Here is a 63,760-nt window from a genome sequence, read left to right as displayed (position 1 = left end):
GCGGGTGGGCTCCGGGAAGGATAAGTGTTCATCACTGTCACCAGCATAGCCTAAGTCTAAACATCCTACCACCCGTTGAAGCCCCAAATGGGAAATCCAGGCTCAGAAAAGTGGCCACCCTGCCCTTAAACTATGCATGTGCCTGGAGATCAGAGGTCTGTTCTGGGAAGTTCCAGAGAAATTGCCTGGCCTTCAGCTTCCCCATCTGTGCTGAATGTCCGTGGCCCAGTCCCCAGCACCCCTGAATCATCTCCTGACCCTAGTCTGGGTGAGAACGGATGGTGGGGGAACTCAGAAACATGAACATCAGGGCTGAGGGGGCCAGTGGAAGATTTTATTACGTCGGCGGTTGCCTCATCTTTCCCCACCCTTTCTTCGGATGACTGGCCTCCTAGCAGCTCCCTACAGAAACTGCACTCTCCTGTTTTCTCAGGGCTTTGTCCCTGCTGTTCTCATTGGCCTGCCTGGCTAACTCCTACACACCCTTCAAAGCACAGCTCTGGCATCACCTCCTCCTGGAAGCCTTCCCCAGTCACGTCCCTTCCCAGGTTGGGTTTAGCACCTTTTCTGGGCACCCACATCTCCTCTGGGCCCAACACAGAGCTGGCCGTATTTGCACATTTCTGTAACTGCCTCTTGACGTATCTGTCTCCAGGAGAATTGGGACTGGTGTATTTGTAACTGAATCCTAAACACCCAGCACAGGGCCTGGAATACAGTAGGTGGTCAGATGTTTGGTGCCTGGATGAGGACACCAAGCCATCTCCAGATTCCCCATATAAGCTTAGAGCTCATAGTCGGCTGCCGGGTGGATACAACTTATCGTGGGTTTGTCTGGTTTTTGATTTCATTTCATTGTTTGTTTTCCTTTTCCAAGGAAATGGTTTCAGTCTTGAGAGGCCCTGCCTTAGCCCTCTCTTTAGCAAGAAAGGGTGGACTCTGGGCTCATAGGAGCAATCGGCAGGGGCTGGGAGAGCGGCTGACACCACTCCCTGCACCCCCTGCACCCTCCCAGCCTGTCCCGCCTTCTCCTGAGCCCCTGCGGCATCACGCCGTCTGGGTTCGGCCTGCCATCTCACTAGCTCACTGACCTTGGGTAAATCGCTTCCCTGCTCACTGCCTCAGTTTCCCCAGTTGTAAAGTGAATAGCTCAAAAGTCCCTGCAGGCATTCTGAGGTTCCTCTCCCTGTTGTCTTGCTCCAGGGAGGAAAGAAAGGGCGAAAACATCTGTTCAGGGACAGAAGAGGGGTCTCTTCTCAGGGGAGAGGGCTGGAGCTTGGGGGCAGGCTGGGGTGCCTTCACCCCGACAAGCCCAACCTCAGCTCTGGGGCAGGCAGCTGTGCCACAGAGGCCTCTGGCAGGGCAGGGCAGGCTGAGCTGGCAGAGGGAGGAGGCTTGTTTTGCAGTGCCTGGCCTCCCCTGGGGGAAGGCCTGCAGGGCTTGGCCTAGCCCCTGTCCCGGCCTGGCCTCAGCTGGGTGTGCGAGAGACTAGAGGGTGACCGCGGCCTGGTCCCGGTCTCCGGCCCCAACTCTGATCTGGCCCCACTTTGGCCTTCCCTGATTTTTCAGCCTGGGCGTATCTTCCCTCGAGACCACCCTCAGATGTCTGGCTCTCCTGGAGGAGTAGGAGATGAGCAGGGATGAGCAGGAGTTAGGGAAGAGGAGGGGCTGCCTCTAGCAGTGACCATAGACATTGGTCAGAGTGAAAACTGTGGATAGCACGGCGTGGTGATTAAGAGCCTGATGACTGGTGTTTTTGAATCCCAGCTCTGTCCTTGAACTTTTCCGGGCCTCAGTTTACTCATCTGTAAAATGGAACCAGTAATGGTATCTGTTTACCTCCTGGGGTTGCTAGGAGGATAGGCTAAGCGATTATTGGCGGGTAGCAGTGCATGGCACAGAGTCGGTGCTCTGTAATAAGTCTGTACTCAGCTCCGTGGACCTGTGGGACACCAGATGTCCAGATCCTTCTCTGAAAGTCTAGTCCTTGGAGGCCTGAGTAATACCAAGCAGATGGGCAGCGAGAGTGTCCAGGGAGTGAGGACAGAAGAGAGAAGGAGACTCTCAGGCAGGGTAGAACATGGAGTGGGTAGAGGGCATTTTTCTTTGACTGGGAAAATGGACGGCTTTATGTCCAGAGACCCCCAGAGCGTGATGACTGGCCTGGGGATAGTCATCATAGACCATATGAGAGTCATCATAGATCAGATGACTGATCCAGGTAGATCAGGGGGTGAGCACAGTGCCCACAGCTGGTGTCAGGAGGGCCTGGGTTCCAGCTTCAGCGCAGACCTGCATTGCTGTGTGACACATGAGCGGCACCGCCCATTTGTAGGCCCTTGGTTTCCTGGAGGGCAGAACCATCTGGTCTCAAGGGGCTGTTTCTAGCACAACCGATGGTTGGATCTAGCACATCAAACTCTGAACCACTGGCAGGACGACATGGCTCTGAAACTCACTCTGATTATCCTTTCCCTTTGGCTCAGGCAAGGACCTGATGCCCATTTTACAGATGAGGAAACAGGCTCGTGGACTGAGAAACTCACAACAGTTCCTCACCTTTCAGTGGCAGGGACTGGTTCAGGAGCCCGTCCGCGTGTATAATAATCCACTTAAGTAAACTGTGGCCTTCCCTATCACACAAAAACAATGGAAGGGATGTTTACACACTCTGGAGGCCATGTTTGGGGTGACCTGAGTTTCAGTATCAGCCGCCTCCGGCATAGTGCTCACGTTGGCATTTCCGGGTCTAGCCAGAGCGTCTCAGGGAGAAAGCAGCCACCATCTGGCAGGACTGAAAGTGAAGTACAAGGAGAGGCAGGTGGGTGATGAGGCAAGTGTCCTACGGAGCTAGAGAGAGAACACACAGTGGTGGAGGGGCGGGTGCTCTGGATGCACACGCTGATTTTTGGCCAAGCTACCAACAGAAAGTCAAGTCCATGTTGTTGAAGTAATGTGCTCCTTGGCAAAAGGCAAGAGGGCTTATTTATTTAATGATGATCAACATTCCCACTTGGCTGTTTGAGGCTACTCGAACCTCACATGTCCCAGACTGAGTTCCAGTTCTCGCCCACCAAACCAACCATCTCTCCCAGACATTGGCAACTCCCTCCTTCCTTGGAATCATCTTCGATGTCTGTCTCTCATGATCACACGCAATCTGTTAGCAGGCCCTGCCAGCCCACCACCACCTCCCCCACTGCCACCACCATCTCTTGCCTGGATGATCGCAGTAACCCCTCACTCGACCCTCGGCTTCAAACATCTGCCCAGGGTGATCCAGTCCCCACACGGCGTCCAGTTAACATCCTATTAGAACCTGAATCGGAGGGCTTGTGTCCTCTGCTCAAACTCCTTCAATGGCTCCCGCCTCACCTAGACTAAAAAATAATGTCTTTGGAATGTTCTAGAAGACCTAAACAGTCTAGTTCTCTTTATTGGCTCCTTCCAATACTTCTGGGAGGTGAGCAAGGGAGGAAGGATGGCTCCCACGTTATAGGTAAGGAAACAGAGGCCTGGAGGATGGAGATTATGTGCCTGGGCCTAGAGCACGAGTCACCCATTTGCGGGCTCTGTCCACCATTCTGTCCCAGATGCCTGAGCAGGCAGCGTCTGGTGTCTCTAATCTGAGGGGCCGCTCACCCCACCCTCTCCACAGAGCACTGGCTACCTGCCCATTCTCCAGAGGGTTTTCTGCCAGATGTTGAAATAAGCTTGTAGATACTAGGTACTTGGCTGGGACAGGCCCCTGGATTCCACCCCTTTTTAGGCCAGATCAGAACAGGGCATGATCCACTCTGGGCTGCTGACTAGCCATCAGAGGAATTTAAATCCCCCAGGGCCCGAAGTGGGTCAGCCCTGGGGCAGCCCGCTGGACCCTGGTTTTTACTCTTATTTGCCAAGTGACCTTGGGCAAGTCACTTCTCTGTTTTGAAATGCGCTCTTTCCACCCCATGGGGGTCTAATATTTAAGCACTCTAACAAGTGGATGAAGTGTGGGCTGCATTCTATGAGGTTGAAAAATAACCGGAAGCCAGGAGATGCCAAATATAAGCTCAGTACTGATCCAAGGAAAGGTCTAATGGCACTGGGTTTGATCCCTGACCCCATTCTGTTCAACATGTCCATCAGTCATGTTAAGATGGGAAGACGGCCCATTACAGTGTGGTTGTGACAGGCAATAAGACAGTGGGTGTTGGAACCACGATGTCCAAGGACTTTGACCTACAAGACCAATAGGCTGATTATAAGAACACAAAATATAGGGGCGCCTGGGTGGCTCAGTCTGTTAAGCTCAGGTCATGATCCCAGGTCCCGGAATTGAGCCCCCATGTCGGGCTCCCTGCTCAGCAGGGGAGTCTGCTTCTCCCTCTCTCTCTCTCTCTCTCTAATAAATAAATAAAATCTTAAAAAAAAAAAAGGAACACAAAATAAAATGCGAGTGAATGTCCACCCCTGGACTTGGACCCAAACCCCAACAATGGAGTCTGGAATGAGGAGGCCAGGAGGGTGGCGAAGCGGGTCTAAATCAGTAGTTCTCAGGGCACATTTGACTTCATGGGGTCATTTTTGGCTATTTCTACAATTGGGGGGCTCTAATGACATTTAGGGGGTAAGGTCCATCCCACGTCACACAGAGCAGCCTCACACTGTTGAAAATTGCCCTATATCCTTCCCACCTTACAGATGTCTATCGGATGAAAACACAACAAATAAAAATAGGTCAGGCTTTCGTGTACCCCAGTACTGGAGGGTTCATACAAGAAGTGATGTGGAAAGCGCAGTAACTTTGGAGAAGGTTGTTACGGACAGGGAAGTACGTACAATAAGGACAGTAACTCAATTACTGCATCTGTTCCTTTCCGCAGTCTGTGCAGTCGATGCCTGAGACCGTCACCAGCTACATATTTCGAGGAAAGGGGTTCCACAGCATGAATGCAGTAACCGCAAAAACAGTGAGGCCAACTGTAAATATTTAATAGGGATGTGTAACTCCTTTTTTATGGGCTTAGAGCCAAATATAAGTAAGTTAGAGATGCAAGAAATCTCACAGAATTTTTTTAAGGGTAGTTGTTTTGAATCTATGTTACGAAAATTAAACGTTGAGATAAAAAACTTATTGTTTTTCAATCTTACTCAGATGCACCCTGAGGTTTCTCCACATTGTCGGATGGAAAGCTTCCTTTTGTGATCCATGCGTTCATCGCCTCTGCCTAATGAGGGATGCGATAGCAAAGTGCATTTTTTTAAAGATCTGAAGACAGAATACACCCCTGTTGAAGAATGGCCTCCTTCCTTCCTTCCTTCTTTCCTTCCTTCCTTCCTTCCTTCCTTCCTTCCTTCCTTCCTTCCTTCCTTCCTTCCTTCCTTCCTTCCTTCCTCCCTTTCTTTTCTTTTTCTTTCTTCCTTCCAAAGATTTTATTTATTTGACAGAGAGAGAGAGAGGCAGGCAGAGGGAGAGGGAGAAGCAGGCTCCCCACTAAGCAGATAACCCTGGGATCATGACCTGAGCCAAAGGCAGACACTTAACCATCTGAGCCACCCAGGCGCCCCTCTTTCTTTTTTTTTTTTTTAAGATTTTATTTATTTGAGAGTGAGAGAGAGAGCATGAGCAGGGGGGAGGGTCAGAAGGAGAGGGAGAAAGGAGACTCCCAGCTGAGCAGGGAGCCCGAAGTGGGGCTCCATCCCAGGACCCTGGGATCATGACCTGAGCCAAAGGCAGACACTTAACCCACTGAGCCACCCAGACACCCCAAGAAATGGGTTTCTAAGGAAGATGTGTTTTCTGTGGGACCCCACCACTACCCTGTTCTGTGTGGTAAAATGGGAATTACTTGTCACTGCACTCTGAGGTTCACCTTCCTTATCTCCCCATTTGACGGGCTGCAGTGTGTCTTGGCATGTTCTTACTTCAGTTAAGTTTATTTCTCTCTCTCTCTCTCTGATCACACACAAATAAGTCAGGGCTGTTGCTTCTTGCCCTACAACAGTTTTTAGTTTAATTTCCACCTGTGCCTCCTGCCTTGTCATTTTCCTGCACTGCTTGTGTGTAATGGTGTCTGGTCTGCCTACATCTCTGGAATCCAAAGTTATTCATTATGAGTAGATATGGGTTATTATGTCTTGCTGGGTAGTTGTGTCCAAGAACACATTGAAATACACATGATTTTAGTATAAATTACTTCCCTTTTATACCACCTTTATATTATAGACTGGGCATAGTTTTGACACATAAGGGTGTTAGGAGATTATTGTCCATGAATTTCATTTCAGAAAATTAAAATGAAAAGAAGCATAAAACTGCTATAAAAAGGGAACTTCAGCAATTCCACTTTGGGGTTTCTACCCAACTAGAATGCTATAACATGTTCACCAAAAGACACGTGCAAGAATGTTGGCAGCAACACCATTTGTAAGAATCCCACGCTAAGAACGATGGAATATCCATCAAAGTTGGATGGATACCTAAACTGAGGTGAGCCGGACAATGGAGTACTCCACCGTGAGAAGAATGGATGATTTACCACTACACACGGCAATGCAGATGAATCTCAGGTGAACGTGTAGGTGCGTGAAAGAAGCCAGGCACAAAAGAGGATGTACTGAATGATGCCATTTATATAATGTTCTAAAACCAGCACAACCAATCTATGTATTAGAAAGGACAGCAGTTACATTTGGGTGGTTCAAGATTGGATGAAAGCACAAGGGGACTTCTGGGTGATGGTCACATCCTCTTTCTTGATCTGCTGTGTTCATTTTGTGAAAAATCCATCAAGCTGTGCACTTATGTGCACGTGCACTTTCTGTGTGTGTGTGTGTGTGTGTGTGTGTGTGTGTGTGTTCATAGAGAGAAAGAGATATCTATATCATTTCTATGTCTATCTATATATGGTGTGGTGGGGTTTTGTTTTGTTTTGTTTTTGTTTTTGCTTGTTTTTAAGTATTTGGCTTACACAACTGTGTTTATACCTGGGAAGTCCAAAATCTGCAGGGAAGACCAGCAGGCTGGATACCCAAGGAAGAGCCAATATCGCAGTTTGAGTCTGAAGGCAGTCTGCTGGTAGAATTCTCCTTTCCTGGGGGGTGGGGGTGGAGCAAGAAAGTCAGTCATTTTCTATCAAGGCCTTCAACTGATTAAATGAGGCCCACCTACATTATGAGGGTAATTGGCTTTACTCAAGATCTACTGATTTAAATGTTACTCTCATCTTTAAAATATGCTCACAGAAACACTTAGAATAATGTTTGACCAAATATCTGAATACTGTGGCTCAGCCAAATTGACACATAAAAATGCTTTACCTCAATAAAGTTACTAAAGGGAGGGGACCTTTCGATTGACAGGGTTTAGAACCACTAATTTAGTTGAAGCTCATCAAGGAATCCACATTATGATTACAGTCACCAAAAAGTCAGTTCTACATTAAATTGTGTGAGTAGAAGTATTGTAACTTGATCAAGGGAGGTGATTCTCTCTCTTTCTTTCTCTCTCTCTCTGCTGATTAGTCATCACTTGGAGAGTTTTGGTAATTTCTGGAGGCTACACCTTAGTAGTCACTGAGGTCATCATTGGAATGATGTGGAAAATGTAGTGGCCAAAGAGAATGATTGACATGTCAAATGGGCATGACTCATATAACAAAACAAAGCCTTCGAAAAATGGGTGATCTGAACCTGATAAAGGGCGTCTATGAACAACCCACAGCTAACACACTCACTGGCAAAAAGCTAGATGTTTTTTCCCTAAGGTCAGGAACAAGACCACCAATGATGTCTACTCTTGCCACTTTTATTCAACATTGTAATGGGGGTTTAAGTCAGAGCAATTAGTTAAGAAAATAAAATAAAAGGCATCTGGATTGGAAAGAAGTAAAACTATCTCTACTCGTAGATGACATCATCTTATATACAGAAAATCCTAAGGAACCAAGTAGGAAGTCACTAGAACTAATGAACAAGTTCAGCAAGGTTGTAGAATACAAGTTCAGCATACAAAAATCAATTCTATCTTTATACAATAACAATGAATAATCTGAAATGAAATTAAGAAAAAAGTTCAATGTGTAATAGTATCAAAAAGAATAAAATTTTGGGGAGTAAATTTAACAAAAGATGTGCAAGATGTATACTGAAAATTATAGAACATTGTTGAAAGAAGTAGAAAATCTAAATAAATGGAGAGACATTCCATGTTTATGGATCAAAAGACTTGATTTTGTTAAGATGGCAGTTCTCTCCAAACTGATCTACAGATTCAAGACAATCTCCATCAAAATGCCAGTTGGCTTTTTTTTTTTGCAGATATTGACAAAATGATCCTAAAATTCATATGGAATTGCAAGGGACTCCAAATAGTGAAAACAATCTTGAAAAAGAAGAACTAAGTTGGAGTATTCACACTTCTCAATTTCAAAACTAAATACAAAACTAGTCATCAGGCCAGTGTGTGCTGGCATTAAGGATAAGATAGATCAAGAGAATAGAATTGGGAATCCAGAAACAAACCCTTGCATTTATGGTCAGATGATTTTCAACAAGGATGCCAAGACCATTCAATGGGGGAAAGAAGTCTTTCAACAAATGATGATAGGACAACTGGATGTATAGATACACGCCATACACAAAGATCAACTAAAAATAGATCATAGATCTAAATGTAAGAGCTAAAACTATAAAACTCTTAGGGGAAAACATAGGAGTAAATCTTCATGACCTTGAGTTAGGCAAGCCTTCTTGGATATGACACCAAGAGCACAAATGGCAGACAAAAAAATAGGTATATTAGATTTCGTCACAATTAAAAACTTTTGTGCTACAAACAGCATCATCAAGAGAGTGAAAAGACACCCAAGAATGAGAGAAAATATTTGCAAATCACATAAAGGATTTGTATCCAGAGTATATAAAGAATGCTCATAATTCATACACATAGTAAAAGACAAACAACTCAATTTAAAAATGGGTTAAGGATCTGAATAGACATTCACCGAAGAAGATACACAAGTGGCTAACAAGCACACAAAATGATGTTTAGCATTATTCATTTTTAGGGAAATGTAAGTCAAAACTATAAGATACCACTTCATACCCACTAGAATGGCTGTAATTTTTAGAAAGAGACAATACTAAATGTTGGAAAGCATGTGGAGAAAATGGAAATCTAGTCATTGCTCGTGGGCATGTAAAATGGTGCAACAACTTTGGGAAAACAGTCTGGCAGTCTCTCAAAAAGTTTAAGATAGAGTTACCACATAATCCAGCAATTCCACTTCTAGGTATATACCCAAAAGACATTAAAACCTACATCCACACAAAAATGTGTACACAAATGTACACAGCTGCATTATTCACAAGAGCTTAAAAGTAGGAACAACCCAGATGTCCATCAACTGATGAATGGGTGAATAAAATGTGGGGAATCCCTATAATGGAATATTGTCCGGCATGGAACAGAAATGAAGTCCTGGTGCATGCTACCACATGGAGGAGCCTTGAAAGCATGATGCCAGGTGAAAGAAATATGTCACAAAAGACCACCTACTGTATGATTCCATTTATATGACATTTCCCGAATAGGTAAATCCATAGAGACAGAAAGTAGATGAGAGGTTGTATCCGTTGGGGGAACAGTGTGGAGTGAATGGGTATGGAATTTCTTTTTGGGGTGAAGAAAATGTCCTGAAAGTAGACTGTGGTGAGGATCAACAACTTTGAAAATATTAAAATACATTAAAAGCTATTAAAATCTTTAAATGGATGAATTTTATGACATGTTCATCATAGCCCAATAAAACCATTTAAACAAAAAAAACAAAGGCTGAATCCTTGATTCCATGGTTAGAAATTTACTCCGAGGCCATAATTGTCAACAGGCTCAAAGATGTAGTTTATATCACTTGGAATTCAGTTGCGGGAAGCAAACATTACATTTACCACTTTATTATTACTATTTTTACATTTACCGCTTTAAATGGAAAGACATTTAAAGTCAGGAAGTTGGGTTCTTGCAAAATTATGGAAAGATCTAGAGAGTGGGCTGAGCCTCCAGGAATGACTCAGAACGTCCCGTGATCCTTCCCGCCCCCCCCCCCCACCACCGTGGAAGCTGCTGCCCCCACCACAATCCAGAAGCTTGGGACTGATGTCTTCGGGAATTCTGTCACATTAGTTTTAATGTAGGGATCAGGGGGCGATGATGTTCTCATCACCATCCCCTGGACACCCACAAGCTGGTGACTAGACACTGAGACAATGGCTACAGAAAATCCTAACAACTTTACAACCAGCCTGAAGCAGCCCGAGCAGGAAGAAAAGACGACCTGTGCCTCATGTTTGTCTTCCACGTCTCACACGTGGGCATTTAATGGGCATGACCTAACTGGTCTCCAGACCTTAGCTGCAAGGGAGTCTAAGAAATGCAGTCTTCACCCTTCCAGCCCCTGCAGTACAGGAAGGCACCTGGAAAGAGGTTGAAATGGATGTGGAATGAGCCAACCTACCATAACCAACGGCTGCAGGGATGGCTGCTGTCGACAGAGTGAAAAATGGGAAACAAACTAAATGCGCCACCAAAGGGGTTTGATAAATTAGGCTTCGTCTATTGGCTCACGTTCTAGACAACCAATACCTGCACTGTAGAAATACACGTGTGACTTGAGAACTGTTAGACACGCACTGAAAAATAACAGGTGACAAGATAGTCCTTACAGGCAACTTTCACGAGAGCAGGAACAACACCTGTCCTGTCCACCCGTGCATCCCGCGTGCATGCTACACGTGCTTGGCACAGAGCAGGTACTCAGTAAACATTTGTTGGGTGAGTGAAAGAGATTCTATTGTTAGTGACTAAGTCTAGTAAGTGGAAATTTATTTATATGTACATAAATTTACAAATTCACATAAACTTAAATATGATTTAGCAGCACTGAAAGAAATACAACAAAATGCTAACAGTTGTTCTCTCTGGAGGTGATATTTTTTTTAAAGATTTATTTATTTATTATTTGAGAGAGTGAGAGAGAGCACACGCGGAGGGGAGGGGCGGAGGGAGAGGGAGAGAAAGAATCTCAAACAGACTCCGAGTTGAGTACAGAACCCGACGTGGGGCTCGATCTCACGACTGGGAGATCACAACCTAAGCCAAAATCAAGAGTCGGACGCTTAACAGACTGAGTCACCCAGGCGCCCTTATGATATTTGAAGTGGCTTTTACTTTGTTCTTTTGGATCTTCTGTAGTTTATAAATTTTGAACAGTGAACACGCATTAATATCAATTACAAGAAAACCACAGATGTTCGGTTAAAGCCACAGAAAGAAAACGTGCCTGCCTCATTTCTCTGTCTCCCTCAAGGCCTAGCACAGAACTGGGTCCAGAGTGGGCCCCAATTCATGCTCGGTGACCAAGTGAGTGTCCCTTCACTTGCTGCCTGAGGGATTTCTGGGTCTTTCTCAAGGAACCTGAGGGAAGAGTTGAGCTTCTAAGATAATCCTGACTCTAACATGGTGATGCTTCTCCCAGCTAACACTGGCCAAGTGCCAAGGACATGGGACTCTTCCCAAGTGCCAGTCTTAAGTGCTTGTGGAGGTTGTGCCTGGGTGAGGTCATGCTCGAGGATCTTTAGCAGCTAGATCAGTGACTCAGTCCTGCACCCCGTCCCCCGCACCCATGCATCTGTCAGGACCTGGGGCAATTGCTGCTTTGGTCTGCCAGCAAGAAGGCCTGACATCACTGCTACCAGCTGGGGCTTGGCCAGGCAAAGGCCCTGTGGGGACCGGAAAGGGGTGTCTGTCCTTCTTCAGGGCTGCTCCTTGGTATTGTGAGGAGTTCCTCAGTGGATGGTCTGTACCACCTTCACTTACACAGCTGTTGAGAACTTAGGTCACATTAAGTGGAGCATAGGGACCAGAATGAGAAAAGTGAGAGTCTCAGTTAGCTCTGTACCACCCATAGCCACGTCTGCGGGAGTGAGGCAGATTATCTGATCATCTCACCAAGAGCTAACTTCTGCCTCACCCTTTCTGCCAGTGGACAAGAAACCTGATAATGACTGGTCTTCTTCCTCCTTGGGGCCTTAGTGAGGGTTGGGGGAAACCCCAGGATGCTTGATAGTCAGCACCCACCATTTCATTTGTCACACCCATTAACCAGATGAGAACACTGAAGCTCCAGAGGGGAAGGGATAGAGTCAGTGTCCCACAACCAGAAAATGAACCTGTAGGGAGAGGGCTCCTTTATCAGTCATGGCTTTCAGAGACTCCAGAGCAGGACTGAAGGAGAGAAACAGAGAGGGGGGGATGTCACAAAAGGATGGGAACTAGTCCTCTTGGGGAGAGTTTACCTCACAAGACCTGCAAATATATCCCAGCCTCAGACTCTGCCCACCTAGAGAGACCAGGTGGGAGAAAATGCTTCTGCCCCTGACTAGCTATGGGCATCATCTTCCCCTTTGGCCTCAATTTGTTCAGCCTTAAAATCGGGCCCAGGGATCATGATAATCACTAAATTCAAGTTTTAAACATCCATGGTTAAAAATTATACCATGATCAAAGAATGTCCAATGGAAAAAAGACAGTCTCTTCAACAAATGGTGTCGGGAAAATTGGACAGCAACATGCAGAAGAATGAAACTGGACCATTTCCTTACACCACACACAAAAATAGACTCCAAATGGTTGAAAGACCTAAACGTGAGACAGGAGTCCATCAAAATCCTAAAGGAGAACACAGGCAGCAACCTCTTTGACCTCAGCCGCAGCAACTTCTTCCTAGAAACATCGTCAAAGGCAAGGGAAGCAAGGGCAAAAATGAACTCTTGGGATTTCATCAAGATAAAAAGCTTTTGCACAGCAAAAGAAACAGTCCACAAAACCAAAAGACAACCGACAGAATGGAAGAAAATATTTGCAAATGACATATCAGATAAAGGGCTAGTATCCAAAATCTATAAAGAACTTATCAAACTCAACACCCAAAGAACAAATAATCCAATCAAGAAAGGGGCAGAAGACATGAACAGACATTTTTCCAAAGAAGACATCCAAATGGCCAACAGACCCATGAAAAAGTGCTCAACATCGCCCGGCATCAGGGAAATCCAAATCAAAACCTCAGTGAGATACCACCTCACACCAGTCAGAATGGCTAAAATTAACAAGTCAGGAAACGACAGATGTTGGCGGGGCTGCGGAGAAAGGGGAACCCTCCTACACTGTTGGTGGGAATGCAAGCTGGTGCAACCCCTCTGGAAAACAGTATGGAGGTTCCTCAAACAGTTGAAAATAGAGCTACCCTACGATCCAGCAATTGCACTACTGGGTATTTACCCCAAAGAGACAAATGTAGGGATCCGAAGGGGTACGTGTACCCCAGTGTTTATAGCAGCAATGTCCACAATAGCCAAACTGTGGAAAGAGCCAAGATGTCCATCGACAGATGAATGGATAAAGAAGAAGTGGTATATATGCACAATGGAATATTATGCAGCCATCAAAAGGAATGAGATCTTGCCATTTGCAACGACGTGGATGGAACTGGAGGGTGTTATGCTGAGTGAAATAAGTCAATCAGAGAAAGCCATGTATCATATGACCTCACTGATATGAGGAATTCTTAATCTCAGGAAACAAACTGAGGGTTGCTGGAGTGGTGGGGGTTGGGAGGGATGGGGTGGCTGGGTGATAGACATTGCGGAGGGTATGTGCTATGGTGAGCGCTGTGAATTGTGCAGGACTGTTGAATCACAGATCTGTACTTCTGAAACAAATAATGCAATATATGTTAAGAAAAAAAAGAAGAAGAAGATAGCAGGAGGGGAAGAATGAAGGGGAGTAAGTCGGAGGGGGAGACGAACCATGAGAGACGATGGACTCTGAAAAACAAACTGAGGGTTCTAGAGGGGAGGGGGTTGGGGGGATGGGTTAGCCTGGTGATGGGTATTAAAGAGGGCACGTTCTGCGTGGAGCACTGGGTGTTATGCACAAACAATGAATCATGAAACACTACCTCAAAAACTAATGATGTAATGTATGGTGATTAACATAACAATAAAAAAATTTAAAAAAAATTATACCATGATCTTCCCAAAACTCAGCCCTAACTACATCACTCCCCTGCTTAAAAGTTTTCTCATGGCTCCCTATGGCTTGACCTGAGCCTGGTGTGCAAAGCCCTTTGTGGTCTGGCCCCTACTAAGCTCTCCAGCCTTGACATTCCTTCCACATCCCCTCAGAGTCCAGCCATGCTGGTTGACCCCTTCCCATGGGTTCTACACACTCTCCCCCACCTCTGTGACTTGGGCCCTGAATGCCCAGATAGTCCCTTTGCATGAAATGTTTCTTTTTGCCTTATCTGTCTGACAAACCCCTGCTCATACTGCAAAACCCAGATTAAGTGTCACCTCCTCGGTGAAGTCTACCCTGATCTGCCACACAGAAAGTATCCCTCTCCCATTTGAGGTCCCTCAGGCCCCAAGCCTTCCTCCACCACAATCCAGTTCTGTCCCATAGTTTATGAGAATTACTATTTATATGGTGAATGAATTATAACCCATTTCCTCCATTGACCTGACAATTCCTTGACAGCAGGAGCTGTGTCTTATTCATGGCTCACCCACAGGAGATGCTCAATAAATATTCAATAAATAAATTATCTAGTAAGTAAAGTAATCCCCCCCAAAAACCATCTGCAGTCTCTAACTCTTTATGGGTTTCTAGACAACGTGAGCCCTCTCTGGGCCTCAGCATCCCTACCTATAAAATGGCAAGGCTGAACCTGCTGGCTTCTGAGGGCATGACCTATCTCTCCCCACAAGCTGTGATAACTCAGAAACTTCAGTGATGCCATCAGCTCACTTAAGAGCTAGTTAGCTAATGAGGAAATTGGGGCACAGAAAAGTTAAGAAATCTCTAAGATAACACAGCATCTGATGTGTTGGCCAAATCTTCACCCCGTCATTATTGAGTTTCCTCTGAGCTTACTACTCAGATGCAAAACCATGCTTAGATAACCACATCAGGGAAGAGCATCTCAGGCTCCCTGTGAACTTGGGAGGTACGGTTGATGAAGGCTAACGTCCTTCTGGCCTCTGCGTTTCAGGATACCCCAATGGATGGCCTATCTGAATGCCAGCAATGCGATTTTCCAGTGGCTTTCTTGGAGCTGCTGGTCTAGAAAGATGCACTTTTCCCAAAGCTACTTATGGCAGCCGAGTGGGGTTGGGGAGTGGAGGTGCCCTCTGCGTTCAGCTGGCAGAATGTGTCAAAACACAGGACCAAAACTGCAAGAAAGGCACAGATGGAATGCGAACCCACCCTGCAGACCCCAGGGCCCATCCTGGCTCCCAAAGTCCCACCCAGGACTGTAGGCAAAAGCCTTGCTCTCTCTGACCCTCACCTTTCTCATCTGGAAATTGGGGGACAGAGCCATTCATCAGGCTGACAGAGAACCACCAGAGAGAATGACAACGTTAGGGTCCTTGTGCAGCCAGCTGGGGCTGGAAGCCAACCAACAAAAGGCAATAACGTGCATAACTGTCCTCCACACAGAGCTGGCATAGTTAGGGCTTAATGACGCCGGCATCCCCTCGCACATGCCCAAGGGGCACATGGAATTGAGGTCCTCCAAGCCGTTGAGAATAAAGGAGTCATAAAATTAGGCAATATTTGTACAGCTTTTCCTGGCCCCCATGCTCTCCCAGGTACTGAGTCATTATTCCTGAGTCTGGGAGGTGGGTGCTCCCACTCTGTCCATTTTTTGGGTGAGAAAAAGGGTACAGAAATGGGAAGACCCCTGCATAAGGTCGTGCAGCTGGACGCTGGCCAAGCCCTCCATCGGCTCTGCCTCTGGGCTCCCTGATAAGCCTGGATACTGCCCTGAGCACCCAGGGAGGGTGGTGGCCTGCGGTGAAGGTAGGTCCTGAGGCAGGATTTGTCCTGACCTGAGATGGGGCATCAATCACCTCCCTCTTCCCACTTCTCCATCTCCCAGCAAGCCAACAGCCAACCGCCGCCAGGAAAGGACAGGGTTAATCTCATTTGAGCCTTAAAAAAAAAAAAACGAAAAACAAAAAAAACCAGACCCTAACCTGTCAGGTCTTGTTTAGATACCTGAATATGCTGAAAATATTGACAAAGCAAGGGGGCTGCATCCGTGAGAAGATTCTCTGCGAAAGGGGCCAGGCTAATCCAATGTGACAGGGGTATTTTTATCTTAGGCCAGAAAAGCAGAGTGCAAATTGCTCTGCCGGGGGTCAGCCAGCCGGGTGCAGGTTCGGGAAGCCCTCTATGGGGGCTGCCGTGGGGTGAGCGCTGGGTTTCCTTCCCCCACCAGCTCTATTTCCCTGGAATTGCTTATCAGAAGACCAGGGCTTAATGACTTGGCTCTTAAAGTCACAGCGTGTGGGAAGCACAGACTCTAGGATCATCGGGAATTCATTATCCAACCTTGTCATTTTTCAAGTGGGCAAACTGAGGCTGGAGGAAGAGAGTGAAGCCTTGATTCTATCGACTGTCAATCAGAGAACATTGGTTAGAACCTGCGTGACGGACCTGTGTCCGTCTGTGTACAGTCCTCCTACCCCCGGGACTAGGGCTTTAGAAAGGAAGCTGTGGCTCCCGTCATGACTCTGATTCGGATTCAAAGTCCCTACTGTGTGGTCCAGGGCCAGTTATTTAGGCTCGCTTAGCCTGTGTCCTCGGTAAAACGAGGACAATAACCCCTAAACCCCATAGCGTTGTGGGAAGAATTACAGGAAGGAAATGTAGGTGCACCCATTCAGCTCGTTGGTTGCATGGACAAGCACAGACTCAGGGCAGCTTAACATGCAAAAACTCAGTTGAAAGGACATGGGGACGGCTCATCGGTATTTACCCCAAAGAAGAATCAAAGTCCCAGGAGAGGATCTGATTGGCTGAGTTTGGGTCTCAGGCCCGCCCTTTATTCCATTTGGGCAGGGCTACTGATTGACAGCCCACTAAGCCAATAGAAAAGGGCAGTTACCCAGAAGAAAACCAGTGGACAAGCTGTACAGAAAGGGGTCCATGAACTTGAAGAAACCTGTGTGTATTGGAGTTTATCATTCTGGACACTAAGTTCTGCCCTTTCAGGAATGAGGTCCAACTTCCCACCTCCTGTGACATGGAGACATGGTGACTGCAGGCCCGCCTCGGATGGGAAGGTCTGGCTTCAGACTAACTGGGTCACGCTGAGTGTTGCTTCAGCCCTCCAAGCATTCAGCTGGGACTGAGAGTCACTCAAGTAGCTCATCAAACAGGAAGGAGAAACAAGTGGTCAGTTCAGCCAAACAAGTGTTCGATTTAGTCAGACAAGCTCAGCCACTGCCCTAGAGGGTCATTATTTTCACGAAAGAAAGTGTGTTTGAGTCTTATTGACTGAACTGGGTGTGTCAGGCAGACACAGCCCATGACTCAGCCTAAGGGGGTAGGGGTGGGGCAGAGATGCTGGGGAATGCTGCAGAATCTGGTGCTTCATCCAGCAGATTTCCAGCAGCCACAGATAGGAGCTTAGCAGGAACTCACCCCAAGGTTTAATTAACTCCCCTTGCATGAAATCCTAGCAATATTGCTTATAAGCACGACTTCTGAGCACCCATTCTGCTCCTCCCAAGCTGTGTGACTTTGGGCAAGTCCCTTCACCTCTCTGACCCTCTTTTCAACTAAGTAAAAGTTTTTTGAGCACTTTCTTGGACTGTGTGCGTGCGTGTGTTTGCGCGGGGCGGGGGGGGGGGGGGGGGGGTTGCTCCAGAAGCATTGTAAGACATACGTAGGCCTGTGGAATAAACTGAAAATCTGTGTACAGTCCTCGAAATTCTGAATTTCAGATGTGGGAACTCTCATCATGAGTTTCCTCTTTCTTCATATGCTGTATTTGTGGGTTTGATTTTGTTATGTTTGTGCTAATATTGACAAAGGTATTTTGTGGGTTAGTTGCAGACTTTTTTTTTTTAGCACACTTATTTTCTCTTTTATCTCTGTCTATATTTTTTCTACCAACTTGCCAGAATTTCTTTGTTTTAGAGTAGTTCCATTTTTACAAAAGCTTGATCCTAAGTGTAAAATGGGTTACTCTTTTCTTCTGAAAAATCGGTCTTTAAGGACCTCAGCGATGCGTAAAAACATTTCCCCCACTTAACAATTTTCTCAACTTCCAGGGAATACTGAAACCCCTTTTAGTCACTGCTGCCCACTCTCCCAAGCATGGCCCCCAAACCCCTCCCACCACTGTCAGCAATTTGGAGTGGATTTTTTCAACCCAGTCTCTCTTACTTCTGTGGACTTACATTGACATACTTTACATATATTTCCTTATTTGTTCTCATAGAAAGCGAAAAGTCATGTGTTATGTGGGGAAGTCATCCCCCACATAATATCCTGCCATTTCCTTTCTTTGCTCAACATTACGACTTGGAGTTGGTTAACTATGGCTGTGTACACAGGACTACCTCTTCCTTTTTTCAACTGTTGCCATTCCCCCTTGCTGGGCATTTTGGTTGTGACCAATTTTTGCCATAACAAATAATACCGTAAAGACCCTCCCTGTCCATTTCCCTTGGGCACACATATGCAAGTGTTTCTGTTAGGTTCTTGATTGGAGAATAGAGGTACTCTTTACCAAGGATTTCAAAGCTTTTTCTTGATGTTTTGTTTGTTTTTAAAGCAACCCCTATTTTTAAAAACCATGCTATTGAGATATAATTCATACCCAAGAAGAGTCATCCATTTCAACTATGCAGTTCAGTGGGTTTTGGTATATTCGCAGATTTGTACAACCATCACCAAATCTGATGTGAAACTATTTTCTTCACCCTTCCCCCAAAGAAACCCCAGACCCATTAGCAGTGACACCTTGACTCCCTCTCCCTTCAGCTCCTGACAACCATGAGTCTACTGTCTGTGTCTATGAATTTCCCTCTTCTGGGCATGTCATGTATGTGTGGTCTCCTACAAAAAGAGATGTGTGGTCTCCTGTGACTGGTTTCTTTCACTGAGCGTAATGACTTTGAAATTCATCCATGTTGTAGCATGTGTCAGGACATCGGGCCTTTTTATCATCAAATAATCAACCCCCGCCCCTTTGACTGCTTATTCGCCACCAGGCATGGTGTTAATCCTCACAGAAAGCCCAAGAAGTGTCACTACCATGATTGTCCTTGTTTTACAGATGAGGAAGCCGGGGCTTGGAGACGTGCCACGACTTACCCTCCATCACACGGGAAAGTAACCGGCAGAGCTGGAGAAGGTACCCAGGGGTTTCCTTAGCTCCCAAGCCTGTGTCCTTATAGCTGAACCACACTGCTACTATAAGAAACAAGAAGGGAGTGGAAAGTGTCTTGTGGGCTCAAGGTGCAGCTCACGGGCTGCCCCTGGGTCACTGTCATGAGCACTGACAAGTGCAATGTGCGGCTGGACAGAGTGAGCTGGACTATTCACCCAAGGCCAATGGCCCCCGGCATTGCCAAGGTCCAGGCTCCTCTGCAGCTGGCTGTTGGCGCATGGTATCGGGTTCCTCTTTCTCTCTCTTTCTCTCTCTCTCTCTCTCTCTGTCTCAGCACCTCATCTAGTGCTTTTTCTCTCCAATCCTAATTTCTCAACTTCTAATCTTTGGGGGTGGTTTCATCAGGCCAGGATGTTACCTCTTTGTTAGGACCAAATGCCAAGTAAGTGATTAATGGGTTGTGAGTCCGGTCTGAAGTAGGTTTTCCCATGAGTAGAGCAAATCTTGCTGCCTGAAATGGTCAGGACTCCACTCTCCAAAGTCTTACAACTCTCCGCTCCCTGGCGTGTCTGGAGAGTTCACAACTGAAACCACTTAGTGGGGACAACAATAATAGAACCAACTTTCTTCTTGGGAGGGGCTTTCACTTCCTCTTCGGACCTCCTCCTCATAGCTCAGTGGGCTGGAGGTTTGGAGTCTCTTTTCGTAGGAGACTAAGGCTTGAGGCTACACAGCCAGTAAGAAGGGTCTAGGCTTGGAGCCTGGGGCCGTGGGACCTGGGTCAGCCCCTGCCACACCAGCTTACCGCTGGTCCCATCCTGCATGCCTCATGTCCCAACCTGCTCCCTGGGACAACGCAGTACCCCGTTGCCAGTTAAATGAAAGCAGCTTTCTACCTTTTCAAAATTAGGAACAGAGGTATGGGGCCAGAATTTACTTTTGTATAGTGTTGGAGGTTCCACTCCAACTCTTCTGCAGCTTGCTGTGTGGCCTGGGAAAAGTTGTTGGCCCTCCCTGAGCTCAGCAAGGGGTCTTCCTACTCCTGGGATTGTAGGAGATGTAAGTTGAGCCCAAACATCTCATTTCTGAGGGACACAACAAGAATTGAGAAAGGCCCCAGCACAACACCCTGGCTCCTGGTCCTGATATGGGCAACTGGCACCCTGAATCTTGCCAATCAAGGCTCTGGGGTTAGCCCGGGCTTGAACAAGTCTCTCCCCCCACCCCCACAGGTCACTTACTCACTCAACAAACATTTAGTGAGCCGGTGGGTGGAGGGAGAAGGATGCCCACACTGGTCTTGCTTCACGGCAGGCGGTGACGGTGCCCTGCGTGTGAGGGGAAGGAAGTCCCACTGTGGATGGGCTCCAGGAGGAGGTGGCCTTTGGGAAGGGTGCAGAGCCTGGATGAAGCTTCGAGAGGTGGAGAGGGGAGGAAATCCCAGGCAGAGGGTGCAGCTCGAGCAAAGGCCCAGAGGCAGATAACCTCGGGGTGTGTGTGGGGCCAGTTGTGTGCTGGGTGAGGCTGGACGGTGCAGATGTGGATAATGCGATTGGAGGGAAAGTTGGGCCAGATCTGCAGGGCCTTGAATACCAGCAAAGAGCTCGCCTTGGCCCTGAGGTATTTCAGCAGGGAGGGGCCCATGCTGACAGCTCCTCAGAAGGCTCCCTTTGGCCCCACAGCGCCCCTCATCATCACAGCAGCCCCATGAGGTCTGGGATGTGATTCCTGCTTTCACAGAAACAGAAACCGAAGCCCCACCAAGGGGTACTAAAGTGCCCTCAGTCCCAGAGCTAAGGGGCATTGTGAGGGCAGAACTACAGACAAGATGGCTGCATCAGTTTTTCCATCTGTAAAAGGGGCACATTGGGAGGGCCCTTCCCAATCAGGCACTCGGCTCTCTGCTCCCCAACCCCAGGCCACCCAGATCCTAGCCCCAGACGGGCCACCTGTTGAAAGGTCACGTCTGTGCCCTGACATTTTCCATAAGTCCCCTGTCCTAACACCCTTACCTCACCCATCCCACCTCAGGGGAGTCTGGCCCTGCCCTTCCTGGGATCCCTCATGCCAGACACTGCTCGTCATTAGTCACCCAGTTCGTAGAAAAGTTGAGGCCTTCAAATGCCCTATCTGATGGTCCCACCCACTACTGCCCTGCCTTCCCCCGTCCTCCCAGCTCAGCCATCCGGGGGCCATCTCTGGCCTGGGGGTCCCTTGTCCTTGGGGAATGGCAGAGCCCAGCCAGGGCTTGGGAGCCCAGCTGTGCTGTGTGACCTTGGGCGGTTTACCCAGCCTCTCTGGACCTTATTCTTTTCTTCCTTTCCTTCCTTCTTTCCATTCTTCCTTCAGCTCTCTCTGACTCATCCCTCCCTCTCTCATGCCACAAATCTTTATTGAACCTACACCAGACACCATGGCTCTGGAGCATGGACCACTGGCCTCGGAGGCCTCGCTTGCCAAGAGCTGTAGGACTGAACATGACCCAGGCCCCTGAGACCCCACCCCTGGGGGGCCAGCTGGGATAGGCCTGCCCTCTGAACCATGGGAAAGCCAGCATAGACTTTTGAATCAAGCCTGGGTTCCAAGCCCCCACTTCCTGACAGTATGACCCTGGGCAGATCACTTCACTGCTCTGAGCCCCAGTTTCCTTATTTAACAAATGACAAAACCCATATTGTGAGATTTAAATGCCACATCTGGATGGCAAGGAGTTATTCAAAAGTTCTAAAACTTCACCTTTGTCTCTACCTTGAGGCTTGGAGATCCTTATGGAGGCAAAGGACTGATCTCTCTAATGGTTTAGGCATTAGACCCTGGGTATAAGACTTATCTGGGATGTAGGGTATTCTTCTGAGCATCTCTACCCTGAACATTCTACATTGTCTGCAACCTGCTTTACTTACACATAAAGACTGTCCCTTTTATGGGGGAGGGGAGTCCTGATTCTTGATGGCATCATCATTGAGAAGTTTTGGGTAACATTTATTGAGCACTTACTACTGTGCCGGGTACTGAACAGACATTATCTCTAATCCCCAGAGGTGGGGGTCCTTTTTATACCCATTTTGTAGAGGAGGAAACTGAGGCTCAGAGAAGTCTAGTAAATTGCCCAGAGTCACACAGCCAAGAGTGACCTCAGATGCTCTCCCTCCAACCATTGCATGGCACTTCTCCAGCATAGGATAATAAAGGCCCTGCCTACACTCTTTGAGGACTTTGAGCCCATTATCACCCTCTCTGGGTCTCTGTTTTTCCTTTAGTAAAATGGAGTTTTGAATCCTTACATGTCCCAGAGGGTTTCCCAGCCCCTCTGAACAGATAGGAAAACTGAAACCCAGAGTTGGGGGGCAAGGGCCCCCTGGTCACCAGGTGAAATCCACATCTTTAGGCCTAGCCTGGGCACTGGCTCCTGCCTGACATTTCCTGGAAGCCAGTCCTGACCCCAAATGGCGCTTGATTGCTCAAGTGACTTCATCACTCAGGTGACCATGGTTCTCTGGAAACGGGAGAGGAAGGAAGCAGAGACAGCTCTCAGTCGGGGACAGGCCGGGGGCTCTGTGGTAAGCCCCATACTGGGAACAACCTGGTGCGTATCCTAATAAGACTCACGTGGGTTCCTGTCCTCCAGGGAGTTCCCAGAGGTTACAAGAGAAATTAGTAACAAGTAGAGAAGCACCTATCATTTCCAAATGGAAAAGAATGGACAAAAGCAAAATGCACCCTTTCAATTGGGGCCGAAGCTTGTAGAAACATACAGCCTGCAGATCTCTTTCTGCACAGCCTGACTGTCCCCAGGCCTCCTGTTTCTTTTTGAGGCCCCTGTCCCTCAGGGTCAGGTTTTGGGACACTGGCATCTTTGTTCCAAAACTCAAGGACCCCGGTTTTCAAGTGCTCATTACATACTAGGTGCTCAACCTCAGTCATTTTGGTAGAGTCTTACTCCAGGCCTATAAGGGAGGAATTCTTGCCCCCATTTTGCAGAGGGAAAACTGAGGCCTGGAGAACCAAAATATCTGCCCATGGCCACACGGCTGGTCAGGGTCAGAGTGGGAACTCAAAACCGGGTTTCTTGGCTGATGTCCATTCACCCTGCTTCTTCCTCTGAGCTCTTGCTAGCTGCAGGAAACAGTTTTTATAACAACATCTGTAAAATGGGGGGCAATTACAAGGTTCACTCACAGGGTTATATTTTACAGGTCAGCACTGGGTTATGAGTTTTTTCACTAAGACCCCAGGCAGGGCCCCCTGGGCCCAGGGACAAACATCCACAAAAGCAACATGGTTTATTCCTTGCACTGTGCTATACAGGAATGGGAATGAAGGCCAGTTTGGTAGCCCAGATCCATCAATAGATACAGAACTTGTTCCAGAAAAAAAAACTGGGGGAGGCCTACAGAACCCAGTCTCTCCAGGGACCCTCTCTCCTCAGGCCTCATGGTGGGTAAGAAGTGTAGGAGGCTGGGGAACCAGAGAAACCAGGACGGGCACAGCCAGGGTGCTGGGTTCTGGGGCTCAGAGGTTGAGTCCCTGGGAGTTTGGCTTTGGTCCTTTCTGGCACACAGTGGATCTGCAAGGAGGCTCAGTGGAGGGAGAGGGGGAGAGAGGTGGGAGGGATGGGTGGGTGAGTGGATGGTTGGATGGATGGATGGATGGATGGATGGATGGATGGATGGATGATGAGGGGGACTGAGGGATGGTTGGGAGAGGCAGATTATCAGACCTGGGCTACAGGAAGAGATGGGGGTGTATCTGTCTTTGTGGGCATGCCTGCATGTCTGCACATGAGTCCGTGTCTGCGTGTGGGTCCCTCTGAGAGTATCTGCAGGTTTGTGTGTCTACGGGTGCCCCAATCTGCTTCTGTGTCCACACCTGATGATGGGTCCGTGTCTATGAGGTCTGTCTGTGTGTGTCTGTGAGCTGGCTGCATCTGGACATCTGCTGATCCGCGAGTGGCTGTGGATGGGGACCTGTCTCCCTGTGTCTGACTGTATCAGTGTCCTGGCATGTCTTTGTGATTTTAATCTGATTTTGCATCCATGTCACTGGGTCTCTGTGTCCAGGTTCGTCTTCTATATCTGTTGGAGTGTGTGTGTGTCACTGAGTGTCCATGTCCCAATGTCTCTGATTGTGTGTCTGTGTCTGCTCCATCTATATCTGTATTTGAGTGAGAGAGAGAGAATGTGTGTGTGTGTGTGTGTGTGTGTGTGTGTGTGTGTGTGTGTGTGTGTGTTCTTGATCCGGACTAGAACTGACTACGGATCTGTGTCTGTGGATCCAGGTAAGCTGTGTCCTGGTGCAGCTCTGTGTCTGTACCTGCCTGTGTCTATTTCCGCGCCTCGGTGTCTCTATTACCCAAGGTCTGATTGTGTGTCCAGGTGTGTCTGTGTGTCCTGGTCTCCTTGTGTATCCCTGTCCGTTGCAGTTCCAGCCCTGATGTCTGTCCGCTCCCGCAGGGGGCGCCCTTGCGCAGCGGCTGCTCCCTCCCTCCCTCCCTCCCTCGGGCTCTTGCCCCTGGGGACACCCTAACTAGACAAGAGCAGACAGCGGGCCCAGACTGGGCAAAGGTGGCCCCACCAGGTCCCCGCCTTCCAGCCTGGCCCCGCCCCTTGCCCGCCCAAAGCTGCTATAAGTTCACAGCTCCCTCAGCTTCCGCAGTTCTTGCCTTCAGTGGTCGCACTTAGAGGGTCCAGCCGCCCCGGTCAGAGGAGGAGCCACCGCCACCACCTGACCATGGCCGAGGGTGAGTATCAGGGTCAGCGCTGCCACCACGCAAGCGCCCTGACCCTGGCCATCCCTCCCTGGTCGCAGTGGTCCTGCCTGGGCCATGGGGGAGGGGAGGAAACACCTGGCCATGGGCTCAGTCCCTAAGTCCCCCAGTTTGGGAGCAACACAAAGGCTGGGCTGGGTGAGGAGTGCCTGGTTCCCAGTCCTGGCCCAGCTTGGGCCCTTACTTTCCCTATCCCCAGGGCATAATCTTTAACCCCTGCCTCCCTGGAACAGATGAGGCAGTGGAACGTGAAAATGTGTGGTGAACTGTAAAGTATTGGACTAGTGGACCATTGTCACTTGTCCTCAGTCAATTAGTGGGGCTGCGTCCCATGAAGCTGTGCAGAGGGGTCTGCCCAGCCTCCGAACACTTAGCTTTGGTTAGTCCCTGCCAGCTGGGAAGAGGTATGCACTTTCTCCTTAGTGGTACCTGGGAGACTGCTTGGCCCCGGGGCCAGAGAAGAGGTTCCAGCACCCTATGGGGACTGGGCTGAGAGCAGACAGGTTCTCTAAGGTCCCTCCAGCCCTCAGGTTCTGCAACTCTGGTCTTTGGCCTCTTGTGCATTCTCAGATCCCCCTCCTGTAGAATGGACAGCACTGAGGCTCTTGGTACATCGGTGAGGGCCAAAAGGAGTAGAGAAGGAGTCTGATTAATTTCTTACCTGCTCCGCCCACTACACACACACACACACACACACACACACACACACGCACGCACGCACGCACGCGCACGGTGGCCACACTTCTGTCCCAGGGGAGGGATTTCTGCAGTGGAGGATGTCAGTGCACTAAGGCCACTGTACACTGTGTCCCGGCTAACTCTTGGGTCAAGTCCATTTGGAGATGGCCCTTGCATACTGTAGCCCCCGGAAGGAGGTGCGGTGAGAGGGAATGTGAAGAGGGAGGTGGGGCACATGGAAAAGGGAAGAGAGGGATGAACCATGGACCTGCCTGACTTGCTGGGTGACCTCGGGCCAACTTTGTCCCTATCTGAGATCTGGCTCCCCAACACATGGGATCGAAAACCAGCTCAGGGCTGGCTGTAATGGGTGACCTAGGTGGCCACTTGTCCGCAATGCATTTTCCCATCCCTGACCCCAAGAGAGGCTCCGTGGGGCTGGGGGGCCCTGGAAGTGCCGGTTGTGATGAGCCACCCGCTTACTACCACAGTGGCCACTTCCTACAGGGGGTCCCACTGGCCTGGAAGACCTTGGCTCCTTTCTCAGTGTGGAAATCCTATGATCCTAGAACTCAGTGTTTCTGCACCTTTGGAGCTGGGCGTGCTTTCTGGAAGTCCTTCTTCAGACAATAACCCAAGAAAGCACCCTACCTGCCCCCGCCCAGGAAGTGACCATCTCTCTAGGGTCTCCCAGGGGGACCATGGGCGGGGCGGGGGGTCTCTTAACTGCCTAAGCTTTCTGGAATAGAAGTTTCCAAAAACAATGTTTCCTCACCCCAGCAGGCCAGCAGGAAGTTCTCCCTGGTGGTGTGGAGGTCTCTCCTGCTCCGAGTGCAGAGGGGGTCAGCTTCCTCAGGCTTCCTCCCACGCTCAGAACAACACAGGGGTGGGAGGGAGGGGAAGGAAGGAGTGGGGAGATGGCGAACAAACCCTGAGCTGTGAATGAGATGGTTTCCAGCGCAGGCTCCAGACTCCACAGCCCTGGATTCCAATCCCCACACCGCCGCTTGCCGTGGGACCTGGGGCCACAGAATATCTCCCTCTGCACAGTCGAGGTGCTGATAGTACCCGTGTGGGTGGAGAGGCTGTGAGGTTTAAGTGGAGATAAGCCATGTCAGGGCCCTCCCTCAGCAGTCACTGGGCACTTCGGGATCTTCCACAGCAGAAGACAGGGGATGTGGGTCGATGTCCCCGTGGAAGGATCCACTTGCTGGGTGACTTTGGGCAAATCCCTGCCCCTGGCCTCAGCGGGACCACATACTCTCCAAGGACCCCGCAACGCGGAGAGTCTGCCTTGCCCACTCTCCCCATGCTACGGTCTTCCTAATCGTGACCTTGAGCTTGCCAAGATTTATGAGGTTTGCGCTTCCCTCAGACCTCCACCCACCCACCACCCCTGCCTCCGCCCTGGTCTTCAGCTCCCTCCGAAACTATAAATAGAGATTTCACATATCAGACTTCTGCCCTGGGCCAGGCCTTGAGGAAAGCGTGCCCAACACCCCGTCCTTGTCCTCACATCAGTCTTTTGAAATTTCCGAGGAGGTCCAGAGAGGGAGAGAGACCTGCCCAGGGTCACACAGCAGTGCAGGGGAACCAAAATGTAGGTCCAGAAGACTCCAAACGCCCTGTCATTTTAAAAACGATTTTATTATGGAGAATACTGAACGTACATCAAAGTAGAGAGAAGTTTGGTTTTTAAAAAAAATCAGGATCCAAATGGGCCGAAATGTCTCTTAAGTTTCTCTTAACCTACAGTTTCTCCCTTCAACGATTTTTTTTCCCTTGCAATTTATTTGTTAAGGAAAGTGGATCCTCTGCCTATTGTTTCCCAGTTTGTTTCTGTCTATTGCGTCCTGGTTCTGTGTTGAACGTGTTCCTCAGTCCTCTGTATTTCCTATAAATCGAAAATTGAAACTGAAAGGGAAAGGGTGGTAAATAACCTACACCAAATACTGCTCCCCACCTCGTTTTTACCTAAAGAACCCTTTAATAAGGACAGAACAGCTCGCGTTGAAGTAAGCAGGTAATGTGCCAGGCACCGTGCTGAGCGGTTCACAACAGTCCTGGGGACAGACGAGGAAAGCAACACCTGGAAAGAGGACTTGCCTGAAGTCACACCGCTGGAAGGTGGCAGAGACCTCTCCCAACACGCCACAGTGGGCATGACCTTGTGACTGAGAGTTGGGGACATCTGGCCTGGCTAGCCCCAGCGTGACAGGGGGATTGGGAGGGGGTAGAGAGGGCTGGTTCCCGGGTGACCCTGGGTGTCCCCACATCCAGGGAGCCCCGGGGTCACAGCTGGCTGAGGGAGGCCACCATGGCTCACACCCCTCCCACTGTCTCCATAGATCTGGTTCTGAAGAAATGTGACCTGGAGCTGGAGGTCAACGGCCATGACCACCACACAGCTGACCTGTGCCGGGAGAGACTGGTGGTGAGGCGGGGCCAACCCTTCTGGCTGACCCTGTACTTCGAGGGCCGAAGCTATGAGGCCAGCACAGACAGCCTCACCTTCAGTGTGGTGACCGGTGAGTCCCTCCACCACCCCCGCGCCCTGACCTGCTGTGTTCTGTGATTTCATGGCCCCCTGACAACGGGGCACCAGGCTGCAGGGAGTTGCTATCAGCCACTAGCTCCCTGTTACAGATGAGGTAACTGAGGCCCGGAGCATGGAGGGATGATGCCCCAGGTCACCCAACCTCATAGACAAGTGGACTGGACAAGCGGCCTGGGTTCTGAAAACCTGTTATCACCGAGGGGTGGGGCTCAGCTTCCTACCGCAAGGTCCATCAAGGTCCTGCCCGCTCTTCCCCACAGCAAAACAACTTTCAACTCTTATCAACAGTTACTTCCCCAAATCTACATAACCCGATCAGGCCACTGGGCTCAGGTCCATATCGGGTCTGGATGGTGGAAAGCACCCAGCTGGCTCTGTGTCTCTGAGAGGGTAATTTTGTGTTCCCATAGTTCCTTCTCCAAGCCTCGGGAGGCTGCCTTAGGCTCGGGGACTGACAGACAGACCTGGATCCTGGTGTAGACTGAACTGCCTACCCGCTGTGTGACCTTGGACAAGTTGCTTAGCCTCTCTGAGCTCGTGTTTTATCCTGGTGTGAAGCACTCATGGTGGAGGGTTGTTAGGGCCGAAGGTTCGGACATGGGGGAGTGCCTTGTAGACGTTAGCCGCTGTTCCTGCTCTTGTTCCAGGGCAGGGTCCAGCGATGGGTGAAAGGACATTGAGGACCCCCACCCCACTCCCAGATGCCCAGTGCCCATCTTCTTGGCTTGCCATTCCTGGGAAAAGAGCCTTGAATGCCGAGTCTCTGGATTTGGCTTCGGGTGGGAACCACTCCCTTGAGATCGGCTAGGGGCCGCCTGGCTGGGACTCTGCTAAAGGGTGAGAAAGGCCAGTTCTTTCTGAGACCTACGAGGGCAGAGAGAGCCGCAAACAGGCTGAGGCCCGTATTTACCTGGCAGCTCTTTGATAAGGCTTTATCACTGTGCCTGCAGACAGGCCGTGGATATCCACCCCCTTGCCTTTCCTCCCTCTCCCTCCGCTTCTGGCAGGGATACACCCACTCTCCAGGGTTGGCCCCCCTCACATGCAGCCAGCACCTTTAGGGCCTGTTTTAACTGACCCGAGGAGGCTTCAGGAGCTTCTGATCTTTCTAGCCTCAGTTTCCCTCTCTGTAAAGTGGAACGTTGTAGTGTCTAACAGGATACCCTGAGAAGAGTCAGGCTTGTGATGATGAGAATCACAGCACCTGTAGAGCACCTACTGTCTGCATGCTCATCCTAAATCCTCCCATCTTGGAAGCATAATGAGACCCCGTTTTACAGGTGAAAATACTGAGGCTCAGAAAGGTCGAGTTACCTGCCCAGGTCACACAGTGAGTTAGGGACAAAGCAGGATTCAAACCCCATCCTCAGCGTTGAGGTTTTCCTTGCTGTGAGCTGACAGCAGACACATTTACCTATTCAGCACAAGGGCCAGCCAGGCCTCGGTTTGTTCCTCTGTGAAATGGAATGGTAGAGGAGTTGCCAGAGGGGGCTACCTGTGACTTCCATCTTCTTTCTCTTCTTTCTCAAGGCATCCCCTTTCTTCTCCTCCCTTCATCTAGGCAGCCTGGGGCTAGGTAATTAGGCCCTAAGTTCAGGGTTGGGGTGGGCAGCTGATCTTCCCACCCCAGCAACTAATCTCTGTTCTCCAGTTTCCAGCAACTTATCTCAAACCCTACCCAATCTGCCCTGATCACCTCCAGAGCCCCGGCGGGCAGTCTGGGAAGGCACTCTATCTCTGGATGCACATAGCTTCCCTGTCTGAGTTACCAAGAACTCCGATGGACTGAGGAAGCCTGAGGGACAATACCAGGAAGCCAGGCCTTTCACCTCAAGGCCTGGCTTGGATTAGCACCCAGCCCTGGGCCTGGCCTGGCCACCCTGCTCTTGTGCAAGAACATTCTAGCTTGTGATCAGCCTGTCCTACCTCCTTAGGGAAACTGAGGCGGAGAGAGGGGAGAGCACTGGCGAAGGTCACTCAGTGAGCAGACTATGTGGCCTGACCCTGTAAATACCAAGATGCTGTGTATTTCGCCCAGGTGGTTGGGCTCTGTTTTGGAGTGCAGACCACAGTAGACAAATAACATTCTTACTATGGGAATAAAGCTCTGCTTCCCTCTAAGAGGGGGCCAGGGCTTGGAGGGTGAGTGGGGTAGGACTGAGGTCAGCCTGAAGTAGTGAAAAGAACTTTTATGAGGCTGATAGAGGGCTTTCCTCCAGAAGGTTGCCCTCATCCACTCCCCCTCCCCGCGCCGCCCCCAGCCAACCATGGTCTAGGAGAGTCCCCAGGACTCCCAACTCTCCAGGTCATTTAGGCCCCGAGGGGTCCCTAAAGCATCTCTGGCCCCACAAAGGGTACCACGTGGAATGGCAGCCAGTGAATTTTCAGAGCCGGCCCACGTGAGCCGTGGCTGGACCGGGGGGACAGCCTGTCCACATCCCCCCCAGCCCAGGGCCCCTTGGAAGAAAGGGGTGTGTGTGTGTGTGTGTGTGTGTGTGTGTGTGTGTGCACGTGTGTGTGTGTGTGCACGTGTGTGTGTGTGTGTGTGTGTGTGTGTGTGTGTGTGTGCCCAGCTGCCCCAGGACGGAGAGAAAGGGAAATGTGTTTCCTGACCTGTCCTTGAGGGTGGTATGTCAATAATGACAGTAGCCGTGGGCCCTGACCCGGGCTGTTACTATGGTGACCAAATCATTGATTGTCCAAACAGGGACATTTCTTTTTTTTTTTTTAATTTTTTATTTTTATGTTAATCACCATATATTACATCATTTGTTTTGGTGTAGTGTTCCATGATTCATTGTTTGTGCATAACACCCAGTGCTCCACGCAGAACGTGCCCTCCTCAATACCCATCACCAGGCTAACCCATCCCCCCAACCCCCTCCCCTCTAGAACCCTCTGTTTGTTTTTCAGAGTCCATCGTCTCTCCTGGTTCGTCTCCCCCTCTAACTTACTCCCCTTCATTCTTCCTCTCCTGCTATCTTTTCTTTTTCTTTTTTCTTAAAATATGTTGCGTTATTTGTTTCAGAAGTACAGATCTGTGATTCAACAGTCTTGCACAATTCACAGCACTCACCATAGCACATACCCTCCCCAATGTCTATCACCCAGCCACCCCATCCCTCCCACCCCCAACCACTCCAGTAACACTCAGTTTGTTTCCTGAGATTAAGAATTCCTCATATCAGTGAGGTCATATGATACATGTCTTTCTCTGATTGACTTATTTCACTAAGCATAAGACACTCCAGTTCCATCCACGTCGTTGCAAATGGCAAGATCTCATTCCTTTTGATGGCTGCATAATATTCCATTGTGTATATATACCACATCTTCTTTATCCATTCATCTGTCGATGGACATCTTGGCTCTTTCCACAGTTTGGCTCTTGTGGACATTGCTGCTAAAAACATTGGGGTGCACGTACCCCTTCGGGTCCCTACATTTGTATCTTTGGGGTAAATACCTGGTAGTGCAATTGCTGGATCGAATGGTAGCTCTAATTTCAACTGTTTGAGGAACCTCCATACTGTTTTCCAGAGGGGTTGCACCAGCTTGCATTCCCACCAACAGTGTAGGAGGGTTCCCCTTTCTCCACATCCCCGCCAACATCTGTCGTTCCCTGACTTGTTAATTTTAGCCATTCTGACGGGTGTGAGGTGGTATCTCATTGAGGTTTTGATTTGGATTTCCCTGATGCCGAGCGATGTTGAGCACTTTTTCATGTGCCTGTTGGCCATTTGGATGTCTTCTTTGGAAAAATGTCTGTTCATGTCTTCTGCCCATTTCTTGATTGGATTATTTGTTCTTTGGGTGTTGAGTTTGATAAGTTCTTTATAGATTTTGGATACTAGCCCTTTATCTGATATGTCATTTGCAAATATTTTCTCCCATTCCAAACAGGGACATTTCTGAGCATGAAAGAGCGCCATTAAAAATTACGCTGGGGCCACGGCCGTAAGCTGGGACTGTCCCAGGCAGACTGGGCCATATGGTCACCCTGACTTGGTCCCTTTCAGACTCAGTTTCCCTATCTGTAAAGTGATTCAGCTGAATGAGGCAATTTCTACATTTCACTCCAGTCCTCAAAATCTGTTGTTTGGCCTGAGGATTCTGACTTGTAATGGTCCCTTTTGGTGACATGGAGGAATGCTCACGTATCCTGTGTGATTATTGTTCTAGTCACTGTTTGGAATGCTTTCTATGAAGTCTCTGCCAGTCCTCTAAACTGCGCTAAGACGTGGGAGTGACAATAACAAAAAATAATTGCCATTTATTGAGCGCTCACTGTGTGCCAGGAACCATACGATGTACCTCCACCTTTTTAAGCTTTGCAATGACCTTATAAGGAGGTATTTGTAATTGACTGTAATTGACCCCATTTTACAGATGAGGAAGCTGAGGCACAGAGAAGCTAAGTAGCTTGTCCAAGGTCACAGAGCCAGTTTGAGACCTAGAATCAGACCTTCCCAGACATTTAGTCTAAGGCTATTTTCTTCTTTGATGAGAAAATTGCCTAGATAAGAGAGGCCTGGTGACTTAGCCCAGGTCACACAGTGCTCAGAGCCTGAGTAGGGGAACCAGACCCCGGCTGGCTCTCGGGGGCCCAGTGCTGCTCAACTGCTCAGGAGCATTTAAAGGCTTACAGCCAATGCCTGGCACCCAGACAGGGCCTTGGAGGCCTGTGTCATGCCTGTTAGCTCATGGTTATATTTGGGCCTGGGTGTGGGTAGGGCTGGTGGGTTGGGAGGAGGGCTCAGGGTGCCGGGAGGGAGCCCCTCAGTGAACGGGCCCCCATATTGTCGGAAGCAGGTGGGCTGAGCTACAGGGAGCTCGGAAGAATAAAAAGAAACTTTCCTGGGCAGCCACCCAACTAGGCAGAGAAGGTTCTGTTTCTCCTCTCGGCCACCCAAGTCCAGAAAGGATGACTAGCCCTCCCATGACTCAGACCTGCCTGCAGGGGCAGGGCCTTCCCCCCACCAGAAAAAGCAGCCAAGCTTGAGGCCGGCTCCCTATCTCAAAGAGCCTTCAAGACCCCGACGAGAGAGCACGGGAATGAGAGGCACCGTGGAGGACAGCCCAGAGCCTAGAGACCTGAGCTCAGATGCTAACTTTGCCCCAGACTCCTGGGATATCCTTGGGAGACCCTCCTCTCTCTGAGCCTCAGTTTTCCTACCTATACCAGGGGCCTCAGGGGCAGCAGGAAGGGCCAAGGCTGTGGGGTGGGGAGGGGATGGTCATGACCCTTCCTTGGAGCTGCCTATGGAGATACAAAGGCCAAAAGCCAGAGTGGGGCCTGGGGAGACAAACACCTAGAGGCTGGACAGCCCAGCACTCCACAGCAAGGGGCCTCTCAGATGGGCTCCCGTGGGGACATCAGAGGACCAAGGTCCTATCCTGCTCAGAGTCTGGGCTTGTTCTTCTGAAAGGGAAAGCTGCTCCCTAGCACGGAAAGGATTCAGGTGGGAAAGGGGATGCTCCCCATGGATTCTTGTTCATGCTACAGGTGGACACACGGAGCCCAGAGAGGGGGAGGGTCTTGTGCACAGTCACACCCGCCCAGGCAGCATGACTGAGACCCTGCCCCAGGTGGAGCTGCCCCCTCTCCCAGGAGAAATCTGTCTGGCGCCTGTGGCTTTTCACGCATCCTCACAAAAGCACCCCAGCAAGGCTGGGGTCTGAGCCTCACTTTATAGACGAGGAAACCAAATCTCAGGGAGATGAAACCTCTTGCCAAAGTTCCCTTACTGGTCAGCCGCGGAACTAGGCCTCAAACCCCGGCCCACGGGACCCCCTGCGTGCACCCGGCCCCTGCCCGTGTCTGACCGGCTCACGGCCACGGCCTTTTCTCCGCCAGGCCCAGCCCCCAGCGAGACGGCCGGGACCAAGGCCCGCTTCCCGCTGTCCAGTGCTGTGGAGGAGGGTGCCTGGGCGGCCGCCGTGCTAGACCAACAGGACGGCGTGGTCTCGCTGCAGCTCAGCACCCCGGCCAACGCCCCCATCGGCCTGTACCGCCTCAGCCTGGAGGCCTCCACCGGCTACCAGGGCTCCAGCTTCGTGCTGGGCCACTTCACGCTCCTCTTCAACACCTGGTGCCCAGGTGAGCCATACTCTCCATGGGCAGGGTGGGGATGGGGGAGCTGGGCAGGCCTAGACCACCCATGGGGGCTGCTGAGGGCGGGGCGGGGGGAATGGGGCAGAAGATTGAGGGAAGCCCCCTCAGGCCCGCCTCACAAAACCCTCGCCATATGCGCACACTGTTACCCCCTTTACCCAGGCAGAAAGGCACTGGGAAGCAAAATGCCCCTCCCCGAGGCCGCACAGCTACCGAGACATCTCACCCGGCGTCCGAAGCGCGTGGGTTCCCCGAGCACTGTGACCTGGGCGCGCAGGTGTCTCGGGTTCAGAGCCCCATTCAGGAATGGGGTGCCCAGGGGCTGCCCGGGGCCTCCGTTCACCGCCGACACCCGGTTCTGGTTCATGGGGCTCTGTTTGAAATTTCACCAGACGGGCTTGGGGAGGGGAAACTGAGGGAGGCGGAGGGGTAGGTAGCCAGAAGCGGTGGGCAGGAGCAGTTTGGTTACCTAAGTGCCTCCTTATATGCTTCCTCCCTGCTTCCTCTCAACAATCCCAAGGGGGAGCCCGTCAGTGTCCTCGCAGGCTCAGAGAGGTCACGTGGCTTTGGGAAGCTCCTCAGTAAGTAAGTGGACAACGCTGGACAAAACTAGCAACTTGGAGGGGATGGCTTGAAGAGCCGAGGCTGACTCAAGGAGGAAGGGGGCGGCAGGGGCTGCCACACCCCTTCCCAGGCCTCAGTTTCCCCATATGACTAACAGGGCAGCCGGATCTGTTTCCTTCCTGCTCCTGCATAGCGAGGCAGAGAGACAGGCCTTGTGGGTGGGCCCCAGCCGAGGAACGGGGTGTCCCTCCTCAAAGCTGGAGCCCAGCCACAAATTCTGGCCTCTCCAGCATCAGACAACCTGCTTCTTACTGGGCCGCTGCTTTATTTCTTCTTCTCCGTTTTGGGGCATTTTATAACACCGTCAAGGGGAAAGACTTTTTGTTTTCTCTTTTATGTATTTTGGCTTTTAGATGTCCTCTTCATATAAGCTTTAAGCACTGCAGGAAAACAGCCCCGCTTTGACTCTCCTTGGGGAGCAGCATTATTAGCTGTCTTGGGGGACTCATCTCCTTAGATTCCAGTGTATATGCCTAGAGACACTGCCACCTTAATGGGGTTCTCTGTCTCTCTTAAACACAAAAGGATCCCACAGTATACATTAACCCACAACTTATTTAACTTTTCCCCTCTACCATACATCCTGACGATCCTTCCACATTGGCGTGCATACACATCTGCTTTTTTTCTTTTTAAGATTTTATTTATTTATTTGAGAGAGAGCACACAAGCAGGGGAGTGGCAGGCAGAGGGAGAAGCAGACTTCCCTCTGAGCAGGGGGCCTGATGTGAGTCCCAGGACCCCAGGATCGTGACCTGAGACCAAGGCTTAACCAACTGAGCCACCCAGGCGCCCCTGCTTTTTTTTCTTTTTTTTAAAGATTTTATTTATTTATTTGACAGAGAGAGACACAGAGAGAGAGGGAACACAAGCAGGGCGAGTGGGAGAGGGAGAAGCAGGCCTCCCGCGGAGCAGGGAGCCGGATGCGGGGCTCGATCCCAGGACCCTGGGATCATGACCTGAACCGAAGGCAGACGCTTAACCGACTGAGCCACCCAGGCGCCCCTGCTTTTTCTTTTTAAGAGCTCAGAGTGCCCTGTGTCTTGCCAGTGTGGACCGTTCATTGATCTGGCCCTCCACCCGGGACATGAGGTTGTCCCCATTGGATCCTCACAGGGAGGGTGTCTATGGAGCACCCTTGTTCACACGCCCTGGGGCCACATGGAATGGTTTCTCAGGACAGAAGTGGCCTTGCTGGACCCCGCGGTAGACTTGTTTTGATTTTGTCAATCTGCAGAGCTTACAGCTAGTAGGCCGCCCGGTGCACAGAGCAGGAAGACGCCGGAGTCCCCCGCTCCCTCCCCACTCACCAACACCGCAGGGTTTCAGAGTTCAGGGAACAGGGATCAAAGTTCCTGGGATGTCCCCTTCCTCTGGCCTTTCCTCCAGCCCTGCCCCGCCCCCACCCTGCGGGTTGGGGTGGCTGTCAGCCAAGCAGCACAGTGACTAAAGTGACCCACATCCCAGGGTGGGAGCCTGGGGGGCGGGGGCGCGGTGGAGCTGGTGATTCGGAGGCAGGAAGTTGGGCTCAGTGGGGTGGGGCTGCCGGGTGGGAACACTGCTGTCCCTTTGGGACCTGCCCCTGAAACCAGAGCCTTCTACCCCTGAGCTCAGTTAGGTCAGGAGGACAGGACGGAGCGAGCGCCAAGTATGTGCGGGGACTTCCTTGTCCCCAAGGCCCCCGGAGGGCAAAGTCCCTGCCACCTGGGTCGGGGTAGGGACAACGCTCTCACCCCAGTGACGAAACACCGTGGGTGGGTTTTTCTTTCTCCCACACTATCAGCTGACTTACCACTGTATAGTTCATCTGCCGGAAGGCTAAGTTCTGTTGCGGTCCTGGGAGCCACAGTGCAGTATGTATAAGACAAAAGATGCTTAGCCACTTTCACATTTGCTTTCTCCGTGCACTGAGAGGGGGGCTGCAGATGGGCCTGACAGAGCCCCCGGGGCCCAAGGGCCCCGAGCAGCTGCATTCCAGGCCAGTGCCACCATATTTTTAGGGACCCATAAAAATGTTTTAATTTCTTTTAAAATCAGAAGACAAAAATGAAAGTTTAGGTCAGAGAATATGTTTTAATATGTTACATTAATATATTTGTTATGATACCAATGCAGTCATAAAATATATTAATTTTTATTTTATTATTACTATTTTTTACGGAGGAAGGGGCCCACAGAAGCAAAAATGCCCAGGGCCCACCAAAGTCATAATGAGGCTCTGGATTTCCTCTTCCCGGCCTCAGTTTCTTCACCTGTGAAGTGGGGCATGGTAAAGGCCAGCTTGATTTTTGACCTCCTGCCACGTGGGCCCGACTGCCCCAGCACTCTTTTCTGTGGTCGTCAGCCACGAGGAGCTAAGTGCCACACGTACCAGTACCTGTCCCTGGGCTGACTCTGGTCCTCTGCTTAGCAATGTCATCCCACCAGACTCCGAGTATCTAAATCGTAGTCATTTCTCAAGGCAGCGTTCACAAGGCACCTGCTTCAGGGCGATCCTCCCTGACCACCCCCTCCCCTCAGCTGGACAGGACCCCACTTCCCCTGAGCCCCAATAACCCTAGTAGGCTTTCTCTCTACCTTGAATCAAGCTCCTTCTCACACCGGCTCAGGGCTTTAGCTTGCCAAGCACCTTTCAGGTCTGCATCCCATGTTACCCTCAGGGAACACAGTGAGGGGGATGAAGAAGGAGAAGTGAGCTCCCCAGGGTCACACAACAAGTGAGGATCAGCTAGGAGATTCCTGACTCCTGGTCCAGGGCTCCTCTATCTCTTGTGTGGGCATCAGTTTTCCTACCTGTAAAATGGGGCTTTCAAGGTCCCTTTCTTACAGAGCTCTTGTGGAAATTAAACATTAATATATGCCATACACTTACTACAGACAAGTGTTAGAGAAACGGCAGCCACTGATAATACTCGCTGAAAACACTTATCTCATGGGTATGGGATTATTAATGAATGATTAGCTTTTCTGATTCAAAGATAGAAGGTCCTCCAAGACTCACCTAGCCCTGGGTTTTGGCCCCCTGGCGGCCATGTCTCTGGGGACCTTGCACTCCGCCACACCCAGAGCTCAGGCCCCTTCCTTCCCACCCCCAGCGGATGCTGTGTACCTGGACTCCGAGGAGGAGCGGCAGGAGTACGTGCTCACCCAGCAGGGCTTCATCTACCAGGGCTCGGTCAAGTGCATCAAGAGCATACCTTGGAACTTTGGGCAGGTAGGGCCACATCCTGCCCTTCCCAACCACTGCAGGCCCACTGTGTGTGGGGCCCTGGGTCTGAGGCAGTCAAAGCTGCAGAGGTGCGAGCTGGTCTCAGAGCTGCCCACCCCATGCTGTCAGGGATTCAAGAGCCCTGAGATGGCTGGAGGATCAGAGAGGGTCCGGCCCAAGCCTGAGGTCATACAGCAAAGGGTTGCCCTACCCACCGTGGGAATGGCAGTCCCAGATTCAAAGTGGGGAAAGAATCGGGAGAGCCTTTGGGAATTGTGGGGCTAGCAGGTGCTCCAGGAGGGAGAAAGGGAATATTCAAGGCCATATACCAAAGTAACAGAAATGCCATTGTGTGTGCTGAGGGGAAGCCTTACACCATTATCTAGATCAGTGGCTTTCTAACTCAAATATACATCAGAATCACCAGAAAAGTGTGTTAAAACACAGATCACTGAGTCCCACCTCTAGTTTCTGACTCAGTAAGCCTGGGTGTGGGCTGGGAATTTGCATTTTTGACAAGTTCGCAGGCAATGCTGATGCTACTGATCAGTGGTCATACTTTGTGAACCACTGGTTGTATCAGTTAGCTACTGCTGAATAACAAACAAGCCCAAAACTTACAGGCTTAAAACAACAGCTATTTATTATTTCTTATAAATCTATGGCTCACCTGGGGCATGGCTGCCTAGGCTGGGCGTGGCTGACCTCCGCTCGATGGCACATCTCTGTTCCATGTGGTTCCTCATCTTCTAGCAAGTCAACCCAGGCTGGTGGTTCGAATGAGGGATCTCATTTCCTCTGCCATCCAGGCTCCCGTGAAAATTCTTGAGACACTGCTGAGAAAACTCAAGAAGCAAGAGTTTTCACACTCCTTCCTGGCCCTTCAACCTCCTGGGGTGTTGGGGGGTGTTGGCCTTTTGGGATGGGGTTCACCTTGAAACTTTTCCCAAAAGCCCCTGGGTTAGGGTTTCCATATTCAGGTCTCCAGAGTCCTGCCCTGGGACCACAGGGAAGTCTTCCCTGTGTGGTGTGGGGCTCTGACCTCAGTTTCCCCATCTGAATACTGGGGATACTAATTGCAAGAATATCTGCCCAAGAACCTATAGCCTGCTCTGGGACGTACATGAAATGGTGGTGTGGGTGGGATACAAAAAATACATCGCAGAGTAAATTGGCTCTTAATTCCCAGGGCTCTGTATTCTCCCCTGAGAAACAGAACAAAGCCAAGTCCTTCTTTTCCTTTCCTGACTTCCTATTCTGTGTCCAGGCTTGTGTTGAGCCACGGGACACAGCTCTTGTGAATCGTCTGGAAGCCATCACAATCCAGAATGATAAGACCTAGAGGAAGGAAGTGAATAACTGCCGATGGGAATCAGGGCAATTTCTGAAATAAGCAAGGTCTGAGCTGAGCTATGGAGGAGGCGGAAACACGGTATACAAGGCAAAGGGAATGGCCTGAGCAAAAAGCTCAGAGGTGGGAAAGTTTATCTTGTGCTTAAGAAGACTTCTGTAGCTCAGGGAGCAGTTTATGTCCGGAGGAGTCCCAAGAGATGAAGTGGGAGAAGTCAGCAGGGTCCGGGGTGTGAATGTCAGTCAGATGGCAATAGGGAGCCACAAAAGGGCTCAAAGCCATGGAGGGAGACCTGTGATGAAGCCTGGTTTAGGACAACGCTACAGAGGGTGGGTACCAGGGGGCAGATCGCCTTTGGACTGGTCAGACAGGTGGTCCAGTGTAATGTGACAGGGAGGGAGGGCCCTACTTTTGATAATGATAACATTTGAGTTGCAAGGATGAGAAGGTGTGGGCCATACAAGAGTGGCTGGAAGAGCATTCCAAGCAAAGGAAATAGCAAGTGCAAAGGTCCTGGGGCAATGAATGGTGATAGTGAGGTCAGAGATGGGGTGGGATGCAGATTGTGAAGGGTCTTGAGGTCACAGGGCAAAGTCTAGCTTTTATTCTAGGTGCAGTGGAAACAAAGGAGTGATTTCGAGATACAATTTACCTCACTTCCAGTCAGAGCAGCATGTTGGGGTGGAGGGGGCAGGGGGGAGAGAGGGTTGTCATCAGCTCTGCAGGTGAGTCAGGCCTTAGGGGAAATGAGATATTTGGCACAGCAGATATGGGGAAGGGACAATGGCAGGGCCTGAGGTGACTCTGAGGAGAGGGAAGCCCCAGGGACGCTGTGGGTGCTACTCCACGTTCCCAGGACACCCCCCCGCCCCCGCCCCAGCCAGGCCCTGAATGCAGGTACATCTCTTCCTCTTTCTCACAAACTCAGTCATTGTCCCCCCCATTGCCCATCCCAGGCCAGGCAGAGCTGGCCTCACAGAGATGTGGCTGACCCAGCCCGCCCGGACTTTCCTAGTGTGTGAGATGGAACAGAGAGGACCTATGGCTGCAGGGCTGCACGGCAGGCTTCCGGGAGGAGGTGGCTTCTCATTTCCGTCTTCCTCCTCTTGTTTCCCCCAACACAGTTTGAAGACGGGATCCTAGACATTTGCTTGACGCTCCTGGACATGAACCCCAAGTTCCTGAAGGATGCCTGCCGTGACTGCTCCCGCCGCAGCAACCCTGTCTACCTGGGCCGGGTGGTGAGCGCCATGGTGAGTAAGAGGCAGGGCCCATCCCAGGGTCCAGGCCCATCATGGGCCCCAGTAGGCTCCCCCCTTCCTGTGATGATGGAGGCCACACTCCATCCTGGGCTTGGTTGGGGGGTCCCAGGAGATGGGAAAGTCTCAGCTAAGAGAGCTTGTATTTGGAAAGACAAGATTTACACAAATAAGGGTGATGTCATGTGGTCCCTAAAAGCAATTCATTCATTCACTCATTCCGCAAATATTTATTAGATGCCACCCGTGTCCTAGGCACTGGAGAAACAGTTGGGTGTATGACGTGTACGGTCTCTAACTTCATAGGGCTTATATTCTCGTGGTTGGGTGGGTGGGAGGAGACAGACATTGACAGAAATACGGTGGGAATGAGTCACAATCAGAAATGATGATGCAGGCACCGAAGGAAGCCAGAGGTGTGAGAGGGTCTACCTGCAGAATCCAACTTCGGTGAGGGGCTGGGGGGGACCCCCCTAAGTGATGATCCCTAAGCTGATATAGCAAGTGGGAGAAGAGCATTCCAGGGAGGGGGCACAGTTTGTGCAAAGGCCCTGAGGAGGGAACGACTTTGGCAGGTTCGGGGAGCAGACAGGAGGCTGGCATGGCTGGAGTGGAATGAGCGAGGGGGAGTGGGGTGCAGGAGGTGGGCAGGGGTTAGGCCATGCAGGCCTCATGGGTCACAGTCAGGAGGCTGGATTTTATTCTCAAGGCAATGGGAGCGTGAGGGGAATGACACAATCCGGGGAGGGGCCCGGAAGGGGTCTTCGTAAAACTCAGATCACTTCTTGTCACTCTCCTGCCACCCCGTGGACCAATTCACATCACCAGCATCACCTTCATGACCTTGACCCCTCACCACCTCCTCCCTTCATCCCCTTTTCTCTCCCACACCCCGGGCTCCAGCCCCAACCATCTCCCACGTACCAGCCTGTCACACCTTGGTATCTTTGCATGGGCTGTTCCCTCTCCTAAATTCCTTTCCCTGCCTTTCACCACGTACCGAACTCACAGCACCTGCTCCCCAGGCTTGGTCCCTCTGATGCCCTGCTGGTTGTAGGTCAACTGCAATGATGACCAGGGTGTGCTGCTGGGGCGCTGGGACAACAACTACAAGGATGGCATGAGCCCCATGTTCTGGATCGGCAGTGTGGACATCCTGCGGCGCTGGAAGACCTCGGGCTGCCAGCGTGTCAAGTATGGCCAGTGCTGGGTCTTCGCTGCTGTGGCCTGCACAGGTGAGCTGCCCGCTGGGCGGGGGGCGGGACTGGAACCTGTTCACAGCCTCCCTGAGCCCTGGGACGGGGGCAGGGAGAGCACTCAAATGGGAATCAGGAGACCCCAGTTCTGGTCCTGTCTCTGCCTCCAACGCCACCAACGTCCTGCGAGGCCTGGAGTCGGCGGCTGCCCCTCTCTGGTCCTTTTTCCAACCACTACCCTGCAGGTGGTTATTAGGATCAAGGGATGTCATTTGGGAGGCAGCCTGGGCTCAGGGTTGAGAAGATGGGCTTTGGAGCCAGGCACCCCTGAATTAAGAATCCCCAGTAACACTCACCTGCTCTGTGACCTTGAGCAAATGATTTCCTTCTGAACCTCGGTTTCCTGGTCTGTAAAATGGGGGCGAGAGGGCCTCCCTCCTAGGGTGGGTTGATAGAAAACTCCTCGGCCCAGAATTCAGCCCAATGTAGCTCTCAGTAAATATTAGCTATTAGTAACTCAATAATAACAGTCATTAGCAATGTCAAGAAAGAGAAAGCCCTTTCTAAAATGTAGATGCGGAAAGAGAAAGCAATTTAAACCCAAAATGTAAAATAAATCTTTAAAAAATCTTAAATATTCGAGCCCAGAGAATGGTGAAGACTGTTCTGGGCTGGGGATGGTGCATCTGAGAATGAGTCTGTATCCTATAGCAGACAAAAACATAGACTCCAGAGTCAAGGCCTGAATCTCAGTCCCAGCTCTGCTTCTTACCAGCTGTGTCCCCGGGTAATCACTGAGCCTCTCTGAGCCTCAGCTCTGTTACATGTGAACCGGACTTTAAAGGCACTTTTAACAGTGCCTTTGTCCTGGGGCAGCTGTGAGGATAACGTATGAGGTGCTAGAAATGATTTCAGACGCCTAACAGCAAATACTTATCTCGTGCTGTTAGATTATTCTTATTACGATGACTACCACTGCTATTATTATTTATTAGGCTCAGGAACTCTAAGAGGCTGGTCCTGACTTGCAGCTTCTCTGACTCCAGCACCAGGGCCCAGGCTCAGGGAAGGGCCTCGGGGCATTCCAGCGCTGTCCTCTGCACCAGCAGTCTGGGTAGGGGTGGTGAGGCCCGGGCTTCCAGCTGGGCTGTCTCTGCACCCCCTTCCGCATGGCCGAACCACCATGACTGCCTGCTTCTGGGACCTGTGCATTCCCTTTTCTTGTGCAAACTCCCCTGTCCCAGACCTCTTCCTCCGAGGGGCCTGAAATGCCTCCTCAGAGAACCCCAAGGATTTTCTGGAGACCCACCACCATCTGTGGCCTGGGTCCCCAAGCTCACCCGTGGACACCTCCCTCCCTTGGGGCTGTGACCTCTGGAGGTCTTGCTCCAGACCCCTCTCTCCCCAAGGCCAGGGCTGAGTCTGGGTCCCTGCAGCCTTCTCCCAGGCCTGGTGTGACAGCCGGGGAAAAGTGACTTGGATGAGCAGGCCCCCGGGGCTTCTGCAGGAAGCCGCCTGCTGGACTGGCCCAGGGACTCTGGTGTTCCGCTGCCTGTTTTGAATCCCAGCTCTGCCACCAGTCCCTGGGTGGACTTGGGCAAGAGAACTGGGGTCTCCAAGCCTGTATCCTCACCTACGAAATGGACACAGAGGTGACGGACCTAATTCATGGGGAGATGTCACTTCGCACAGTCTCTGGTTCAGGTTAGGCTTGGGTTTGTGGGCTTCTGGGGGAAGCTGGGATTCCTCAGCCGGACCCTGGAGCATTTTTGAAATGTCCCAGAGTCAGCCCACCGTGACTGGATGGACGTTTGCAGTGACGGGCACCGTGGCACCCTGCTCTTCCACCCTGGGCACGGGGCAGACGAGACTGCCACATCCACTGCCTCTCTGAATCACCGCAACATCCCAAAAAGCTGCTATTTTTGGCCCCTCTTAAAAGAGGAAATGGAATCTCAGAGACGGGAAGTGGTTGCCCAAGGTCACACAGCTGGGGAGCGGCACGGCCAGGCTTGAGGTCAGGTGTTCCCGGTTCTGGGGCAGCCTTCTGGCCTGAGCCTGTGATGACAAGCCCTCTTGAGACACCGGCTCTAGGACAGGGGTGATGCCTTGCTCCTCCCCACGCCTGGTCTGTATCCTGAGGCCTGTCATGTCATGGGGCAAGGCCTGGGGTCGGGACACAGAGAATCTGCTGCCCGGGCCTCAGGGGGAGCCACCAGGCAGGAGGGGGAGGGTCAACACGGTCCTTCCTTCCCGCTCCCAGGGGCCCTCGTCCAGGGCCATCCTGGGACCTCTTACCCTGCTTGACAGTGGACCAAGGGCAACAGGACAAAGGTCCCTCACACACACACACACACACACACACACACACACACACGCACAGACACACACTCACGCACAGACGCACGCACACATGCACACACTCCACGCACCAACTCCAAGACTCAATCTCAATCAAAACTAAAAGGCAAAAGTCCCATTCAGTAGGGCTTTTCTCACTTTTTATTTTTTTTTAATTTTTATTTTTTTTAAAGATTTTTTATTTATTCGACAGAGAGAGACACAGCGAGAGAGGGAACACAAGCAGGGGGAGTGGGGGAGGGAGAAGCAGGCTTCCCGCAGAGCAAGGAGCCCGATGCGGGGCTCGATCCCAGGACCCTGGGATCATGACCTGAGCCGAAGGCAGACGCTTAACGACTGAGCCACCCAGGCGCCCCCTTTTCTCACTTTTTAAAAAAGATTTATTTATTTCCTTTATCCCACCCCAAGAGTATGTTACTTTCACAAAACACATAAAAAACTCATTAAAAAATGAGGGAGTGGAAAGGCACCCAAAACGCCGCCTGTCAGAAGCACCCCGCCATTCAGGCTCGAATCCCGCCCCGGGCCCCCCTCCCTCCTCAGAAGTCTGTAGGTGTCACCTGCTGTCCAGCTTCTTTGTCCCCCCCATCACTGTGACCCCTGTCCCTCCCCTGTCACTGTGACCTCTGTAAACTATGCTTTGGCGCGAGCACAGGGCCCTCCCCTTCCACGACGGTGCCCCAGCTCGACTGCGGGCCCTGCGTGTGTACCATGACCTTGTGCGGTAGAGGAGGAAACAAGGCCCAGAGAACTGGAGGGACTGGCCCCAGGCCACACAGCCCAAAGCAACTGGCATTGCATGGAAGGCCCCCCGGACCCTTGTTCCTTCTTCTGCCTGCTCCACTGTGTGCTCCTTGCCCTAATCTCTACCATTCCTGCCCTTCTTCCCTTTTCCCCTTCTTCCTCCTCCTCTTTCTGCTTCGTCCACCCCTTCATCCATTTGACAAAATTGTCTGTGCCAGGCCTGTGCTGGGCTCTGGGCACGTAAAGTAAGACAGATCACTCACTGCCCTCAGAGGACAAATTAAAGGATCCCTCACATGCCCGTCCATTGTGAAGGATGATGAATCCCCAATCTTGCTATGACTGCAAATGGTGGAGCAATCTAAACCTGGTGGGTGGCCTTCCAGGCTGAGGGAATAGCGTATGGCAATGCCCTGTGGCATTGTGCTGGAGGAGCAGCGAGTGTGGCTCAGGCAAAGTGTGCAGGAGATGGTCAGGGGCCAAACCATGTAGGGCCAGCGGCCATAGCCAGAGGTCTGGCCTTGACCTCAAGGGCCATGGGGAGCCATCGAAGGTTTAGCAGAGGAGTGTTGATGTCAGACTTGCATTTTGGGGGCTTCTTCTGTTAGCTGTGATGTGAGGAGGCAGAGTAGACATGGAGTGACCAGTGAGGTGGGCACCATCATCCAGGTAAGGGGATGGTGCCCACCCTCACCACCTGGATAATGGGTACAGTGCTGCCTGGGATACAGATGGGCATGTGGATGTGCAGAGCAGGGCAGATGTTTCCAGATCCTCAGCTCATCCCCTAATCCCTCTCTCCATCCTGTCCCCTCCCCCACCCCCAGTGCTGCGGTGCCTTGGCATCCCCACCCGAGTGGTGACCAACTTTAACTCGGCCCATGACCAGAACAGCAACCTGCTCATTGAGTATGTCTACAACAAATTTGGGGAGATCCAGAAGGACAAAAGCGAGATGATCTGGTAAGCTGGGGCCCGGGGTCAGGGGTAGACCCCACTGGGGAGGGTCCCCTGGAAGGGAAACCTAGGAAGACTTCTCAGAGGAGGTCACATTTGAATTGGGGTTAGAAGTTGAACAGTATTTGGACAAGGGGGAACAGGGCCTGGGGAGGGCTCTCCAGTTAGGGGCCCCAGCATGAGCAAAGGAGGGAAAGTCAACACACAAAGTCAACAATGCATGACAAGGTGTCAGGGGAATGATTTTTCAGGAGTCTGGAATGCCAGGTTAGAGGGTCTGGGCTTGACTCCAAAAGCAACGGGTTGTCACCAAAGGCTTCAAACTGGGAGAGGGACACCGATGACACTGGAGCAGATCAGAAGGGGAGAGATTGCAGGCGGGGGGCCAGGGTGTGGCCCAGGCAGGCCTGAAACGCGGCAGAGCCCCGGAGCTGGAAAAGAAGGGACAGCCAAGAAGCAAGGAGGTCCCATCAGCTGGACTCAAGGAGCCAGTGAAAAGGGGTGGGCTGTGGGAGAGGCACTGACAGTGACTCCCCAGGTAGGAGTGAGCACCTGGCTGGGGCCCAGGGGAGGAAGAGCATGGAGGAGTGTTGGGGACGCTCTGGGCTGAGCCTAGGACAGGCGAGTGTGGACTGCCCGCGGGAGGAGTGTGAGTCCTCACTTCATTTCTCCCACAGGAACTACCACTGCTGGGCCGAGTCATGGATGAGCAGGCCGGACCTGCAGCCTGGCTACGAGGGGTGGCAGGCCCTCGACCCCACACCCCAGGAGAAGAGTGAAGGTGGGTGGGCGTGGCCCCCTTCCCTAGACGGGGAAACTGAGGCTTGGTGAGAACTCCCCCACAGTCCCTCAGCCCGGAGAGGCAGAGCCAGGTTCTAACCCCAGTCTGGCTGACTCCAGAGACCACTGATTGGTCTGCACGAGTGTGGGGGGTCTTCACTCGTAGTGTACCATCCGCTTCTTTTATGATTTGAAAAGTAATTCACATGCATTGTGGAAAACAGCAAATATGGAAAAGCACAAAGAAAAAAATCAAACAGCATCTTTGTCCTCTCCCCCTCAAAAGAAATGTCATTAACATTCACACACAGCTTCCAGTAATTTCCTATTATATATTTGTTTGTAGGTGTGTGTGTGAGAGACAGAGAGCCAGAGACAGAGAGAGGGAGAAAGAGATAGAAAAAAGAGAAAGAGAAAAAGAGACAGAACACCAAGGCAAATTTGGGTGAAACCAAATGGATCCTTTCTCAGAATGATATTTTTATTTGTATTTATTTTTTTTATTTAAATTCAATCAGCCAACATATAGTACATCATTAGTTTTTGGCGTAGTGTTCAACGATTCATTAGTTGCGTATAACACCCAGTGCTCATCACATCATGTGCCCTCCTTAATGCCCATCACTCAGTTACCTCCATCCCCCCAAGAGAATAATATTTTTAAATGCATAGAATATATTACCTAGGGTAACAAAGAAAACCAATCGCACTGAAACATGGTTATCAAAATTTAAAAAAAATAACTATGATATAATAATATATGGTCTACAGAACAAGATCTAGTGGTAGAGATAGTAAGTTCCATAAAGTACTGGTACAGATGTGTTTAAGCGGTATTTCCAGTGATCTATGACAGCTATAAAGTGATACGTAAGTGTCTGTGTTCCTTATGAGTGAGAAGTCAGAAGTGCACCTAAGACTATCGTTTGTCTGCTTTCACAATCGAAGGAAGCGTTATCCAAACTCGGTGATGCAAAGATGTAATTTTTTTCCCCATCCAAGTCCACGGACCCCTGAATTCTATTTGCAGTGCTTTGGGGGTCTTTGGTCCCTGCGTTAAGATCTCCGGCTGCACGTGGCCTTTTGTCTGGGCCCTGTCACTTCTCCATACGTCCTTGGCATTTCTCTATACATAGTTTTCCATGATTTTAATTTTAAATGAATGTTACCGTGTTGCATCAAATGGATATACTGTAGTAAGCTACCCAGCCTCTAGCCCTCCACATTTAACTTTGTGACCAGTTTGAAGCAGTTGTGAACCCCAGTGAGAGAAACATCCAGCTCTCATGTTCATTCAGTCAACGTGCCACTCCCTGAGTACCTTGATGGGTGGGTGTGGCTCTCTGTGCGGGCAGGAAGCAGGACAGACGGACGCACTGCCTTCTACCGCATGGCTCCCTCCCTTCCTCGGGATGCCTGAGGATCCGCTTCTATTTTATATTTCAGACACTTACATAGCATTTAGTATACCCGAATCCTCATTAGGTGCATACGGATATCCCCACCACACAAAACAGGCTTAGAGAAGTTAAGTCGCTTCCCCAAGGTCACCCAGCTAATAAGAGGCCAGCTGTGATTTGAACCCCAGAAGCTGGACGGGCTCCAGAGTCTCCATTCTCAATTCTTACTCTCTGCTGCCTTCCTTCCCAGCAATGGAGTCCCCAAGTCAAAGGGCTGGATGGGCTTGAGATTCTTTGCAAAAGTGTGGTTGAAATGTGGAACGTGTGGGCGCCTGGGTGGCTCAGTTGGTTGGGCGACTGCCTTCGGCTCAGGTCATGATCCTGGGGTCCCGCAATCGAGTCCCGCATCGGGCTCCCTGCTCAGCGGGGAGTCTGCTTCTCCCTCTGACCCTCCCCCGCCATGCTCCTTTCCTCTCATTTTCTCTCTCTCAAATAAATAAATAAAATCTTTTTGAAAAAAAAGAAATGTGGAAGGTGTGAGAGGGTGCCACCCTCCCCTCAGTCCAGGCCCATGTCTCCTCTTACCCCCAACCAGGGACATACTGCTGTGGCCCAGTTCCAGTTCGTGCCATCAAGGAGGGTGACCTGAGCATCAAGTACGACGCTCCTTTTGTCTTTGCTGAGGTCAATGCCGATGTTGTGAACTGGATCCTGCAGGACGATGGGTCCCTGTGCAAGTCCACCAACAACTCCCAGACCGTGGGGATGAAGATCAGCACAAAGAGCGTGGGCCGTGATGAGCGGGAGGATATCACCCACAACTACAAGTACCCGGAGGGTAGGTGCCCGGCTCCCCAGAGTCTTTGCCCGCCCGTTTTACCAGCCAGCGGGCTCGTGTGTGTGTGTGCGCGTGCGCGTGTACGTGCGCACACGCGTGCATGCGTGTTTTCTTTGGCAGCCTGCATACAATAAGGACCTGTAGGTTACTCTCCATTTTACATCTTTTCTTAGAAAAAAGCACACTGGGAGACAGTAGTAGAGGAGTATTCACTTAAGAAAAGAATTCTGTATTCCACAAAGGGATTCCATGGGGTTTTTAAGCCTTGCCTTTTTGGCTGGTTTGACTTAAATACGACTGAAGGGATGCCAGTTATGTCAGAGACGCAGGCATCTGAACAGAAAGATTAATGATGTCTGTGTTGTTTTGTAACAGTATTTGTCGTAATGGCACCTCCAACCGAAGATGGGCTATCCCACCTCCCCCTTTTTCTTGTAATTGCAATGTGTTTGGACTAGAACAGCTTGAAAGTCCAGAGGGGCGGGTCCTGTAAAAGAGATTCCAGGAACACTGTAGTGTTTATTTGTGCAGTATTTCACACACAGCTGGGGAGGTGAGCGTGAAGATGGATGGGGAAGGAGGAGAGAAACGGGGCAAGAGCAACTTAGTAAGGGAGCTGCAATCCAATACAAAGGCAAAGCCGCTCTCCACATCTCGTGTTAAATCCGGAGAGGGAAGAAAGGACACAGCCTATTTTTTTAAATTGTTTTGGAGCACAACCAGCAGCCAATTCAATACAGTAGATGTTTTCTAAGCATCCGGGAGCCCAGGGGGGCTCGCTTAGGTGCCTAAGGAGACATCACTCCTGCCTTCATCTGACTCCCGCTGACTTAGCGGCGCTGTCCCAGGGTTTGGGGAACAAGCAGCCATACTCCAGCTGGAAGGGAGACAACAGAAGGCAGAGGTGCTTCCCCTGGTCTCTGAAAGGTCTAGAGCTGATGGTTTGATGGGAGACATAGATATGCACCCAGCAACACCGGGGAAGAAATAAAAAGGAGCAGAGGAGAGAGGTAGATGGGACACAGAAGTGGGGAGCTTCACCGGTAGGGCAGGAGGAGGAAAAGATTTCAGGGAGAAGTAATCCCTGGGCGAACACTGGGAGGTGAGAAAGTTTGCATCGTCCTATTGGTGTTTCCCATCCCCCAAGCACTGTTAGAGGCTTTGGGTATGACAGAGATAAGTAAAATACAGTCTTAGGCTTTGAGCGGCTTAAGAGGGTTAAGTACATAAACAGAAAACAACTTGGTTAAGTGAAAAGCATGATAGGCAATAGGCACAGGTGAAACTCAAGAAGACATGGTGACTCATTTATCCTGGGGCAGGAGTGGTCAGAGAAGGCTTCCTGGAGGAGGGGGTGTCATTTGGGGCTGGGTCTTGAGGGATGTATGGGAGTTTACTTGTGGAAAGTAAATAAAATATTCTTCCGTCCTCCTGGCACAGCAGGGTAGACAAGGGGCTCCTCCAGGGCTGCTCTGAGTCACCAGGACTCTGAAAAGCCAGCTCACCCTGCCCCAGCCTTGTTGTCCTTGGTCCCTATTTCGAGGGCCATAGTGGAGCTTTCTTCCCCATCCTCACAGGGTCCCTGGAGGAGAGAGAAGCCTTCAAAAGGGCCAACCACCTGAACAAGCTGACTGAAAAAGTGGAGACGGGGGTGGCCATGCGGATCCGCGTGGGCCAGAGCATGAACATGGGCAGTGACTTTGACGTCTTCGCCTACATCACCAACAACACAGCCAAGAGCCACACCTGCCGTCTCCTGCTGCATGCCCGCACCGTCAGCTACAACGGGGTCCTGGGGCCTGAGTGTGGCATCAAGGACCTGCTCAATCTTTCCCTGGAGCCCTTGTCCGGTGAGGCCCTGCGTTCCTGGGGCAGTTACTGACCACCAAGCAATGATGCGCTAGGTAGTGACCTCAGCACTTGGCAGGTGCAGTGGACCTTGCAGATGTTTCTGTGGCACGTCCTCTGGGTCAGGCCCCGCCCACGTCCTTTATAACGAGCAACCCATTTAATTCTTATAACAAAAGTGGGAGGTGGATTCTTTTATTGCCCCATTCTCCCCATGAGAAGACTGAGCACAGAGAGGTTAAGGAACTTTCCCAAGGCCTCACAGTTAGGAAGGGACAGGACTGAGACTGGAACCTCTACCCTTAGCAACTATACTGCTTTGGTCCATGTCACCTTCATGGGACCTCAGGTTACTTCCCTGGATGCGGTACTGCCTGCTCTCAGCTCTTTCCTTCCCTCCGGCTCCCCCCACGGCCCCTGCGAGAACCTCTCCTGTCCCTCGGGAGGTTCTCAGCCTCAGAGAGAAGGGGTTCTAGAACTTTCTGCCATGCGGGAGCTGTTCTGCGTCTGCGCTATCCAGACGCTGGCGGCCAGCTCCATGTGGCCGGTAAGCACTTGAGACGAACTGAGTGCAACTGTGGAACTCGAGTTTTAATTCCACTTCAAGTTAACCAGCCGCCTGTGGCCAGAAGCTGCCCTATTGGGCAGTGTAGCTCTGGGAGCAGGAAGAGGAGAACGGCCCAGCCCCCGGGGAGGAAGTGTTTTCCTCCCGGCCTGAACTTCTCTTCCGCCCTGGCCTCCCTGTGAGGCAGATCCCCTGCCCTGTTCTGGGGCAAAATAATGTAAAGAGCCGACCCAGTCGGCAGCCCCCGGACAGAGCCTCTGTCGCTCAAGGCTCCTGGTCAGAAACCCGCACACAGGCCTCCTGGGTCTCTTTCCCTGCCTGGCTTGGTCGCTGCACCCGATTATCTTCCTAAACACAAGCCTGAGGCCCTGGGAGGGGTTGTGGCCACTCAGGTCACTTAGTGAGGCAGCATAGAGCCTGGTGTCCTGCCCCCCAGCCACCTGATCCTGGTTTGTGCTTTGGCAGCCTTCAGGCCTGAGGAGGCAAAGGGGTCTTGGTGGCGGGGTCTTCTGATCGTCCCCTGAGGGGCAGCGTGAACGCTTTTCATCCTGGGGCCTCAGTGAGGAGGGTCCCACTTGCTGGGTCACCTGGGCAAACGGCTGCCTCCCTGAACCTCAGTGTCCCCATGAGGCCCGTGTCAGTCATGACCCTGCCGCGGAGGACTGTCCGGTGGGGCGGGGGGTGGGGGGGGGGGGAGGCCGTGCACAGAGTAGGTGCTCCATACCCGGGAGCCGGCATGCTCACATGCGGAGCTGGTGGAGAGGCCCAGGGCGCGGAGAGCTCTGTGTTTATGGAGTCTGTTTGCCCTCGCCTGGCCCCCTACTCTTGCCTGTCAGACGCATGTTTCCTCCCCTTCATTACCTCTGCCTCTGCCCTTGGCCCCCAGTGGTCCGGCGTGAGGGCCACGGCCTTGGAGTTCCTCAGAAGGCCTGTCTGTGTTTCAGGCCTGGAGTCCGTGGTAGCGACAGTGCCACCTCCTGGTTTCTCTATCTCGGGCCCACCACGGGCACTCCTGGGGCCGCATACCCAGAGCAGACTGCCTAGCAGGGTCCCTGAGCAGGGGGAAGCCCTCAGGGGCAAAGCCAGTGGCACCAGGACAGGCCCCAACACTTCGGGCTGCTAGAACATGTGTTCTGAGGTCAGCCAGGCCTGGCTTTGCCTCTGGCCTCCCCCACCTTCTAAATGTACAAACCTGGGTGGGATGAACTTGCTCTCGGAGCCTCGAATCACCCCCATCATTCAATGGGGCAACAGCACACCGTGCTGATGGGCCGCTGGAAGGACTGGAGGAGACCGTGCGCTCAGGAAATATCTGGAAAGTATAAAATGGGGCCTGATCATGGGAAGGCAGAGAAGCCCTGAGGGTCTGTCCTGAACACCTACTGTGCCAGACGGCGGTCTCGGTGCTGGGCCCAGTGGCTCCTGAGCCCCTCCCAACCCCGATGGCTTTCGAAGGACCCAGCTGTCACCTCTGCATCCCGGCCCCGGGGGACCTCGGCAGGGGTCCATCCCTACGGGTATGTTTCGTGGCCAGCATACCCAAGTTCTAGTTCCTAACCATTCTGACGATGGGTTGTGGGCCCCTGGGGATTTGTCTTCTCCGTTCCAGGCCTCAGGTTCCCCACTTGTAGGAAGGCTGTTTGATTTTGAAGAGCCCACCAGCCCCGGGGTGTGACTGTGCACCAGCAGGTTCTTCTCATGTTCGGAACCGCTTCAAAGGGAGGAACTGTCTTTCCTGGAATGTGAGGCATTAGGTGAACTCCAGCCCGGGGCCAACGATGCCAGAAGAACTTCCTTCCTGTTGAGTCACGCTTTGCTACCCAGTTACCATCTGGGCCCTTGGAGCATTGTTCCGCCAAGGCTCAGCCAAGCCTGTCGGTGTTTCCCATCATCCCGGGGATGTGTTCACGGCAGAGCGCTCCCTCCTGCCTCGGAGACCCGTGAGGGGCGCAGCCTGCAGGGAGAGGGCGGAGGAGGGCAGAGGTCCTGTGTGTTGCCCTCGGGCTGCAAGGTGGGGCTAGTCTAGGATGCTCGGTCAGGCCTCCAGTGCCAAGCTCGGCCTCAGATAGATGCTTTCACCACCCCGCCCCCCACCAAGACCCCAGACTTTGGCTGGCTTGCTTGTTATTCTTTGGTGATAAGATCTGGGGAATTTCCAGAATGTGCGAATAGGAAACCGGGCCTAGGACAGAGAGCCATCCCCTTGCACTGCTTCTCTCCCTTCCCCTTCCTGCCCCAACCTGTGCTCTCTCTCCTCCCCTCACCCCTCCAGGTGGGTCACTGGGAGTGCGGCCACTGTGCCTCTGCGGCCACGCCCAGAGCACTTTCTAGAACAGGGCTAGTCATCTAAGGAACGACTGAGACTGGCTGTACATGTTTTCCTCTCTCAGCCAAGGCCATGATCCTTCCATGGACCAAGGTTCTCAAAGGTTCGGCCCCACCCTGGCTTCAGCCTTCTGGAAAAGTCAACAGTTGGGGCCACATCCTCTAAGCTCCTGGAGGGCAGTGTTATCCCTTCCCGTGTAGCTGGCCGGTTTCCACTCGGTTCCACCAGGCCCTGACCAGGGGATTTTCACTCCTTTCTGTCTTTTTTGGCAGAAGGTTGGGTTTTCTTCCCACACGTCGTCTGCTCAGAGGTTGGGGCAGATCCATCCCGGGAACGAACAGCTGGGGCGTGGGGCAGGCCGGGGCTTAGACCTTGACCTGAAGCGAGAAGGTGGCTGTCCGTCAGGCCCCCACCATCTTTTTTTTTTTTTTTTAAGATTTTATTTATTTATTTGACAGAGAAAGACACAGCGAGAGCAGGAACACAAGCAGGGGGAGCGGGAGAGGGAGAAGCAGGCTTCCCGCGGAGCAGGGAGCCCGGTGCGGGGCTCAATCCCAGGACCCTGGGATCATGACCTGAGCCGAAGGCAGACGCTTAACGACTGAGCCACCCAGGCGCCCAGGCCCCCACCGTCTTTCAGACGGACGCCGTGAGGAGAATCTCAGTGGCGCTTGCAGGCTCAGCACCCCTACCCCTCACCGATCGCCTGCCTCAGCGCAGAGCCCTCAGCAGACAAGAATATCTAGCTGGAACTGAACGAGCATGACTTGGCTTATATTTATTTTTGCCAGTTACCTTCTATTTATAGTAAATGAGACTGGTTTGCCGCAAATAAGGAAAAGCGTCCACAGGCAAAAAAGGTTAAAAAGTATAAGGCGAGTGGACTGAGAGCAAAACAATGAGCAAATAATGAGGTTATCCTCAGATGTGTGCAAATTCCGGCGAGTGGCTGGAGCCTGGTAGAGGAGTGAGGGCACAGATGGCAGGAAAAGAGGCGGCCATGTCTCCCATCATGGCCCGGGGTTGGCTGGGCTCCACTGAGCCCCAACACCAGCCCTCCAGCGCTCCCATTTGAGGGGAGGTCCAAGGAGCCTTCCAGAAGGGGTTTGCCCAAGGCTCTCTGAGACTGAGTGGACGAGCACTTCGCAGCCAAGCCTGCAGATTCTCAGGCCTGTGCTCTTTGCTCTTCTTTCCTGCCTCCTGCAAGCTGACCCCTAGTGTCCTTGGGCCTCAGTGTTGTCAGAAAAACGGGGCTAGAAACCCCACTTTGCTTCTCCGCGGTGGAAGGGGTTGGCTCTTCTCATCCCCTCCTCACTGTGTGGCTTTTGCTCTGAAGTGTCCTCTGGTCTTAGCTCCTCCCAGCAGGTGCCAGATGTCCCAGGGAACAGAAGAGAAACTGAGAGGAGAGGTCACCTTCCCAGGGTCACACAGCCAGTCAGTGGCCATGCTGCACCAGGTCTCCTGATCTGAGCACTTACTGGTGGAAGTATTTCTTCATCTGTAAAATGGGTACAATCCCACCAGCTTCATGTGGGGGAATTAAGGTCCTGAGAAGTGGAGTGACTTGCCCAGCATCACCAGCTGGCTAAGGGCAAAGAGGCAAGATCAGAACCCAGGCCTGTTGGAGCTCCAACACTTCCCCGACCAGCTGTCCCGCCTCCCCTCCCAGCTCCTTCCTGGGGACCCCCGAGCCAGGGCAGATGGGGGAAAAGGCCTGGGATCTGCCTATTCGTTCACTAGCTATGTGACCTCAAGCACATTCTTTCCCCTCTCTGTGCCTCGTGGAGATGCCATGGGAGAGATGGGGGCCGTAAATCAGCTATCATGAGTGTTCTTCCCTCTCCTTTCCTGCAGAGAAGAGCATTCCACTTCGAATCCTCTATGAGAAGTACTGTGAGTGTCTGACCGAGTCAAACCTCATCAAGGTGTGGGGCCTCCTCATGGAGCCGGATGCCAACAGCTACCTGTTGGCCGAGAGGGACATCTATCTGGAGAATCCAGAAATCAAGATCCGGGTACGGGATGGGCTGGGCAGGGTATGGGGCTGGGGGCGGGGTCCCAGGACAGCTCCCCCCACCCCACATGCACATACCAGCAGCCCTGCCACCTCCAGATCTTTGATGCCCCAGGGTTCTTCAAATCCTAACTTCATCAAAGGAAAGCATCATGAAGCTGAAAGAATTTGGGACTCCTACCTCTAGGAATGAATCCTAGAATCCCAGAGTGGTGGTGGGGTGGTGGAAATTAGGGATCTCAGAATCATGGACCCTTGAAAGCTAAGGTGAGATCCCCAGGCCCTGGGGCCCTAGTGGGGCAGGGAGAGGCAGAGGGTTTAAGGGCACAGACTCTGCAGTCTGACTCCCTGGGTTTGTGCATGGGTGGCCCTGGGCAGGTCACTTTGCCCCTCTGGACCTCGGTTTATTTGTCTGCGAGGTGGAGTTAATACTAGCACCTAGGTGTGTTGTACGAATTAAATGTGCATCCCAGGAAATGCATTATAAGGGCTCATAAGGGCTGACTATTCTTATCACCATCATCGTCGGCATCATAGTGATTCGCCTGGAGGAGCCACAGCCCCAGAATCCCAAATGCTGCAGTTACAAATAAGTGGTAAAGGGCAAGAGGGGCGGGAGCGAGCATTGCATGCCACACACTCCGCTAGGAGCGTGCACATATTAGCTCAATTAATCCTCAGGACAGCCCTGCAGCCAGGCATTTCTCTCCTAAGAAGAAACCAAGGCTCAGAGGGGGTAGTTACTTTCCCAAGGTCACACAGTGAGGAAGGGGTAGAGATCAGCCTGGCCCCAAAGCCTGTGATCTTTCCATCCAGGCCCTAGAACAAGGGAGGCACTTTCTACATCCCCCGAGTCACGTGGAGCCTCACTGCAGGTCCGTGAACGTCCGTGTTTTCTAGATGAGGAAACAGGCACAGAGGTGGGGAGCGATTGTGCCAGAGCGGGGCCAAATCGCAGCAAATACAGAGATGGCCCCGCCAGGCCCCTGACTGCCCTTGAGGGTCTCTAGGCTCCTCTCCCTCAGGCCTGCGCCTGACATCTGTCCCGTCTTCCAGATCCTGGGAGAGCCCAAGCAGAACCGCAAGCTGATGGCTGAGGCGTCCCTGCGGAACCCCCTCCCCACGCCCCTGTTAGGCTGCACCTTCACCATGGAGGGCGCCGGCCTGATGGAGGAGCAGAAGATCATGGACGTGTAAGTGCCGGTCACTCCAGCTGGTGGGCCTGGGAGCACAGGGCAGGTGCTGGTGGAGGGAGGGGCTGCCTGCAGGCACCAAACCCTGGCCAGTAACTCCCTCCTCTCATCTCTCACACACCCACCCACACACCTGCCTTAATACACCATGTGACCCTTCCCCAGCCCCTTAGGCACAGTTCCCACCCTCGCATCCTCCCTGAGCACCCGTACCACTCTAGCTGCATTCTGTGCCCGTGTCCTCCCAAACCTGAACAGTTAACACATTCAGTCGCTAAGCACCCGCCTCTAGGGCCTCATGTAAACACAAGCATCCACATCTGGAATGTGTGAGAGTGTACACGTGTGGGTGTGTCCTCATAGATACCTATCTACATACACAAATACAAACATCGATCCTTTTTTTACTTTTTTATTGTATGGTAACTTACATACGGTAAATAACACAAGTCCTGTATGTACAGCTCAGTGCATTTTCACACATGGAGTCCCCTGAATGCTCCCACTCTTACCCCAAAGCACAGCGTCCACTTCTGTGCACACGCACACACACGCGGGCCCCTCTGCACGTGGGAGAGCAGGTTGCTTAGGCTCTTGGAGAGCGGTGAGTGGGCCCATTTTGTTCTTGTTGCATGAAGTTGAGGCTCTGTGCTAAGTCCCCAGTAGTCACACGTCATCCTGGCCTCTCCACAGCCCGGACCCCGTGGCGGCGGGGGAGGAGGTCAAGGTGAGAGTGGATCTGCTGCCATGCCACGTGGGCCGCCATAAGCTGGTGGTGAACTTCGAGAGTGACAAGCTGAAGGCCGTGAAAGGCTTCAGGAACATCATCATCGGTCCCGCCTAAGGACCATGTGCCCAGCCCCGCCTCAGCCAGCTAAGAGCCCCTAACTTGACCCCAATTTTTGTTCCAAGCTAATGCACCAATTGCCCCTTCTTTGGCCCCAGACCTCAGAGCTTGTGGGGGTTCTTTGGAATGGAATGTATTCCTGGCTTATCTTGTGCCTCTGAGCTTGGATCCCCATCTCCCTTTAACTGTGAAGAATGTTCTGTGCTTCCCCATTAGGAGCACTGCCCTTGGCTGACTGGGTCTGGGGTGGGGGAGGAGGGACCCATGCCTCCCTTTACAACCCGGATGCCACTGGAAACCGCTGACCGCCCACCATATTGTTTGGTTTACTCCAGAGCCCTTTGGAACCAGCAAAGGGAGACAGTGTGCCCATTGACCAGATCCCAGGCAATACACAGGCCCCAGGAGCCCTTGGGAGAACCAGAGCAGGTGCAGGTGGAGTCCCAGGAAAGGCCAGACCCGAGGTCCCCTCACATCCCAGCAGCCCTGGCCCAACCTTCCCCACCACCACCATTGTGAGGCACCTACGATGTGCCGGGCACTTCCTGTGCTTGCTAGTGCTCACATGGCTACTGACCCATTTAAGTCACCATGGGAAATTGCAGAGTAGGAGCTGCTTTCTTGGTGAAGACACTGGGGCTTGGAGGAGGGAGAGGCAGCTCACTCTGCACCAGCAGGCTATTTGCAAGGCTGGGTAGTAGGAAGGCACTGGAACACAACCCAGGACTTCTGACTCTGAGTCCAGTTCCCCATTCATGGCACCAGCCCTGACCTGAGAATATTAAAGAGGCCATTTGGGACCTGAGCAGAAATGATACAGTTGGGGTAAGGTGGGGAGGAGGTTGGAGGGGTCAGAGCCCTGGGTTTGAGCCCCAAGTCCGATCAGCCACTGCTTTCCTCTCTCTGGGTCTCGGGTTCCTCATTGGGCAATGGAGTATTGACCCAGCTCATGAGCAAGGCCCTCTCAGCTCTGCTCTTCCAATGCTTATAAGACCCAGCCTTGCAAATGACAGCAAGTCCTCCTCCCTAGCTCCACAGAGCCTGAGGCCACAGGCCTAGATGTTTCTGAGTGTGAAACCCTGACCATGACCAAACCTTCCCACCCCTAGCCCTGTCTGGGTCCCCTGCCTGTGCCCAGGCACCTTCCTTCAGACCACAATTTTGGGGAAGAAAGCTCCAGAGGCCCCTGTCCTACCCATGAACCCGCCCACTGCAATGCCTAGACTTCACGAGAGACTTAGCTGCCTGTGTTGGTCACTAACCAACAAAGTTAGCGCCTCAGCCACCCCCTTTCTGCAGGGCTAGGGCCCAGGAACACAGCCCTCGCCCTAAGCTCCGAGGGCCCATGGGCTGTCATCTCTGACTCTATCTCCCACTCTCTCCATGTGACTGGGCTGAAAGAGGGATGAAGGAGAATGCTCTATCCGGGGTGGGGTCACAGCCTCCAGGGCCCCCAAAATCTCAGAGGGGGACTTGGAGAAAGTCATTCTGATGCACGTAGAACTTTCTGATTTGCACAGGGAAGGATCACAAAATAAGCCCACATGTATATGTTCTTCCAAAGGTTGCAGTGATTCTCTATGGTTCTATAAACGTTTTTGGATTCCAAGCAGGAAGTAGATGTGCTTTTGAGCCACAAAGCATGAGCACCGAAATAAAAGCGTTTGCTTTGCACGTTCAAACAAGGTCTGGTCTGGCTGGTCCTTTTTCTGCTTTTGAGGAGGGTGGGTAGGTAGGTGAACTCACCCACATTGGGACCAGCCACCTCCTCCTGCCCAAGAGTCTTTCCCCAGCCTCAGCCCCCCACCCCCCAGGTCGAAACTTGACTGGCATTTAAGCTTCTACCCAGTCCAGCTCCATCTCTAGCCTCTTCCTCCAACAAATCATGTTTGGGCCACAGTAAATTTCCTGACTCCCTCAAATGCCCTGGGCACCTGTCAACCTCTTAGCTTTTGCATGGGTAGTTCCCTGAGCATGGAGTGCTCTTCCTCTTCCTTATCCATCTAGCAAACTCCTACTCATCCTATAATGCTTAACACCAAAGTCACTTCTTCTGTGAAGCCTTCCTAGATTTCTTCTCAGCCCCCCGCCCCGAGCCCTGGAACATGGACCAACTCAAACATTTATCACCATGAATTTTAGTTCCATGTTGCTGTATCTGTCTCCCTTCCTATCCTATCTGAAGTCCCCAAAAACTTCCTATCTGAAGTCTGTCTCTTAAATAGACTCCAATAAATGCTGAATTGATAAACCAATGTGTTTCAGCTCAGCTCCCGTAAGACCAGGGCTGTCCAAGAGAGAGAGCTTGGGAGCCACAAATGCAAAGCTATAGTAACTTAAATTTTTCCAGTGGCCACGTTAAAAAGAGTAAAAAGAAACAGGTAAAATACGTCTTAATAACGTATTTTATCTAACCTAGGATGTGTGAAATATTATGTCAACATGTAATCAATATAAACAGTGAGATCTTTTACATTCTTTTCATACTAAGTGCATGAAACACGGCCTTTGTTTTACACCCACAGTCCATCTCGATTCGGACTAGTCGCGTTTCAAGTTCTCCACAGCCACAGCTGGCTTCTAGACTGGGATTGTAAAAGTAGGGGAACTTGGTCATTCACCTCATTCCCCACTGACCAGCCACCAGTAAATGTTTGTTGATTGAATAAACAATGGAGGACAGTCTCTGCCCTGGGGGAACTCCTGTTGAAACACACGACACGCACCTAAGAAAATAAATCAAAATGAAAACATGACATCACATTTTCTGGGTACTGAATCCTTCTGTCCCCTGAAAACTACAGCTTGTCCTGGCCTACGTGGCCTGAGCAGTTTATCAGTTAGTGACCGGCTGGAAAACAGAAACCTCTGGGCCATTTCAGGCTGACTGGATGAGGGACATGGGTTCCAAAGGCATCCGACGTGCAGGAAGAGTAGAAGGGAGATGGAAGGTGACAAGGCAGCTGCCATCCAGGATAGTCGGGAGCCCCCAGCCGAGCCGGCACTCACCACCTGCCTGCTGGAGCCAACAGAGCCGCCCGGAATGTCTGAGGTCCGCCCAAGTGGGCCGGCCCGGCCGCGGCACGAGCTGGAGGTGGGCAGGCATCTCTCCTCCTCCTGCTTTCTCTCCACTGGCAGAGCCTAACCAGAAACGAGCTGGCAAGGGGCCCTGGAAAATATCATTTTCAGCCTTCCAGCCCCCCTGAAAAACAGATGGCTAAGCAAGGGTGGGGCGTGGGGATGGAATTGAGTAGCTGATGCCTATCGCTGTTCCCTCTGCTAAGCTTTGCCGTCATCTCTACCTAAGGAACTCTTAATCAGCCTTCAAGACCCTGCTCCAAGGAGGCCTCCTCTGGGAGGCCTTCCTGGACTGCGGCCAATGGCTTCAACCTCTGGTTCTCCTGGGTCTATCATAGGTAGCATTTGCTCCACTCAGCAGCCTGGATTAGGAACAGCTGTTTGTGTGCCTGGCCGGGGCTCTGGAGCACCCCAAGAGCAGAGTCAGCGCACACACCCTGCAAGGGGGTCACCAGGTGGACTCAGGACTGCTGACTTTGCCTCCAGGCCTGACTACCTCCCCTCTAAAACGCAAGGGCAAGGCTGCTTCAGCAAAGTCGGCCGATGCTCAGCAGATTCAGAGGCCTCTCCTGACCAGCCCCCATGCCTGTCCCACCCCTGGGAGCCTACTAGCCAGGAACCCAGGAAGGAGAAAGGCCCTGCTGCTCCTATTGGCCCATTTTACAGACAAAGAAAAGGAGCCTGAGCTCCTGCTCCCAGAACCAGGGGAGGGCTGAGTCTAGGTCCCTACATTGCAGGGCTATGCCCTGCTCCAAGACGGCTCAGAGCCCTGGGCTCAAAGGCCTGGGTGCAGGAGCCAAACAGACCGAGGATCAAAGCCTGGCTCTGCCACAGATTCACAGTGTGGCTTCAGGCAGGTTCTCAACCTGTCTGTACCTCCGCTTTCTTATCCGTTGAATGGGGATGATATGGTGTCTCCTTCCATGACCAGTATGCAGGCTCAAAACAATGACACACATAAACTAGTTGGCTCTTACATGTTATAATCCTAAGAGCCAACTTCACGTCAGGAAGCTTTCTGTGCATTGAGCTCTTTCCTCCTCAGACAACCCTAACAGGTTGTTGCCCCCATTTTACAGATTCTATAGTCACAGAGCTGGGACTGGCACCCAGGCAGCCTGCCCTCCCCAGCACACAGCCTAGCCCAGGGGAGGTCTGATTTCCACCCGAACCCTCCCTTCCCATGGTACTCCAGGACGGGTGGCGCAGCCTACTCCACACAAGCTCTGTACAGGCCTCAGTGGGGATCTGATTGGGTCCATCTCCCCACCCCTAAAAGTCCCTCTCCTCTCCAGCTGCTCTTGCTTTCCTAGGATGCCTGCCAGCTCACCCCTCAGCCTCAAGCCAAGCCTAGAATAACAGAATATTGACAAGAGTCCAAAAGGGAGGGGCCTCAGGAAGAGGGCCAGGTGGCAGCCTCCTAGAAGCACATGCACCTTGGGGCCAGGACTGGGTCAGCACATACCCCGTCCTGGCTTCCCCACTTCCCTCCTACACAGACCTGGGCCGATGCCCAGACACACACGCTCCGGAAAGTGTGAGACCCGGTGTTCTGTTTCAAGAAGAAAAGCCCAAAGAGACCCATTAAAAGCAGAGGCAGTGAAAACAATCATCGTTGTTTTCAATCATTTGCACGGCCTCGAATACAGGGGAGCCATGATGACACACAACAATACAATGAATCTCACGGACCTAACGCTGACCAAAAGAAGCAAACACAAAAGACCGTGAACTACGGAACTGCCCCCATAGGAAGTTCACGAACGGGCAGAACTCATCTGTGTTCTCCCTGGCAGGGAAGACGGGGCTAGAGCGCAAGGGGCCTGGGGGGATGGGAACGGGTTTCGATTTCCTTCATCTGGGTGCTCAGTACCCGGTACATTCAGCTACGCACAATGGTGCTCTTTTTGCTTGTAGGGCTTACCGCAATAAAAGTTCAAAAGATAGAGTAGTCCTAGATTCTAAAATTAAGTTCCAAAGGGGATGGAGAAAAGGGACTTAGCTTCTAGAGTTCTCTCTTCTTCTTCTTCTTCTTCTTCTTCTTCTTCTTCTTCTTCTTCTTCTTCTTCTTCGTCTTCTTCTTCATCTTCTTCTTCGTCTTCTTCTTCTTCTTCTTCTTCGTCTTCTTCTTCTTCTTCTTCTTCTTCCTCTAGGAGATGGGATACCGGGAGGTATTCCTCCCAGGGCTATCTTGAAGCTTAAGCAAGATGCTTCTTGTGTAAATACAAGGGATTTTGTGTGTCTCTTCTGCTATGAACAGTGCATGGCACATCAGCCACCAATGAATGTAATGAATGAATGGACGCAAACTGTGTTTTTATGATCTCAGTTAACCCTCAGAAGGGACCACAGAGATTACTATCCCATTTCCCAGATGGGAAGACTAAGGTTCAGAGACGTAACACAGCCCACCTGGTGACCTAGCTGGTTGACTGATGGCAGAGAGCAGGAGTTAGAATCCAGCTGACTCTCCCATGCAGAAGACTCTGCAAAGTGGAAGGGAGGACTAGGTTCCCAGACCCTGGGCAGAGCAAGTGGCAAACCTTTCCACCATCAGCACCCTGAAGGTCTGAGAAAGCCAGAGCCAGGAACCTGGGCTCACAAACATAGTTACCATAGGACCTAGCAATTCCACTCCTAGGTATATACCTAAGAGAACTGAAAACATGCCCACCCAACAAGCTCTACATGAATGTTTACAGCAGCATTATTCACAATAGCCAAAAAGTGGAAACAACCCAAGTGTCCATCAACTGATCACTGGATAAATAAAATGTGGTACACCCATACAATGGACTATTACTCAGCCATCAAAAGAA

General features: G+C 51.5%; 1 protein-coding gene across 1 annotated transcript; it reads left to right on the top strand.

Moving 5' to 3' along the window:
- Window positions 1-24,817: 24,817 nt before the first annotated feature.
- Window positions 24,818-59,548, top strand: TGM2 (transglutaminase 2). The gene is made up of 13 exons (XM_027621608.1): window positions 24,818-24,975; window positions 28,029-28,208; window positions 34,095-34,337; window positions 38,072-38,190; window positions 40,660-40,788; window positions 41,852-42,029; window positions 45,923-46,058; window positions 46,730-46,833; window positions 48,828-49,070; window positions 50,648-50,920; window positions 55,664-55,824; window positions 56,880-57,016; window positions 57,710-59,548. Exons 1-13 carry the CDS (start codon window positions 24,966-24,968, stop codon window positions 57,858-57,860), a joined length of 2,064 nt encoding a protein of 687 aa, XP_027477409.1. The 5' UTR covers window positions 24,818-24,965; the 3' UTR covers window positions 57,861-59,548.
- Window positions 59,549-63,760: the final 4,212 nt, after the last annotated feature.

The sequence above is a fragment of the Zalophus californianus genome, chromosome 8 (assembly GCF_009762305.2).
Source record: "Zalophus californianus isolate mZalCal1 chromosome 8, mZalCal1.pri.v2, whole genome shotgun sequence".
NCBI classification, from domain to species: domain Eukaryota; kingdom Metazoa; phylum Chordata; class Mammalia; order Carnivora; family Otariidae; genus Zalophus; species Zalophus californianus.
This window is presented reverse-complemented; position numbering and strand designations above follow the sequence as displayed.

Coding starts and splice junctions, on each gene's coding strand:
- TGM2 (XM_027621608.1), top strand. Junction 28,209..34,094: donor CACCTTCAGTGTGGTGACCG/GTGAGTCCCTCC, acceptor TTTCTCCGCCAG/GCCCAGCCCCCAGCGAGACG. Junction 42,030..45,922: donor CGCTGCTGTGGCCTGCACAG/GTGAGCTGCCCG, acceptor CCCCACCCCCAG/TGCTGCGGTGCCTTGGCATC.